Raw genomic sequence first — 72,089 nt, forward strand, 5'->3', positions numbered from 1 at the left:
ATGTGGAGGGCCGCGTTACTCCTTCTGCCAGTTAGCAGCCTATTATTGCCTTTGGTCGTCAGGAAGCCCTTCTCTTATTTTATTTTTCCCTCCGTATCCCTATTTCCTACTCCTATCACGTCTCATAGGCACTCGCTTTTATATGTTTGGCATGTCCTTAATATGCTTTCTATCCTTGTAAAATATGCAAAGTTGCATGATTTTGTTAATATTGTTAATTTATCTAAAATAGTATGCTAAAAAGTTTTCTTTATTATGGTTTCTTCTCTCTAAATGCCATGTTTTAACTCCATCCACATTGCTATATTTACATCTATTTGATGTTTCTAAATGGTACAGATAATTCCTTAATATGCATTTGCCACACTTTATATATTGAATCCCTTGGTGATAGACATATACTTTGTCTCTAATTCCTTGATTCAACAATGCCTCAAGGAGCTTCCTTATTCCTTATGGACAAGGATTTGTGTAATTCTTAAGGGTGGGATATGTCTCTTAAAGGTCTCTGTGATTCCTTCTCTGAGATATAAATTCAGGAATGGGATTGCCAGGTTACAGGGTAGGAACATATTAATCAGGGCTGTGACTAGGATGAAGCATGCAAGGTGCATAGTGCAAAGCCTCGTTTTGAAGTCAGAGATGTAAAGGTATGAATTTAAAGGTACAATTTAAGGGATCACTCACTCCCAGGGTGTCATACAAGGACAGAGTTTTAGGAACCTCTCCTAGTTTGCTTTCCAGAATGGCTGGACCCCATGAGCAGTGCATGAGGGCCCCCTCTGTCACCACATCATCACCAGCACTTGGTATTATACATCTTTCTAGTTTTTGCCAGGTTGATGGGAATATAGTGGCATCTCACTGTCCTTTCATCTTCTGCCTTTCTACCTTTCACAAGGGCTTTGCAGGTCTGGGCAGATAGTAGGTACCCTATTAATAAGTGAATGATGGCTTTGAGGAAATTTTCAGGGTGATTCTGACTCTGAAATGGGATGCTGCCTTATTATGCCTATTTTACTATAAAGTGAATAATGTAGCATATCTGATATTCACCAATCTTTTACCCCTGAGAAAGATGTGGTTGCAGTCAACATAAGAGAGAGCTCAGGCCAAAAGCAGGTTTTTTTGACATTCAGTGCTCTTCTCACTATGCCCTGAGTGTCGGTTCCATTGGCACTGATTATTCCATTATGATGCACATCCTAAACTGCATAGAAATGCACGCTTCAAGATGGCTACTTCTCATAATGGTGACTGAAGCTGTGTGTATTTGATTTCAAATAGTAGTAATGACAGAAACAAAACCTAAACCACCAAGAAGCAAACTTTCTATAGCACTTTTTATGAACGAGGTTCTGTACTAAGCGTTTGAAGTATTTTAATGCTTTTATTGCTTGTGACAATTTTATGGGGCATATGTCCCATTATTATATCCATTTTACAGATGGGAAAACTATGGTGCAGAGAATTTAAGGCTTCCGCAAGATCACAATCACACAATTTATAAATAGTAGAGTCAGGAAAAATGTACTTGTTCAGGTGCCCAGATGACAAGTATCTGGGGATTTGGAAAAATTTGGAAGTTTGGTTTTCTGTGCACAAGCAAAGGGATGAGTACTATGTAGGTTTGTGAAAGCCATGACTAATTCCCTTCTGGTAAAGTCAGATCCAACCAAAGATGCAACAGATACAGCTTAAAAATAATGCCTCACATTTATGTAAGGCTGCAAATTCCAAAGTGCTGTGTCACCCAGTAGTTCCACTTCATTCTGTATATTTTTGACTGCGAAAGCAATACATGTTTTAGGATGAAACGTTATCTTATAATTCATTTGAAATGGAGGTATTTGAGATGTTGAAGCAATAATCATACCTAATATTGTCCCAGCTTTTCTCCCTAACATCAGTTTAAATGGTCTTTCAGTTTGGGATTGTTCCCATCTTTGCAGCAATGCCTATGTTCTTTGAATGATAATTTAGGAGCTCAATCCTTGATAAAGCCACTTTTTCAGGTTGAACTTTCTGACGGTGGTGTGATAAAAAGGAAAGTTTTGGTGGTCAACAGGTGGGCCAAGGATGGAGTCTGACCTTCAGACTTGTTTTATTTGTCCTCATCGTGTTTTATACTTTAGGAATTTCACATTAATATCTAGATTTCTGGCTTATTTTGAAAAAAATCACAAGAGCCACCAGCTTGATTCTGCATCCCTGAATGAATCTATTCCATCTGCTGAAGATGAATGGAAGCAACTGTCCTAGGTGGGATCTGTGGTCTCCAGTTTCTCAGTGTCACCACCACACCTGCTCCCCCCACCTCTCCCTCTGCAGCCCCAACTCCTTTCTCTCATGGCTGGTGTATTTCATTCATTTATGAAAGCTGCCTGACTTCTGTGGGCATTCGTATTTCCAACCCCTGTTTCAAGATATATCTTGTAGATGAGAATTCAGAACTTGCTTGGAAGTTACTAGGCCCCTCAAACCCCAAGTAAGTTTGGCGAGGGACAAAGGGAATGTGGGAATGCTGGGGAATAAGTGGGTGGTTGAGGCAGAGGCAGAGGAAGAGGTGAGGTCAGGAAAAAGTGGAGGCATCTTTGAAGTGAAGCTCCTTGAAACTTGTTCTGCTTTAGATCAAGGAGGGACATTTTGCACGGGCTGTCTCCTTATGGGAATGGTGAATGAGAATACTGATTCCAACAATAGATTTCCAGCTAGAGACAGTCAAGGCTAGAGATGGGAGACTGGTTGGGAGACAATCCCATGAATTTCATGACTTCAAGGCATATACAATTCTGTTATTGAATGCTGTGAAGGAAAAGTGATGGAGTGCCCACATTTGTGATGATTCTACCACATCCCTCCCCAGACTTCTTTGCCCACCTCTCTTCTGCAAGTTAAGGGAGAGAGCTGCCTCCTCCTAATGGGTGTGGTGTGGAGTAGCCTCTTTGGAGCCGGTGAGCAGTGAATTTAGAGGCTTACATTCCCTCACTCTGTAATAAACAAGTCCTGGGTTGTGCGACTCAAGACCCTGCTCTGAGTTTTTTTAGGGGCTGCATCAGGCTCTCTAAAGTGATTATACCCTAAGAAGCCAAAAACATAGAGTTTGGAGATTCACAGATGGAGGGAAATGTTCAGTTCATGGGCCACCTTTGCTCAGAACTTCCATGGAGAACAATCTCATGACACGTTGGTTAGAGGGCAGCCCATAGACAATGAGAGTCCTTCGTTTTATTATTATTGTTGCCAGGGAGACCTTCATTATACTCACAGGGCTCTACCTTAGGAGCTAGTGCCCGAAGTATCTATAATATTAAAATAAGAAATGAACTTTCTTATCTGAGAGATTAGACAAAATCTTACAGAATTTTGCCAGCAGAAAACTCTTTCTTGGCTCAGGCCAGTTGTTCTTCTGGAAGCTGCCTAAATTAGGCAGCTTTGTATCCAGCTTTGTATCTGATTAGTCTATTAAGACATGCTCAGGACTTCTTCTTATAGAAACTTAGCGTTTTGATGACGCTTTGTAATTTGTAGGTGAAGTGGTGGTTTCTGGCATCATATTATAGCAGCAAGGTCTTTTGCTTAAATCCATGGGAGTGGGATGTTCATTTCTCTGGAATGTGCAAGGGAAGACATTTTCTGTCTAGCTTCTGTGCCTTTGAGCATGCCATTCATTCTGTCTACAATGCCGTCCCTCCATCTGCGTGAGGCCGACTTCTATTTGTCCTTCAAAAGTCAGCCCACGTATCCTTGCTCAAGAAACCTTCCTGACTGCGGTGCTGCTCTCCTTCCACCTGCGTGTTCCTCTGGTGCTAGGGTCTATCTCTATTTAGCATTAATTCATCTGTAATTTCTGCGTGTCTCCCCAAACAACCAATCTGTAAGCCCCTTGAGGGCAGGACTATGCCTTGTTCTTTAAAGGAGGATTTTCCCAGCTAGATCCTTCCCGTCCCCCAGCTCACTCCCTGCCTGGGTCAGATGCCTCTTTTCTGGGTTTTCCCTCAATGGTACTGACCCCAGATTGGATCATCTATTCAGGGGTCTCCATACAGACTGCACCTTCCTCCCTTGTCTTTGTACCCGAGCACCTCTGTCCTAATGCTTGACACATTGAATGTAGATGATTGACTTGTTCTGGCCTGCCTGGGACTTTCCTGCTTTTAAAACAAAACTTCACAATTCCACTCCTAGGTATATACCCCAAAGAATTGAAAACTGGTACTCAAACAAATACATGTACACTCATGTTCACAGCAGCACTATTCACAATAGCCAAAAGTGGAAACAGCCCAAATGTTCATTAGTGGAAGAGTGGAGAAACAAAATATGGTATAACCACATGATGGAATCTTATTCAGCCATTCTTATGGCTGAGTAAGAATGGAATGGAATACTGATACATGCTACAATGTGGATGAACCTCAAAAACATGCTAAATCAAAGAGGTCGGACATGGAAGGCCACATTTTGTATGATTCAATTGATATGCGATGTCCAGTAGGCAATACCACAGAAACAGAATGCAGATTGGAGGTTGCCAGGGGCTGAGAGGTGGAGGACAAATGGAGAGTGACTGCTTAAGGGGGTACAGAGTATCCTTTTGGGATGATGAAAACATTTTGGAAGTAGATGGCTGTTGCGCAACATTGTTACTGTACTAAATAAATGTCACTGGATTGTTCACTTTAAAATGGTGATATGCATTTCATTTTATATGCATTTTGTTTTTATGTTATATGCATTTTATTTCAACAACGAATAAAAAATCTGAATCTTTTGTGAACTGGGATAGTTGGTGTGTTACACCATTTTGCGTTGCCAAAAAGGAGTACTTGAAGCTGCGTAATTTATGAAGAAAAGAGGTTTAATTGGCTCACGGTTTAGTTCCCCAGGCTGTACAAGCATGGTTCCAACATTTGCTTCTGGTGAGGGCCTCAGGAAGCTTACAATCAAGGCAGAGGCAAAGCAGGAGCTGACATCCCATGGTGAGAGCATGGGGAGGTGCCACACTCTTTTAAACAACCAGATCTTGTGTGAACTGAGAGTGAACTCACTCATATACTGCAAGGAGGGCACCAAGCCATCCATGAGGGATCCACTCCCATGACACAAACACCCCCCACCAGGCCCCACCTCCAACATTGGGGATTACTTTTCAACATAAGATTTGAAGGGGACAAACATCCAAAGTGTATCGGCTGGTCATCCTGATTGTAGGGGATATATAATTATCTGTTGAAAGAGAGGCTAAAGAGAAAGGGAAGGTTGCTTCCTCAGTGAAGTCAAACCTAAGACCTTTTAAAGCTCTTAAAGTGGAATTGCCTAGTGGCAGGGGTGGAAGGCCATGCCGCCCTGACTCCCCTCAGCTTGATCTTTTGTTTGGGGGCCCCCAGACAGACATTGTGGCCTCCAAACTGGCTCCCGGGAGGCCCTGAGCCTTTTTTCAACGCTCTGGCCCAGTGTGAACAAAGCTCCCTCTGGTTCCCTATGACCCAGCTGAGAGTAGCCTGGGTCTTGAAAGACAGGCTTTATTCAATTTTAGAAGAGAATGAAAGAGAAGTAAATATATAAGAGGTATTTATATAGCACGGGCTTCTCCTCTTACTGTTGTTACCTTTCTTGGAGAGGTTTGCAAGCTCATGCTTGCCCCACGTTATTGCAGGAGGAAAAAGGAAATGCCCCAGACATTTCCAGCACTGAACCCTCTATTAGAAAAAGCACATTAGAAAAGTTTCCTCTTTGTTCTTTCAGGCTGGGGTGTCCTAATAAAGACCTCCAAGGCAGACAGTGTGTGTGGGCGGGGGTGAGCGGGGGATGGTGGCTCTTCTGACATTTCCAAGACCTCCAGGAAGTTCTGGGGGAGAGGGGGCTTGAGCTTCTTTTTTTTTTTTTTTTTTTTTTTAAAGATAGTCTCGCTCTGTCTCCCAGACTGGAGTGCAGTGGAGTGATCTTGGCTCACTGCAACCTCTGCCTCTAGGGTTCAAGTGATTCTCCTGCCTCAGCCTCTCAAGTAGCTGGGATTATAGGCGCATGCCACCACACCCAGCTAATTTTATATTTTTAGTAAAGACGGGGTTTCACAATGTTGGCCAGGCTGGTATCAAACTCCTGACCTCAGGTGATCCATCTGCCTTGGCCTCCCAAAGTGCTGGGATTACAGGGGTGAGCCACCACACCCGGCCGCTTGGGCTCTTTCTTCCGTAAGGCTCTTCTGTAAGGGGTTTTACTCTGTACGATTTTACTTTCCAGATTGGCGAGAGACTGAGAAGGCAAGTTTGAGATCCTGGAGAGAGAACCACTTTGAGGATAGTGAATTCTGGAGGGAGCCTGGTCTGCAGAGGTGTGTGGCCTCGGTGGATGGAACTGCTCCTACCTGTGCATAGGATTGACTGTTCTTCTTGCTCCTGGTAAGGTCACGGGCATTGGGTCTTCTCTGGGTGAGTGCTGGCTTCTACTTGCCTTTCATACACTGGCAGTCACATGCACACTGTGTGTCCACACCGGAGGAGGAGATGGCTGTGTCTCTCATTGCTCTCAGGGTTGCCTTTGCGCAGGGTACCATGGTAACTCTGCCTTAACCCTAGCAAGCAGAGGAAAGGAGAATAAAAACACATGCAAAGGAACCCAGGAGCTGGAGAGGAGGAATCCACAAAACACACAGAAGGAGTACCTGAAATACAGTGGCCAGAATAGACAACTTCAGCTAAAATTAAAAACGTATATTCATTTCCTAGGACTGCTGTAACAAATCATCACAAACATGGTGGTTTAAAACAACAGTGATTTATTCTTTTACAGTTCCGGAGGCCAGAAGTCCAAAACCAAGGAGTCAGCAGGGCCATGCTCCCTCTGAAGTTTCTAGGGGCCCACCTGTCCTTGCCTCTTCCTGCTTCTGGTGGCTCCTTGGCTTGTGGTGTTGCTTGGCTTATGGTAGCATCACTTCAACCTCTGCCTCCATTGCCACATGGCCTTCATTTCTGTGTATATCTGTGTATCCTCTCTCTCTCTCTTTTTAAAAATGAGGACATCAGTCATTGGATTAGGGCCCACCCTAATCCAGTAGGACAACTTTTAAACATCTGCAAAGACGCTGTTTCCAAATAAGGTCACATTTCAAGTTCTGGGTGGACATGACTTCCAACCTACTGCACTATGCGAGGATATTTAAGTACTGAAGAAAAAGACTCTTTGGTACCAAAAACACATAGTTTGCCAACTAAAAAATCTGATATATGAATCAAATGGGAAGATGAGACCTCAATCGGTGGCCTTGGAAGATCAAGAAGAAATAACTGGAACAGAACAAAAATATAGAGAGAGGGAACTCTCATGGGACAAGATGGGAGACTTGAAAAATGGGTCCAGGAGCTCTGACATTGGTTCCACAAAACAAAAAAGAAACAGAATTAAATAGCTAAATAAATAAATAAATAAAAATAAAAGCAAAACATTTCTTAAGTGGAAACAAATTCTTTGAATCTTCAAATCAAGAGTTTTCACCAAACTCCAGACAAGGATATAGAATTCAGACAGATTTATGCATAACCTGGTAAAATTCCTGGTAAACCTTGAAGATAAAGAAAGTCTCACAAGCTAACAGACCCAAGAACTCAGCCCAAGGAATATTTCCTCACACATTCTCTACTTCTCTATTGGCTGGCTTGTGAAACCATTTGTTATTATGTAATTTTCCATGTTTCCTTGACAAGTTTGCAAGACTTTGATAGCAGGAAGGATGCTTTACTCAGCTGTCCATCTGTTCTAACATCTGGAAATGCAAAAAGTTGACGCACAAGACAGGAGAACTAGGATACCCTGACATTCCATGTACGGTAGTCTAAGAGGCACACAGGTATCATTCAGAACAACGTGGACTACGATAGTGCTAATGGCCACGTGCTCTTGCCTTGTTCTAAAGAGAGTCTCAGCTTAGATCGGGAAAGCCTGTGGCTTAATTGGAATATTCAGGAAAAGGTGGTGATAGAAGAAAAGGAAGTCCTGTGTAGCATAGCTGGACCAGGGAAACCAACCTGTCATTCTCCAGTCGACTTCACCCTCAAGTACAACATCACCCTCAGGCTGCACTCTCAAAGGCAAGGCCAAGAGAGCCAGGGTCCTGCCTCTTAGCATAAAAAATGTCCAAGAGATAGGCAGAGACAGTCAGCTTTGTAGCTTCCAAGGTAGAGCCTGAGACCCTGGTTTGTGTTTGGGCTAATCAGGAAAATGGGAACAAACCCAGGCATATGCGTGGGGTAAAAAGGTAGGAGTTAGAAAAGGCAGCAGTGGCCAGGCATGGTGGCTCGCACCTGCAATCCCAGCACTTTGGGAGGCCGAGGCAGGCGGATCACTTGAGGTTAGGAGTTTGACAGGAGCCTGGCCAACATGGTGAAACCCCATCATCTCCACTAAAATTACAAACATCAGCCAGGTGTGGTGGAGGACACCTGTAATCCCAGCTACTCGGGAGGCTGAGGCACGAGAATTGCTTGAACCTGGAAGGTGGAGGTTGTAGTGAGCTGAGATTTCACCACTGCACTCCAGCCTGGGCAACAAAGTGAGACTCTGTCTCAAAAAAAAAAAAAAAAAAAAAAAAAAAAGTAGCAGCTAGGCTGGCAAAGCAGATACCCAGGTCACCCCAGTTTTACATCAGGTTTTAGGAGTTACACAGGCCTGTGTTTGATCCCTAGCTTCTCTACTCACCTGCAGTGCAAAACTGGACAAATGCCTACACTCAAAAAGCTGTCTTGAGGGTAATGATTCTTAAATAAACAAAATTAAAGAAATCAAAGTGCTAGTACAGTAATAGGTGCACAGCAAGAGCTTGAATGATATTTTTTATTCATGTTTGTGTATTTCTATTTTTAAAATAGTGATAAGGCTATGTCCAGATTTCACCTCTAGTGGGGCCTGGATGGCTCCTGTCTGCTCCACCTAGGTTGGGCTGACTCAGCACTGGCTGGGGGGACTGAGGTTTAAGTGCTGGTTCCCATCCTAGGAGGGAGGAGAGCTGGGAGGGAGGGTGGATCTGACACCCTCATTTAGCCGAGCCACATATCAGATAGAAAAGTTGAAATCACTGCTCTCCATTTTTGGCTCTTTATTTTGAAATTATGACTTGGGCCTCCAAGGTTCATCCCCTGAAGGCCTTTGCACACACTTCTCTCATTATCTCTCCTTGCCAAGAAAATAGATTTCCAGCTCGCGGTTGACATGTGAATGTGCATGTCTTTTCTCCATGCAAAAACATAAGGGTACCAAGCACCATTGTTAGCTGTTTTTTTTTTTTTAATCCATAGATTCATTCAATAAATACTGACCTTTTTACCTCTGTGGAATACACTGAAGTTAGTTTTGTGGAAGACCCAGAAATGAGTAAGATATAATCTTACCTCACAAGGTAGTCACTTACTACTAGGGGAAGAGGAAAAATATACAGAAAGATGGAAAGTGATACCGACTGTGAGGCAAACAAATAGGTTGCTAGGGGAGGCTGGAGGCTGGCGCCAGCCCTTCCAGCTGAACAGAATCAGGCAGCTGTGTCTGGTACTAAGACCTGCCATATTCTTGTTGGGCCAGAAACTGAGTTGTGGCTTATCTATAGATCATCCCTTTATTTATCATAATAACCTAAAGAAGTAGGTTCTAAAACTAAGGCTGAGCAAGATTAGAGGTGTTAAGTGAGTTACCCAAAGACACGGGATGAGTAAGGGGCTGATGTGGGATTCTCACCTGGGGTCATGTCACTTCTCTTCTTAAAGCCCTCCAATAGTGTCTCTTCCCACTCAAAATAGAATCCAAATTCTTTTTCCTGAACTACAAGATTCTGCACGACCAGGGCCCTGCCTGCCTCTCAAACCTTATCTGCACCATCTCCTTCTAAGCTGACATGCTCCAGCCATTCTCACGTTCTTATAGTTTCTCAGACCCACCAAACATGCCCTTCACCTAAGCCTTTGCATTGCACCTTTGCTTTATTTGGAATGCTTTTCCTTCAGATTGGTATGAAGTGGTTTCCTTGCACGTCTCGCCTCTAATCCCCCTCTCAGTGAGGCCTTGCTGGGCCACCCGAGTCTCTAGTTATCCTCGATTGTCTATGCCATGTTTTATTTTCCTCCTAGCACATATCATCTCCAGATACTTTCTTTCATCACTCCCTTTTAGAATGACTGTCCCACGAGGGCAGCACCTGGCCTGTCTCCTATACCACACTCAGGGCAGTCCCAGCTCATGGTCTGCTCTCGATAGACGGATATCAATTAGTGAAACGTTAAATAGCAGGTCCCAGAATTGGGTGTGGAGGGCATTGTAGAGCAGAGACTTAGCTTCAAATGTTAGGCTAAACAGTTTTAGTTGGATTTACTGAAGTGCCTTTTTGGCAAAGGCATTAAACCATGAGAGTAAGGTTTATATTATTTTGGAATTGAGGTAACTGCTATCAGCGTTTTAAAAATGTTTTATGAATCTTGATTGGAAGGACCCTTTTACTTTTTTAGACATTTTGTTTTTGATCATGCACAATTTCCTTTTGATGGAAGAGGCAGAACAAGGGGAAGAAGCTTGAGTGATGAGGAAACATGCCTCTCACCCACAGTGCCCAGGCTGGAACTCAGGCATGGAAAACCATGCTTCAAAGAGGGCGTCTGAGGTTGACCTGATCATCCAAGCCATGGAGGGGAGATCTGGAGTTTAATGAATGAGAAGTACAGAAAGGGCAAGTCAGTACCAGCCATAAGGAAGAGACCAGGCACGTGGGGCCTGGGACATCAGGGAAGATGTCTTTACTCTGGGGAATATGCCAGTTATGTTAAAGGAAGTCATCTGGATTCCCTTGGCAGGGGGAGAGAGCTTTCTTATGACTGCAGCTGGCATTCCCTCTAGAAAGAGTCTTTCCTTCCACTCCAGTTTGCATACAGCTCTTCCAAGTTGTGGCCAAAGGACAGCTGCCCTGGCTTTAGAATGATTTCCTTGAAGCCAGTGTTTCTCGGGCTTTTCCATCAAAGGTGCCACCCTATGGGAAGAGCCCTGCAAAGTTGGCCCCAGGCATGAAATTTCTTGGAATATTTCCATGTTTTATTTGAAAACTATTTATGTGAATTTTGCATTTTATATTCATATCTGTTTGAATATCAAATCATGTTTGAAATGATCAGTGGGTAAAAAATGTAATCATTTTATTTTTAAAAACCAAATCTTTGAATGAAATGGATTTCTTTGAATAACACTTCATTAAAATTAAAAAGTGTAGATAGCATGATCTGTATACTCTGAGGCTTTGCGTGCCTCCATGTTCCTCTGGGAAGAGTTGAGTTGAGGCCACAGGAAGGACAACTCGAAGTAGCTCTTGGCTCTGATGGTTCACAGATCTGGGAGAATCTGTGCTGCCAGGACTTGGCCATGCTGTTCACTAACTGACTGCACCAGAACAACTCCCAGATAGAGAAGGCTTGTTTCCTAGTAGTTGAGAGTCGTGAAATGGCGAGACATGAAAGAAGCATTGGACTAGGTTAACTCTCATCAGTGTCTTTGTTTATGAGTCTAGATGGGGCTGGCAGATGCCTCACATCAGCATTATTTAGACATTAAGCAATTCTAATTGGAGATTAACATGTGTCCTCATCACAGTTGACCTTATTTATGGAGTGGCTGACATCTGAATGTCAAATTTGCATCAGTGACTTCTCTCCTCTAATAACCACTTTAATATGTAAATAACAAATTTGCAGCAGGGAAAAATATACATGATATTCTGATGATTGCTCAGAAGATGGCTTCCTTCTGTACATGAAGATGGGAGGGCAGGTGGATTCCTCCTTTTAATTAGGAGACATTGGCTAAAAGAGCCAGACAAAAACGGATACACTTTACCTTAGATCAGCAGACATGTAGAGTTCCTAGTTTTTTAATATACTTGGCTAAGGATGGGGAGACCCTACTTAAAGACAAGGGAACTAAGCTCTGGCCTCAGAAAACTTGAAGCTGTTATAAGAAAGAATAAGAAAGTGTACAAATCAGTATATGTCACACAACTATGTGATAAAGTCATGAGGGAGAGGTACAAGTAACACTATTTTGTGGTTGTCTCATTGGGAGGACACCTGGAAAAGTGGTGTATTAAATAGGAATGTGTTTGTCTCCAAAGCCCAGTGAGCCCTATGACTGTGACTTCAATGAAAACCTCTGAGTTGTCTCCTTCTATGAGAAGTCTTGGGTATGTGGTCCAGGCAGGCACAGTGACTCTCTAGGGCCCCAGAAACCTAGGCTCTTCCTAGCATTCCCACTTTACCACTTCTAACGTGAAGGGCTTGGTGCTGTGTTTGTTGCCTTGTGGTTGCAAGAGGGCTGCTTCATCTCTAGACCTAAAGTCCACATTCCAGGTTGGAAGAAGGAAACGGGAAGGGTGAAGGAACAAAAAGGCCTCTCTTCAAGAACTTTATTATTATTATTTTATTTTAAATTATGGAAGGGAAGCCCTTCTTATCAGACTTCTGACTTTATCTTATTGGCCAGAACTGTGTCACAGGCCAGCCCTAGTTGGAAGTATCCAGGGAGGAGAGGATTGTGAGTGGGGTTTGGGTAAACAGTGGTGTCTGCCTGCCAGAGGTACACTGGAGGAGGCAGGAGGCAGGAGGCAGTGGGTGAAGATTTCATCAGGTATGTGTGTGTGTATTTCTTCATCAGTTTAGGCTGCTGTAACAAATTATTATAGAATGGGTGACTTAAACAATAGAAACAGTTCTGGAGGCTGGGAAGTCCACGATCGTGGTGATAGCATGACTGGGTTCTGGTGAGGGCCCACTTCCTGGTTTAAAGTTGACATCTTCAAACTGTCCTCACATGACAGAGAGAGAGCTCTCTTGCATCTCTTTAAGGGCAGTAAAATAGTCCCCTCTTATCTGCCGTTATGCTTTCTGCTGTTTCAGTTATGGGTGGTCAAATGAGGTCTGAAAACATTACGTGGAAGATTCCAGAACAGAAAAAAAACAATTTGTAAGTTTTAAATTGCATGCCATTCTGAGTAGCATGATGAAATCTTGTGCCATCCTGCTCTGACATGAATCATCCCTTTATTTTATACTTTATAGAATACTCACGCTTAGACACTTAGTAGCGATCTGGGTTATTAGATCAAAAACACATAGTGTATACAGGGTTTGGTACTATCTGCAGCTTCAGGCATTCGCTGGGGGTCTATTTCCTATGGATGAGGGGGGACTACTATAATCCCATCAGGGAGACTCCACCCTCATGACCTTGTCACCCCCCAAAGACCCCACCTCCTGTACCATCACACTGGGGATTAGGGTTTCAATGTATGACGTTTTTGGGAACTCAAACACACAGTCCATAACTGTGTGGGGCGGGGCTTAGCACGAGAGAAGATAGAACAGTGTGAGGCATGGTTAATAAGGAAGTGGAGAGCATTGGGAATGGAGTTGAGGGTGGAGCCAGGAGCAGCTAACTCTGCAGTGCACTTTGGGGGAAGAAAAGGAAGCCGAGGCAAGGCACAGCAGGACCGCATGACACTGTCTGTTGGTGAGAGGGAGAGAATGTGTGTGTAGAACGGCTGTGGAGCTGGGTCTAAGGGCCCTGTGGACTCAGATCTGACCCCACCACACACAGTTCTGATGTTCTTGAACCTTCCTTTTGGGGAGAACAGTTGCTATTACTTAGCCTGTGTGCATGGTAGCTGAGTTCCCACAGAATTGCCACACTGAGTAGGGGCTAAAGATACTTCCAATTTCCATCTTAAACATCTGCATTCCTAGGGAAAGGGGAAGGAGGTAAACAGAAGTATTAAGATAACACCTCGGCCAGGCACGGTGTCTCATGCCTGTAATCCCAGCACTTTGGGAGGCTGAGGTGGGCAGATCCCAAGGTCAGGAGTTCAAGACCAGTTTGGCCAGTGTGGTAAAACCCTGTCTCTACTAACAATACAAAAATTAGCTGGGCATGATGGCGCATGCCTGTAGTCCCAGCTACTCGGGAGGCTGAGGTAGGAGAATTGCTTGAACCTGGGAGGCGGAGGTTGTGATGAGTCGAGATCACATCACTGCACTCCAGCCTGCGCGACAGAGCAAGATTCCATCTCAAAAAAAAAAAAAAAAAAAAAAAATCTCATATAGATCATGTTGCTAATTAGGGCAAGTTGGCTGCTATTGTATTCACTTGTTTGTTGAGCAATAGTTTTTAAGTGCCTACTGTATGCATGGCATGGGCTTGGTGCTAAATAACTACAAGTCTTTGTCTGCCAAGAGCTGTCAATGTGATAAGGAAGAAAAGACAGAATTAGTAACCATGCCAGGCAGCACAGGGTGACACTCCCAAACGAGTGGCTCAGATAGAATGTGAGTTCACGGGAGCTGTGGGTCGCTGTGTCACAGAGAAGGTGGCACTTAATTTGTAGGCCTTGAAAAGGTGATAGAATTTGAATGAAAAGTGGGGAGAAGGGCAGGTCGTTCTAGGTCAGGGAAGAGGTTGAGGGAGGAGGTGATGTGGCACAGGGCATCACCCACATAGGGTGAGAGACTGGTCTAGGGAATTCGAGGGTGGGATGGGGACCACTGAGTCAGGTCATGATGGTACATCTATCAGGAAAGGGCAGGGGGAGAAGTGAGTGGCCCTGGGATTGATCCTGGCTCCACTCACCACTAACCACTCGTGTGTCCTTGAGAAAATATTTCAACTTCTTAGAATCTCTGAAGTATCTTTAAAATGGGAGCAATAATACTGACCTAGAGGGTAGAGGTATGGTGCATTGCAGCAATATCTTAAAAGCGTGTGTTCTGGGATCAAAGAGACCTGGGTTTAATCCTGATTATTATACGACCTTGGATATGTTATAATTTTACCTATAAATCTGTCAGGGTTCTTAATGTTTTTGAGATTCACAGACACTTATGCTGGAGGTTAAACCTCACAGGAGTTGGGTAAAGGATATTCATTAGTGTCTGGCTTTTTCAGGAGGGCCACCGAACCAGGTTTGGAAGGCATGCAGGCAAATAGCAGCAGGACTGCCTCAGGAGAGATGCCCCTGCCACTGCTGCTGGGCCAGACACTGCTGCATTCCCTGCTTGTACAGGGCACTCTCACCTGCATCCCTGCCACTGGATTGTGGATGTCCGTGAGGCCACCCTTTCCGTGGTGGCTTTCTAGTGGTGCTTTAGGTCACCAGATTCCCAAAGGAGATTTTCTGGGTGCATCTGTTTGGCAGAGATTGGGTCACATGCCTGTGCCCTAGCTGCAAAGGAGGCTGGGAAATCAAGCTCCACTGTTCTACCTTAGAAGGTGGGAAAGTCTCTGAATGAAAGAAAGATATTCAAAGGTTTCAGGAGCCAAAAGCATCACTAGTATTCCTACAGTGTAGCTTATGAGCTTCTCCTGAGGACTAAATGGTATCATGTGTGTCAGGCACTTAGCATGGTGCCTGGCACAATAAGCAAGCAGTAAATGCTAACTATTATTAACTGTTAATAGCAAATGCGGAAATGCCTAGGAAGAAGCGGGTGGTAAGTGTGCTGACAGCTGACAAAGCAGTCTCCCAGGGAGAAGAATTCAGCATAGCCCACGACCTCACCCTTGGTATCAGAGGCTCTGAAAGCTGACTCAGCTGCACGTGGAGCCTGAATTTGTCTCAGGAGCAAACTCCGCCATTCCCGTTGAGTAATTCTGATTTATTAAATAACCGTGAGAACTGTAACCACTGTGTCCATGTATCCCCTGATGGGCCTGTCCATCACATAGTCCTGTCCCTATGGGAGAGACCCATGGGAAGTCGTATGAATTAGAAGCTCATTTGATGAGCATGAACTCAGATTGTGGAATTTCAGAATAGGGGTTAGATGATTAAGAGTTGTTTGACTCATCAGTCCAACAGCAGGGAATCAGGGCTATCCTGTGGCTGGACAGGTCCTGTCCTGGACCGATAAAACCCCTGGACCAGTGGTATGCTAGTAGGTTGGAGAAAGAGGCCCAGATTTGTAGCATTTACCAATTCTCATGGCCAATTCCACTGTGGCCAATTTCAGACTACCAACCTGATGTGATATCATCACACCAAGAAGGAAGAGTTGGGAAAAGCACTCAGTATGCTCTCGTAAGCCTGTACAAGCTGGTTCTACCACATCTCTTCCCTGGACTGAATTGGACTCTGCTGGGGGTGGGCTCTTAAACTTTTATATTTTCTTATTTTTATGTTGTTGTTATTATTTTTGAGATCGAGTCTCATCCTGTTGTGTAGGCCGGAGTGCAGTGGCACAATCCCGGCTCCCCACAACCTCCACTTCCTGGGTTCAAGCAATTCTCCTGTCTCAGCCTCCCATGTAGCTGGGACTACAGGTGCATACCACCATGCCTGGCTAATTTTTTGTACTTTTAGTAGAAACGGGGTTTCGTTATGTTGGCCAGGCTGGTCTCGAACTCCTGACCTCAGGTGATCTACCTGCCTCGGCCTCTCAAAGTGCTGGGATTACAGGTGTGATCCACTGTGCCCAGCCACTTTTTCTTATTTTTAAATTATACTTTTTCCCTCCTCTAATAGCAAAAGGCCTGAGGTAGAACATTGGAATAAGGAGAGAGGGATTAAAAAAAAAACGTAAACGTCAACGGAGCAAACCACTATTACCATAGTGATATTTTTTTGTTTGTAGTATTTTTTTCTTTTTTGACTTGCATCATATGAAATTGATGAAATTCAACCATTTTGACCCATAAAAAGGCAATTTTATATATGATTTGACAGAATACATTTCACATTGTATATTAAGTTTTATGGCCTGCTCTGCACATACTGGTATATCATAAACATTTCCCCATGTCATTAAATTTTCTTTGAAGGTGAGGTTTGTAATGGCTATTTTCTAGTAAATTGGTTGTGCGGCCATAATTTTTAAACCATTTATTTCATTATAGGACATTTGAATTCCTCCCTCCCTCCCTCCCTTCCTCCTTCCCCCCTCCCTCCCTTCCTCCTTCCCCCCTCCCTCCCTCCCTTCCTCCTCACCCCCCTCCCTTCCTCATTCCCCCTTCCCTTCCCCTTTCCCCATTCCCTTCCCCCTTCCCTTCCTCCTTCCCTTCTTCCTTCCTCCTTCCCTTCTTCCTTCCTCCTTCCCTCCCTCCTTCCCTTCCTCCCTCCCTTCCTTCCTTTCTTCCTTCTCTCTCTCTCTTTCTCTCCCTTACTCTTGCTATTGTAAGAAATGCAGAAATGAAAATTCTTGTAACATTAATTTTTGTGCTTATCTCTGATTATTTCCTTAGGATATAACAGAGAATTACCTTAGAAGGCTGTCTAAAGGTTGGAATAACTTTAAAAATTCTGATACATTAATGCCAACATGCTTCCCTGTAATTATACTAATTTATCCCCTAACAAATAATATATGAAAGTGAGGTTTTATTGCAGAGTTGTTACCAATGAATATTGCCTTTTGTCTTTATCTTTTCCAAGTGCATTAGAAAAAATGGTAGAGTTAGTTTGTTTCACTTGTAAAGATCTCCAGCAATGCATAGAAGAAATGAGGGCGATTCTTGTCTGAACCTCTATTGTGACCATGTGTCATAATGCTTCTTCAACAAGATGGGACAGAGGCAAAGTTTTAGACCCATGGCCCCAAGCCATTTAGTGCCATCCCTCTATCCATGCCCTCCCTTTTACCTACCACTTTCTATGCCCTTTTCTGCCAACAGTATGTCAATGGGTGGCCCGGATAGGTGAGTAAGCCTGTGGCCAGATGGCTGTGCATTTCTGATTTTTTACATGATTGAGCTGAATTACTATCATTTGGTATAGGTGACTCAGCTATGCAATCGTAACACATTGTCAGGAGCAGAAAGAACTGGTGTGGGTGGCTTATCAGGCCTTGGGCACAGGGCTCTGTTATGTTGCTCCAGCTTGCTCATTTTCAATTTATTTCCAACTTCAATATATGACTTCCGGCATTGGCAAACCTGGCTTTTAATTTCCACCTGTGTGTTGGGGGTGTGGGGAAGGGAGAGGGAAAAGGCAGGCAGAACAAGAGGAATACACAAGAGTGTCATTATGGGTTGGCAGGCACAGACTGAGAATTTGCTTTGGGGTAGAGGGAGGAATGAGCAATGAGATAAATAATTCCTGCAATTCAGTTCCAATTGTCAAAGCTGAAAACTCAAACACGTGGGAGAATGGTGTTGTCTTTGTTCTCCCACTGATGAAGAATGTCAACAGCTGATTGTACATTTAAGCCAAAAAATGTAAAACAGTGGGATGTTAGGGGAGAAAAGGGTCATCCAAACCAGATTTTCCAACCACTGAGTTCATGGACCCAGGAAAGGGATTTTTCTTTGTTTGCAGTGGCCACCATAGCCTATGTCTCTTCTTGCCCTTCTCTTGTGTGGTTCCTGGTAGAGAATGGTGAGCACTTGCTGTTCCATGTCATGATCTGGGTTGAGACTGGCTTAGAACTTCCTGTAGAAAAAAGTACACAGGATGACAGTGTTGGTCACACTGGGTGACACAAATGGCCCTGGCTGGAGAGTTATCAAATATCTCTACAAACTGAGTAAGGTAGTCACCTTATATAGCCTCTGAGAGAATTAAGACACCATGCTTCTTTAAAACATTTTGGGAATAAGGTCTATAGATGTATTTTTCTGTTTGTTTATTTTGTATCGTGGTGTAATATACATAAAATTTACCATTTTAACCATTTTTAAGTGTGCAGTTCAGTGGCATTAAGAACATTCACATTATTGTACAGCTATCATCACCATCCCTCTCCGCTACTTTTTCATCATTCCAAATGGAAACTGTTCCTATGAAACAATACATCTCCATTCCCTCCTCTCTCCAGCCGTTTGGTAACCTCTACTTTACTTTCAGTCTCCAGAAATTTGACTATTTGAGGTACTTCATATAAGTGGGATCACACAATATGCAGCCTTTTGTGGTTGGCTTACTTTAATCAGCATAATGTCTTTAAGGTTCATCCATATCGTAGCATGTGCCATTCCACCTTCCTTTTTCTTTTTAAATTTTACTTTAAGTTCTGGGATACATATGCAAAATGTACAGGTTTGTTACATAGCTATACATTTGCCGTGGTGGTTTGCTGCACCTATCAACCCGTCATCTAGGTTTTAAGCCCCACATGCATAGGTATTTGTCCTAATGCTGTCCCTCCCTTTGCCTCCCACCCCCTGACAGGCCCTGGTGTGTGGTGTTCCTCTCCCTGTGTCCATTCGATCTCATTGTTCAACTCCCACTTATGAGTGAGAACATGTGGTGTTTGGTTTTCTGTTCCTGTGCTGGTTTGCTGAGAGTGATGGTTTCCAGTTTCATCCATGTCCCTATAAAGGACAGGAGCTCATTCTTTTTTATGGCTGCATAGTATTCCATGGTGTATATGTGCCACATTTTCTTTATCCAGTCTATAAGTGATGGGCATTTGGGTTGGTTCCAAGTCTTTGCTATTGTAAGTAGTGCTGCAATAAACATACCGTGCATGTATTCTTCCTTCCTTTTCAAGGCTGAGTAATATTCTATTGTATTATGTACCACATTTCAGTACATGTATGTATATACCACCTTCTGTTTATTCATCCATAGATGGATCTTTGGATTGTTTCCTTCTTTTGGCTGTTGTGAAGAATGCTGGTATGAACATGGGTGTGCAAATGTCTGTTTGATACCCTGCTTTCAATTCTTTTGGGTATTTACGCAGAATTGCTGGATGATATGTTAATCTTATGTTTCTAAATATATAATGTTCTAAAAATGAGATAGTAGGGCAGTGAAACTATTCTGTATGATACTGCAATGGTAGATATATGCCATTGCACGTATGTCACAATCCATTAAGTGTACAGTGCAAGAAGTGTACCCTGAAGTCAATGATGGACACTAGTTCATAATAACGTATCGATATCCATCCAGCACAAATGTACCACACAAAGCAAGATGGTAATAGGAGAAACTAGAGTAGAGGGAGAGAGAGGGGGCATATGGGACCTCTCTGTACTTCAGGCTCAACTTTTCTGAAAAAGCTTTGTTTCTAAAACACAAAGTCTATTAATATTTTTTTAAAAGAGAGAGTATAAAGAACTTAAACAGAACTACAGTTTGACCCAGCAATCCCATCACTATCTCATTCTGCGAAAAAGACACATGCGCTTGTATGTTCACTGCTGCACTATTCACAATAATAAAGACATGGAATCAACGTAGATGACCATCTATGGTAGATTGGATAAAGAACCTGTGGTGCATATACACCATGAAATATTATGCAGCTATAAAAAAGAATGAAATCATGTCATTTGCAGCAACAAGAATGCAGCTGGAGGCCATTGTCCTAAGCGAATTAACGCAGGAACAGAGAACCAAATACCATATGTTCTCACTTGTGAGGGCTAAACAGTGGGTACTCATGGACACAAAATAAGAATAGACACTGGGGACTCCAAAAGAGGGGGGCAAAGGCTGAAAAACTACCTATTGGGTCCCATGCTTACTACCTGGGTGATGGGGATCAGTCAAACTCCAAATCTCCGTATAAAGCAATATGCCAATGTAACACATCTGCACATGTACCCTCTGAATCTAAAATAAATGTCGAAATTAAAAAAAAAAAAGAACTTCATGGAGGAGTCCACTGAGTAGTTCCCATGTAAACATCGGGTCCTCTTCCTTCATTCCATCTGTTGTAATTCCATGCCTTGCTGGTCTTTGTAAGTCATGGGTGGTGCCATCCTTATTCACTTCACCCTCCTGGGGTCCTCCCCCTGGCACCCAATTCCCTCTGTACTGTAGCCTCCCCTTATCCATGGGAGATATGTTCCAAGACCCCCAGTGGATGCCTGAGACCATGGATAGTACCAAACCCTATATATACTATGGTGTTTTAAAAAATTTCTTTCCTTCTTTTTTTTTTTAGAGACAGATACTCACTCTTTCGCCCAGGCTGAGTGCAATGGTGCGATTTCGGCTCACTGCAACCTCCACCTCCCCGGTTCTAGTGATTCTCTTGCCTCAGCCTCCTGAGTAGCTGGGACTATAGGCGCATGCTGCCACGTATGGCTAATTTTTTGTATTTTAGTAGAGACGGTTTCACCGTGTTGCTCAGGCTGGTCTTGAATTCCTGGGCTCAGGAAATCCACCCGCCTTAGACTGCCAAAGTGTGAGGATTACAGGCATGAGCCACTGCGCCTGGCCTGGCCTTTTTTTTTTTTTAAAATATATATACATACCTATGATAATGTAATTTATAAATTAGAAACAGTAAGAAATTTACATAAAATATAACAATTATATAATGAAATTTATGGAATGTGAGCTTGCTCTCTCAAAATATCTTACTGTATGATACTTAGCTATTTTTGGACTGTGGTTGACTATGTGTAGCTGAAATTGCAGAAAATGAAACCTCAGATAAGGGGGACTACTGTAGGTCACTCCCAGCATCTGGCCTTTCTCCTTTCCGTAGACTTCTCTGAACTCCTTCACCCTTGCTTGGATCACACAGAGGAGGGATGCTGTTCACTAGGGAGAAGGAATCGGCTCTAGAGAAGCCTGGCGAGCTGCTAAGGGTCCCAGGTGCATTCAAAGCCGAGTCGGCACCAGCCTCTGTCTCCAGGGCTCCAGGCAGCTGCTGGCTCCAGAGCAGATTTTCCAGTCATCAGCATTGTCAGCGAAGGAGGTCGCTGTGGAACCTTCTAGGCTCCATTGCTTTCCTCAGAAAGAAATCAAAATTCTTTATTATGGTGTCTAAGTCTCTATTTGGGGCTTCCAGCGACATGGTGACAGTTTGTTTGCTATAAGACAAATATTCTATATACAATCAAACACTAAAATGTGACTGAGCTTGAAAGGAGAGAAAAGGGAAGCCCCCAGGTGCCATAAACACAGAGGATGGTAAGAGTGAGAATGAGAGAGGGATTTTACTGCTGCAGCTCTCTGGGGTTTTAGGCTGGATAAAGGCTTTGTGTCCTAGAGACTGATTTTTTATTTCCTACTGAGCAGCCAGAGACCTGATCAGAGGCCTACGAAGAGCAGGGAGAGGAGAGCCTCCAAGTGCCCCTTGGTCTTGGGCCTAGAAAAGCCCTGCCCACGAACATTAAAGTTATTAAAGGGAAATTACAACTCCAGGTCTGTATCCAAACTGGGTGTCAATTACTGAAAGGCAAGGGATTAACATAAAAGTGGTTCAAGACCATTTATGTACCAGGATCCTAACAAAAGCAAACCTAATGCTGCTCTGTTATATTTTACAACCCAGAGTCCATTAAAATCCTATAGGGAATACAACACTTGTTAAAGATGACCTAACAACAGCAGCAGCAGTAATAATTAAACCACTTAAGAAAACCAACCACAAAGAGGTAGAGTCAGCTGAAACAACAAATGGAGCATGTTTAGCACATTTAGTACTATTTAGCAAAATAATACCCCAGGAAATAAAAATTACAAAATACATTGAAAAAACCCGCATAAAATACGTTTGAAACAGGAAGGAAAGAAAAAAGAATGAACAAGAGTAGGAGAATCATAATAAAAGAACAGGACATTCAAATCTATTTTCCCCACAAGATTTTGAACACTTTGAGACAGGGGCTCATCTTATGCATTCACTCTGTACTCCCAGAACCCAGTAAGACTTAATGGATGTTTGGTGAGAGAATGGTGTCTCCTCATCACTGCCTTAGGAGGATGGTGGCTAAGAACATCTGATATGTGCCTAGATTCTGCCATTTCTATTCCATGTGCATCAAGGTAGGACAGGTTAGTGGTCTATAGGGAGCAGCTCTAGGGTCTTCTATTTGGACACTCTTGTCTTTTTTTTTTTTTGCCTTCAATGGTATAAGGGTGCTAATCCCAGAATCTGGCATATGCCCATTTTGTAATATGGCACAAAGGTGAAAGAAATAGAATAAAAGTAACTTTTCTGTTCAATATGACCATCAATACCAGGAAGCCCATTTTTCCCCCAAAAGACTATGACAAAGAACCCTGGAGAGCTCCATTCTTATATGCACACAGAGCTCTCCCTCCAGCTAATCCTTTGGGCAACTTGGTGAAGTGGGAAGACATTGAACTTGTGCTGTAGACTTGGCTTAGTTTTGTCCTGAGCATCATGAGCCTGGTCCTTGAGTGATGCTCTCAGCTTCCCTGAACTTCAGTTTATATCATATATTGAATGGGGTGAATAAAACACAATCTCCCAGGGTAGCCAGGAAGCTTGAATAACAGGGTGAAAACATCCAATAAAAGTTAAAGTGTAGTATAATATAACGGAGGCCTGATCCCGGACGTAGAGTAAAATGCTACACTGTGTGTGGCATAGCACGTGACCATGTAAGATTGGCGGTGAGGGGGTGTTATGATTTGTAGGGATGGCTCCCAGAGGAGATAACATCTGAGGCAAGATTGGAAGGAGAAATCTTACCTGGCAGAGGAATGAGCACGTGCAAAGCTGGAGAAGAAAGCACACAGGACTTCAGAAAGAGAACCAGCCTGGCTGGATCGTGTTCTCTCTTCTACACAGTGGCCTCCCTGAAATTCATGGCATTAAACTTCTAGGTCTTGCCCATGTGAGCAGTTGATGAATGACGGTCCCCTCACCCCAACTGTCTACTCCAGGCATCCTGCACCCCTTTTTGTTCAGCCTTTCTGGTGCTGAGCACTCTAACCTCACTTCAATCCTTGCTCTAAGTTCATCTTATGCCATTAAATTCAGATAGGCCCAGCCGCAGGGGTATGTGCCTCCCCTCCTGCACAGCCTCCTCTCTCCTAAATGCCCACATTTGTTCTATTTCTAGCCCTGTTTATGATCACCCTCCCCATTCACTGCTCTGCTTCTTCCCAGCTGCCATTTTATTTTAAATGTGGGGTAAGCTGATATTGAACAAGATTAATTTCACAGCCCATCAGCACAACACATGTGACAAACATCTGGGAAAACAAGTATCTTAGGAAAGTTAAATAGGCTTGGAAAAAGACTTCCTAGAATCAGACTTAGAAGCATTGGGTCTGGAAGGAGACAGAGATAATGGAATCAAACCAGGACCAGCAAAGGTCCTGAATTAGTCAGCACTCAACATGTTTTCTTATGCACAAGGCACAGTGTTGGAGGCTGAGGGAAACACTGAAGTGTCTAAGATGTGGTCTTTGCCAGAAGGATGCTATAATCTATTTTAGAGCGGTAAGAGGAAAGTAGAAAATAAAAAGAGCAAGCAGCCAATATTTTAGATAGTTCATTGAGTTCCTTCTCACTACTTGAGTCCAAGCTAAAGAGATGTTATTTTCCTCAACCCTACTGCTGAACTTTGTTCAGGAAATAGAGTTGACCAGTATGTCATGGGCTGAATTTAGAATGCACACTCACAGATGACATTGTGTAGGGCGCTCAGAGTGTCAGGACAAGAGCAGTACTGGGTTTGCTTCCCTGGAGGATACTGCTTCTTTGGAGTTTGTGTGTAAACTCTCTTACGGTCATCTGTGGGGGAGATTGTTACAGTGATAGAAACTGGGAGTTTCAAGAGTTGATGAAACTGTTAGGTGCCACCTACCACCTATGGTTGGAAATGCTTCCATGGTGCCCCTCTCGGGGGAAGAGCAGGTCAGCAGATAAGACACTGGGTTTATGGACTACCACAGACCTGGTTCAGTGCCCAGTTCTGTTGCTTTTGAGCTGTGTGGCCCTGAGTGAGTTACTGCAAATTTCTAAGCCTGGGATTCTTGAACTGGTCAGGACTCATGGTTGCAAGTGATAGAAAATCCCATGGGAATGGGTTTACATGGCGTTTTCTTCTGATGCTGCTTCTGATACTAAATATATGTCTTTTATCCATGCCAACAACCAGTTCTCCAGCACCAACTGGTGTCCAACAATTCAATTCAATTCTGACATCAACGACCTGGAGGTAATGTAGATCCCTCAGGTTAAAGACTCAGTCTCACAAGACTTCCCCCACTTCCGATGCCAGTTGCAAGATTTAGGGGCCACCAGTACTTCTGGCTGACCACCTATAAATTTGGGGATTCCTAGGACCCTCCCCGTCAGGTTTGATAATTTGTTAGAGTGACTCACAGAACTCAGAAAAGCACTTTGCCTGCTGTTACTGAGTTATAAAGGAAACAACTTAGGAACATCCAAATGGAAAACATGCAGAGAGCCAGGTCTTGGGGGTGTTGGGTGCAGAGCTTTCATGATCTCTTAGGCCTTGCTACCCTTCCAGCACCTTCGCCAACCTGGAAGCTCCCCAAGTTTGTTGTTCGAGAGTTTTATAGAGCTTAATCTCCAGCCCCCTTGCTCTTCCCAGAGGTCAGTGGATGGGGCTGAAAGTCCCAATCCTCTTATCACTTGGTCTTTCTGATGACCAGCCATCCTGAAGCTATCTAGAAGCCCCAATCTAAGTAAACTCATGATTATAAACTCAGGTGTGATCAAAAGGGATTCATTATGAATAATAAAAGATGCTCTGACCCCTCACCAAATTCCAAGGGTTTTAGGAGTTCTGTACCAGGGACAAGGACCAAATACATATTGTTATTATACCACAGAGTTTAATTATGATAAGGGGTTTCAGGCATTTGGGGCTCATGTAATTGAAATATTCAGTGCTTGTTTTAGCCAGAGGCCTGGTTTGTTCTGGAATTCGTTTTCCTCCACTACTTAGCTTTAGCCTACCTTTGTGTTGGCTACATTCTTAGGCAGGCTGTCTTCAAGGGAGTAAAACTGACTGCTGGCAGCCCGAGATGTGTTTATTCCTAGAGTTTAGCAACCTCTACAGACAAAAAGCTGCTCTTTCTCAATAGTTTCAGAAAAAGAAAATCCCAGAATATCTCTTTTGTGTGGTGTGTGTCACATGTTTATCCTTGAGTTAATCACGTAGCCAGGGGGTGCAACACTCTGATTAGCTCCACCCAAATCATCACTAAACCCTGGGATCTAGCATGAGCCCTACCCAAACCACAAGACCCAAGAATGGGGAGTAAGTGGTTTCTGAAAGGAAAAAAGAGTTGGTCTCATCAGCAAGAGGAGAAATGGTGGACAGGCAGGCAAAACCAACAGTTATTGACGCCCCCTTTCCCTCCCTCCCTCCCTCCCTTCCTTTTCCCTCCTTCCCTCGCTGTCTCTGTCTCTGTGTCTCTCTCTCTCCCTCCCCCTCCCTCTTTCTCTTTCCCTTTCTTTTGACAGGGTCTCACTTTGTTGCCTAGGCTTGGAGTAGCATGATCATACCTCACTGTAGCTTCAACCTCCCGGGCTCAAGCAATTCTCCTGCCTCACCCTTCCAACTAGCCGGAAGTATATTCACCATGCTCAGCTCATTAAAAAAAGTTTTTTTGAAAGGCACGTTCTCACTATGTTGCCCAGGTGAGAGTGTTTTTTTTTTTCTTTCTTTTTTTTTTTTTGTTTTGTTTTGGACACAGACTCTGTCTTTGTTACCCAGGCTGGAGTGCAGTGGCATGATCTCGGCTCACTGCAACCTCCACCTTCTGGGTTCAAGTGTTTCTCATGCCTCAGCCTCCTAAGTAGCTGGAATTACAGGCAGCCACCACCATGCCCAGATAATTTTTATGTTTTTAGTAAAGACGGGGTTTCACCATGTTGGCCAGGCTGGTCTCAAACTCCTGACCTCTAGTGATCCACCTGTCCTCGGCCTCTCAAAGTGCTGGGATTACAGGCATGAGCCATTGTGTCCCACATACAGTTCCTTTTCCTGATCCTTAAAATGGGGTAGTGGTCACTTCCCTAGGCTCAGTAGTTTGATCCAAGTCCTCTTCTGTCATAATCTGTGCTTCTGGGACCTTCTACAACATCCAGGTGTTGTGTGCTCTGAGTCTTTGTCCTGCTACATGCAATATAGACTCTAGCAATTTCTTTAGGGAGATAAAACCAGAATTTAACAAGGTTTCCCATTGGGTGATGTTTCTCCACATTTTTCTATACTTGGATTTATCCTCCTTAGCCTGGTTACACTCTCAGAGTTTACAGAGTGCAATATTCCTCCCCTGCCTGTGTCATCTCAGTACTTATGTGTTTTTCATTTGAGCCCATATTTCATCTGAAAATGTCAAAACACTGCCCACACATGGCCAGAACCCAGTGGAGAAGATAGAGTCTCTTTATGAGACCTGCCAAATGGGGTTCAGTGCTTATCTGATCATGAATCATGAAAGCTTTTAGGACAGATGGTGTAATCATATCCAAGAATAATGCCCTTTCAAGAGCAATCCTAATTGGATCACGTGGCATAAGAGTTCCACATCTGTCACATGGCAGAGATGGAGTTTCCTTTAACTTTAGTTTGTTTCCATTTCCAGAAGGGGCTAGAGCTTCCTTCAGTGGGTTCAATAAGCACATACAGGGTGCTAATACACCGATTCATTCATCATGCACACATGTTCTCAGTTTCCTCCATGTGCCAGACACTGTTCTACAGGTTTTCATTCCCTGAAGCTTTCTCTCTATTTGGGGAAAGGTGAGTAATAATTAGTTAGGCCAATAAATAAGTAACATGCATGGAGCTCACGATAAACACTATGAAGACAACCAATAGGGTAATCATGAGTGTGTGTGTATGTGTGTGGGGGGATGTGTGTGTGGAGGACATGGCAGAGGGGAAGCTAGAGGGAACTCAGTGGTGACATCTCTGCTTGTCTCTGAATGAGACAAGGGAGCCAGGCATGTGAAGATCTGGGCTGAAGGGTGTCTGGAAGAGAACAACAAAGGCAAAAGCGCTGAGCTCAAAATAACTTCGATCTATTTAAAGATCAAGAAGAAGTTCAGTGTGGCTATTTATCACCTAGTAAGGGGCAAAGAGGGTCATAATGAGGCCACAGACATAGTCAGGGGCCACAATAAAAAGATTAGATTTTATTTTAATAAAAACCCAATATCAGCAAATACTACATATAGTAACTCATTTAGTCCTCACAAAATGATATGAGATAGGTACAATTATCAACCCCATTTTACAGTGCAGAAAATTGAGGCATGGGGTAATTAAGATTTGAACTCAGAGCTAAATCCAGGACCTGGCTGCAGAGCTGTGCTGTCAGCCACCATATGTATAATAAAATGGAATCCACTGGGTGGTTTCAAGCAGGGTGACATGACCTGCATTAGATTTCTCAAAGTTTGGGATACGTGATGGGAGAGGAGAAGATGCAGGGGAGAACAGGTAGGAGCTCCTTCAAGAATCCAGACAATAGCTGGCTTGGGTGAGGGTGGTGGCCCTGAAGAAGGAGAAGAGTAGAGGGATTTGGGGTGTCTTCAGATGCACTGGATGTGTCTGGTGAGAGCAGAGAGGAATCAGATATGACTTAGATTGCAGAGGAGGCTGTTGAATCTCTGCCCTCATAAGGCTTATGGTTAAGTGATCCAATCAAATGCTCATTTATTTATTTTTTTATTTGGAGAGACCAGTTTGCTGGTGTTCTTGGCTTATCTACTCATACAATCATGTGATTGGCTTTATGCCACCGAGGGAGGGCTATATCTTTGCTGAGGAGGGCTTGGTATAGAAACACATGTTAATTTCACCTGATCTTCTGCTCCTGGGACTCTGGATGTCCAAATATATAGTGAAGCCACAGTTTATTTTCTCTGCCTCCAGCCCCACTGACTCAGGGAGAATGCCTGGGCTGCAATTTGAGTCTTTAACCTTGGCCCAAGCTGAGAGAAGCTGGAGTTCTGGATGCTTTTATTCTCCAGAAGTACTGAGCTATACGAGTCCCCTGAATGTGCCAGGCTCCTTCAGCCCTCTCATCTGTGCTCTTTTTCTTCCCCAAAGCACTCTCTCTTCCATTGTTTGTCTTCCTCCTCACTCTTCAGATTTCAAGTCAGCACCTTAGCCCTCTGCAAAGCCCTTCCTGACTTTCCTCAGCTGACTAGCCCCACTCCTCAACTGCGCTCCTCAGGAGAAGGGTATGTGTGTGATTGTGTGTGTGTGTGTGTGTGTTTGTATGTGCATGCATGCCTGTGTATGTATCCATTGTGTGCATGTTTGTGCATGTGATTGGTTGTGTGTGTGCGTGCATGTGTGTGTGCATGTATGTAGTCGTGTGTATGTTTTTGTGTGTGTGTGTTGGTGTGCATATGTGTATTTCATCTTGATATCCGCAGCATCTAGCATAATACCTGTTATACAGGAGTGGGGACTGCAAAAGGAGGCTTTAGCTTTTGAACAAAGAAGTCAAGGAAGATCAGTAAAGGAATAGAGGAAGGAGGCATGGCGATAAACCTTGTATGTCAGCCTCTGTAACTGAAGCTAAGATGGCTTCATTGTGGCCTTTGCTTTCCCAAGTAGGTGCAGTGTGGGGAAAACCAGAGTGAGACATGAACCCTGGTGAATGTGGCACTTCCTCAGGGGATGACCCTTGGCATGCTGGTAAGTCAAGTTGTGGGGATCCTTGCTTCCATACTAGCTCAGGGTGAACAAGCTTTTCCAGTGGAAATGTTCAACCATTTTCCTCCATTATTTTTCTTTCCCTGGGCAAATTTACATTCACGCAATAATTACCTCATTCAGATTCCCCCAAAATGTCATTGGATTCCAGAGGTGCTGCAGCTGACTTGGCGCTTCGTCATGTCAGCATCGTTGAATTCCTTCATCTGGGCAAACTGAGAACTGTGCCAGTATTTACCTTCCATTATACAGCAGGGGCAGAACAGGGGAGAATGGGGAAAAATAGGTGGGCTTAAGGAAAAGAAAACTATGAGTTTGTGAAAAAAAGCAATTTTGAAGGAAAGAAGAGAAAACGAGATCCATCAATTATGGTATTAAATATATTATGAAATTTTGTATTTCCATATGCATTCCTCTTTTAGTTTTTATTCTCTCATCGCTGTCTCACTAGACTTTGATGGTGCACAGCCCACATGCTGTAGGAAAAAAGACCACAGATTTGGAATTCAAAAACAAGACTTTGCTGTTTATAAGAATTGCGTTTCTGGAAAGGAGGGGGACTGTCTACACCAGCCAGCAACCTCATACGTTAAAAGACCAGGCTTTGTTTCACACTTGAGTAAAATCCAAGACCCCTTCTAAGATTTGCCTTGTCACCCACCAGGGAAGAGAAGCCCCATGATCCACAGGTGGGGAGGGTGGGACATGAAGATACCTCCCAGGGGAGGAGGAGGAGGAGGGCCTTGGGGTCACCAGCCAAACTTCAAAAAGTCTAGTTGGTAGGGGTACTGCATTTGACACATACTGTATTTAACACATATTTGAAAGAGGCCTGCATATTTGTTCTGAAAAATATTTAGGATCGTAACAGGTTACTATATTTGTGTAAGGGAATGAAATGAGGGTTGTCTATAAAGGAATCATAGTGTTTAGCCAGGGGAATACAAAATTATAACATTCAGGATCTATTTGTCAGTGATTTTTTTTTTAAACTTTGTTTGTTTGAGATGGAGTCTGGATCTGTCACCCAGGCTGGAGTACAGTGGTGCTGTCTCGGCTGACTGCAAGCTCCGTCTCCTGGGTTCACGCCATTCTCCTGCCTCAGCCTCCCGTGTAGGTGGGACTGCAGGTGCCTGCCACCACACCTGGCTAATTTTTTGTATTTTTAGTAGAGATGGGGTTTCACCATATTAGCCAGGATGGTCTCGATCTCCTGACCTCATGATCTGCCTGCCTCGGTCTCCCAAAGTGCTGGGATTACAGGTGTGAGCCACCATGCCCAGCCCTTTTTTAACTTTTAGAATAGGTGGCACAAGATCTGAAGTTACGGAGGGGCTGATTTCCTGGACACATGATCCAGATGCCGTAGAAACGTTGAAGATGACTTAAGTGCCATCTCTGTCCTCCAGGTGTTCTCAGTGTGGTGGGGAGACAGACGAGCAAATTGATAAATTATACGGTAGGTGGAAGGTGTGATAGTAGTAAGATAAATCACCTGTGAGGAGAATGTGTGGCAGGGAATAATTTGGCTTTGGCCAAGCGTATCAGGGAGTTTGCATACAGGAGACGCCATCTGAGCTGTGTTTTTATGGATGATTAGGTATGTTTCTGGCATAAGGAGAAGGACTGATGAAGGGGAAGGGGCACTCCAGCAGAAGCCATGGCACATGGGAGGGCAGAGCACCATGACTCACCAGGGCTGGTATATTGGGGGACCCGTGAGAAGTTAGGTGGTGCTGGGGTGTAGGGCTTCGGGAAGAGCAGCGGGAGATGATGTTGGAGGCATGTGGGAGAACTCTGGAGGCCAAGGTGGGGGTGTTTTGATTTATTCCTGCAGTCGTACTAGTTAAACTGAAGGTCTATGTGGCTGTCTGCCCACCTCCCCCTTTAAGAGGAGGTAAGTAACTTCTCCTGAGTTACTTGCTTAAGAAACTATGGGATTTACAGTCCCAAGCTGCAGCCTTCTCTGTTGGTTTGTTAGAATTGCCAAAACAAAGCACCGCAAACTTGATGGCTTCCTTATCATCTCACAGTTCTGGAAACCAGAAGTCTGAGGTCAAGGTGTCAGCAGTCTGGCTTCCATCAGAAGGCTGTGAGGGAGAATCTCTTCTAGGCCTCTCTCTGTCCCCTGGCTTCTGGTGGTTTCTTGGAAGCTCTGGCATGCTTTGGCTTATAGAAGCATCAACCCAATTCTGCCTTCTTTTATTATTTTTTTTAGAGAGGGGATCTGACTTTGTCACCTAGGCTGGAGTACAGTGGCACCATCATGCAGCCTTGAACTCCAGAGCTCAAGCCACCCTCCTGCCTCAGCCTTCTGAGTAGCTGTAACCAGTGGCACATGCCATCACACCCGGCTAATTCTTAACATTTTCTTGTAGAGACGGGGTCTCACTTTGTTGTCCAAGCTGGTCTCGAACTGGCTTTAAGCAATCCTTTCACTTTGGTCTCCCGAAGTGCTTGGATTACAGGCATGAGCTACTGCCCCTGGTCACCCACCTCTGCCTTCATTTTCATATCACGTTCTCCTGTGTCTGTTTCCAAATTTCCCTTTTTATAAGGACACCAGTCACACTGGATTAGGGCCCACTCTACTCAAATAATGACCTCATCCTAATATAACTGTAATGATCCTATTTCCAAATAATGTCACATTCTGAGGTACTGGGCATTAGGGCTTCAACATATGACCTTTTGTGGGACACAATTCAACACCTTTTCAGCCTAAAGTTTCCCGTGGGAGAAGAGAGAATAAGGAAGATGGAGAGAATGAAGCTGAATGTGGTGTTTGAACATCCATTCTGCTGGCTATATAGGGAGGTTTTAAGGACATTCTATAAAAATCTTTGTGCTCCATTTAAGCTTCCCCAGCCAGGCCCAGGGCTCCATGTTTCTCTGAAAGTTCATTCAAAAATGGCTTTCACCTCTGCTGTTCAGGTGTAGTCTGAGAGGAGCTAAGGATACCATAGTTGTTTCTTAATCTCTTATGAAAAAAGACTAAGTATTTCAGAGCTCTGAAAAGGTGGAATCTTTAGCTAGAAAATACGGTGTTATTTGCCCTCTTCTGTGTCGTTGACTTTGTCCTGTGGGTGTGGACTTTCTACCAGAGTGGGAAAGACAGAAGTGAGATTGTAAGTTAGACAAGCTAGCAAGGCAGGACATTGGAGACAGGTCAGATTTGGGAGCAACCGTGTTTGTGTCTCTTGAAGCTTAGGTTATTTCCAGGAAGAAATGGAGAGAAATTCAAAAGTGGATCCCAAAGCATTTCGGTTCTTCAAGCACCCTAATTGTGTAAATCTCATTCTGAGATTTACGTTAATTCCCAACCAGCAGGACGGAGAATCATACAGGAGACCCTGAGGCTGTGCTGAGGACCAGCACAGCCTCCCACCTAGAGCTGAACTCAGCCCCTGACTCAATGACCGGATCTGCAAGATCCTAGGATCTGACCATAGAATCCGGAGCTCACGTTCCCGGCCTCCCTTGCAGCCAGAATGCAGCTGTGTGGGATTTCAATGCTTAATGTGAGCAATTTGAGGAAAGTAGGACCCATTATTGGTGATCGTTATGACATCTGGATTTCAGATGCTGCAGGCGTGGTTTCCCAGAGGCTGCAGAGTCAAGTTTCTGACTTACAGGTGGCTTGCCTGCTCAGGACATGGGGGCCAGGGTGATAAGGTCAATTTCTTGGTATTTCATTGAACTCAGTGCTGGGTAGCAGCCATGGAGGCTGTTTTCACATCAGGTCAGACCTGCAGCTCATATTTTGAGTGTTGCTTCTAGATACTTAAGAAAATGTGGCACATATACACCATGGAATACTATGCAGCCATAAAAAAGGATGAGTTCATGTCCTTCATAGGGACATGGATGAAGCTGGAAACCATCATCCTCAGCAAATTAACACAGGAACAGAAAACCAAACACCGCATTTTCTCACTCATTAGTGGGAGCTGAACAATGAGAACACATGGACACAGGAAGGGGAACATCACACACTGGGGCCTGTTCGCAGGTGGGGAGAAAGGGGAGGGAGAGCATTAGCACAAATACCTAATACATGTGGGGATTAAAACCTGGATGATGGGTTGATAGGTGCAGCAAACCACCATAGCACATGTATACCTATGTAACAAAGCTGTACGTTCAGCACATGTATCCCAGAACTTAAAAAAAAAAAGCATGACTGACACAGTGTGTTTAAAATGCTTTGTGCTAAAAATACAGATCAAAAAGGAAGGAAGAAGGAGGAAAGGAAAGAAGAAGGAAGAAGAAAGGAAGAAGGAAGAGAGAGAAAGGAAGCAAGAAGGAAGAAAGGAATAGAAAGGCTGACCAATAAATTGGAATCTGAAGGCTCTGGTTTTAGAGCAGGGCAGTGAATTTGGGCAAGTTACTGCCCATTCTCCATCTCTAGAGAATTCATAGTATTAATGGGGATTTAAGGCCTCTCAGGTTTAAATGTCCTTTGAAACAATGTAATAGTTCAATGTCTTTATGACATTTACTTTGAGTTTTTATTTTTTGCCATCAAAAAGGTGGAATAAGATTTAGATGGGACCACAGTCACTGATTTAGATCAATGTAATAAAAATACAATGTGTTTTTTTCTTGCTCCAGGATACTGGAGGCAGCAGCCTGCTGCTTCCCCCATGGCAGACATGTGGCTAGGGGTGCAAGTCGGAAGAGTGAGTGGGGCTGCTGCCGGCTTTGCCCAGGCTCCCCTGCACCTGCGGGAAGGCTTCTCCTTGGCGGGTAAGTTTTGCACCATGAAGCAGCACGTTCCTATCTTTCACTGTGTGATGTAAAAATCTATGAGACGAAAATATAAATCTATGAGGCCATTTATCAAAGCCTCAGCATTGTTAAATCAGTGAACTGTGCACCAGCACATTTGTTCTTATGAAGCATTGAAATGGCAGTACCCAGTGACTGTCACTGCATTTGCCCAGGGGACCCAGCCCCAATAAGGTGGAAATACAACTTAACTAGTTTCCTTAAGAAAGACCACACAGCCTGGCCCTGCTTGGTGACGTGGAGCACGCATCAAGTTTGTTCACTCTCTGTTCAGTTCCCCTTTTTCTGGGTCAAGAAGCTGTTGCCCACAAAGGTGGATTCAACACCCTTATTTCAAGGTGGGAAATGGCCTAGAAGTTGGAGCCTTGTTTACCACAAGAAACTGTTCGCCATTTCCAAATTCTTCTCTCAACTAGAAAGGAGTGCAGTGGTACAAGTGAAACGGGAAAAATTCCATTGTCCCCCTTGCAGGGTGTGCAGTGGGGGTGTGGCTTGCTTCTTCAGTGCCCCGCTGCTCAGATCTCTAGGGGAGCATACAGACAGGCAGGCTGTGGGCTTCGACCCCACGGCAGTGTCTGGGGGTGAATGTTTACAGATGAAGCCCCAGTGGGTGTGTGTTGCAAGGGGGCTCCTTTAGTTTAGCTGTCCCTAAGTGGCTTGTTAGTCAGCCCAGTTAGACCTGTGCCTTTTCACAAGGACAGAGGGCTTTCTGTATCCCCGGGTTCTTGCCTTGGTGTACCGTAAGAATCGGATCACACATGGGCTTGGAGAATGAGTGCAAGGTTTTATTGAATGGAGTAGCTCTCAGTAGATGGGGGAGCCAGAAGAGAGATGGTTTTCCCCTGGAGTCAGGCTGCTTGGCGGCCGAATCTTCTCCAACCGTCCAGGTCAAACTCCACATTGTTCTGTGGGTCAATGGCCTGCTGGTGTGCTGCTGTGCTCCTACATGGGTGCGTTCCTCTTGACGACCAGCCACCCGTGTGTTCCTCCGTTGATGTGCTCCTCTTGATGTCCAGCTGCCTGTGTGCCTGCCAGCTAGGGTCTCAGGGTTTTTATAGGCACAGGATGTGGGTGTGGCAGGCCAGGGTGGTCTTGGGAAATGCAACATTTGGGCAGGAAAACAAAAATGCCTGTTCTCACCTAGGTCCGTGGGGACAGGCCCAGGGGTGGAGCCCTAGCCAGGGACCACACCCTTCTCTACCCAGAACTTCCCTTCCCCACTTCTGTATCACACGTGCTGGGGTTTCAGCTGTGATGGCTAATTTGGTGTCAACTTGGCTAACAGTGCCCAGTTTTTTTTTTTGTTAAACACTGGTCTAGATGTGATTGTGGAGGTATTTTTTAGATGTGATAAGCATTGGAATCAGTAGACTTTTGAATAAAGCAGATTACCCTCCATAATGTGGGTGGGCCACATCTAATCAGTTGAAGGCCAAAGTGAGCCAAGACTGAGGTGTCCCTAAGAATGAATTCTCAAGATGGCAACATGGAAAATCTGCCTGGGTTTTCAGTCTGCTGCTCTGTGGAATGCAGCTCAAGACTGCAACATTAGCTCTTACCTGACTTTCCAGCCTGCCCTATAGAATTTGGACCTGCTGGCCGGCGTGGTGGCTCACATCTGTGAGGTGTGAGCACTTGGGAGGCTGTGGCAGGTGGATCACATGAGGTCAGGAGTTCGAGACCAGCCTGGCCAACATGGTGAAACCCCATCTCTTCTAAAACTACAAAAGTTAGTGGGGTGTGGTGGCAGGCGTCTGTAATTCCAGCTACTCACGAGGCTGAGGCATAAGAATCTTTTGAACCCAGGAGGCAGAGGTTACAGTGGGCTGAGATCGTGCCAGTGCACTCAAGCCTGGGTGACAGAGTGAGACTCCCTCTTAAAAAAAAAAAAAAAGAAAAAATCTGGACCTGCTTGCCCCACAATTGTGCGAGTCAGTTCTTTAAAATGAATCTCTGACTCTGTCTTCATCTCTCTCTCTCTCTCTATATGTATATGTATATGTATATGTATATGTATATGCTATTGGTTCTATTTCTCTGGAGAATCCTGACTGATATACCAGCCCTGGTTTTCCACGACTCCACCTCTACCAATGGATGTTGTTTTCTTTTCTTTTCTTTCTTTCTTTTTTTTTTTTTTTTGAGACGGAGTCTTACCCTGTCTGCAGGCTGGAGTGCAATGACGCAATCTTGGCTCACCGCAATCTCCGCCTCCCTGGTTCAAGCGATTCTCCTGCCTCAGCCTCCCAAGTAGCTAGGACTGCAGGTGCACGCCACCACACCCAGCTAATTTTTGCATTTTTAGTACAGACAGGATTTTACCGTGTTAGCCAGGATGGTCTCGATCTCCTGACCTTGTGATCTGCCTGCCTCAGCCTCCCAAAATGCTGGGATTACAGGTGTAAGCCACTGCCTGGCCCGGATGTTGTTTTCTCTGTATCGTCAGTTCCTCCTTCTTTAAAATAATGCCCCTATTAAGTCTATCAAGAGTTTGAAAATGTGCTCCCACCATTTCCTGGGTTAGAATCTCTTCATGGGCTGCACCTCTGAATCAGCTTTGCAGCCTGTCAATCATACAAATGCTGGGCTGTTTCTCCTGAGATTCTGGGTCAGTGTTCAGGGCAGGCACTGAGTATTCATAGTCTTTAAAATGTGTCCCACGTAAGTCTGCTATTGAGTGCTACCAAACTTCATAATAATATCTAACTTCCTTAACATCCAAACACTACCCCAATGTGGCATTGCCTAATACTTCACCGCGTCACACCCTGGACCAGACGCAGTGAAGCTTCACACCCTTACCTGCCTTTGTGCTTTTGCACATACTCTTTCACCTGCCTGAAATCCACCCCTACCACACATCCCCTGTCACCTGGCAAACTCCTATGAATCCTTCAAGGTCCCGTAGAAGGATGATGCTTTTCCAGGCCTCCAGGACCCAAGCACATATGTTTACTAACTCTGTTATGATGTTGAGCACATCAAATTACCATCTAACTACACTTCTCTATTGGCTGCAACCTCTTCAAAGTTGGGCATCACATCTTTGTGTCCTCATTGCCCAGGATGATGCCTGACATATAAAGCTCAATAAATTTTTGCTGAATTTAAATCACAAAGCAAGTTCTTCCTGCACTGATTCCACACTCACCAAGCAACAGTTGGATAATTTGACTTCCCCGGCAGCTCCTGCCGATGGAGTGAATGCGTGTTCGGTCAGACAGATGTGAGTGTCTGGGCCACATGACAGTGCATTTATTTCCAGCTTAAATTAATAAATAGGAGTCCTGGTTTACATACAGTTTGTTGAATAAATGGCTTGCCTATGGTCATAGCTCAATTATCCAAATACAGATGATCCTCCCAGCCTATTATTTGCAGACTGGTTTTTATTTATTGTCTTGAATTTGTTCTCTCTCTCTCTCTTTCTTTTTTTTGAGCTCTGCTCAGTCCCTCTTTCCTCCCTGTGTGGATAATTGAAAGCTGGCACCACATGTGACCCCATCAGAAAGGCCGTCTTATAAAGCATTGGTGTTGAGTCAATTTTACTGATGGTATTGGCTAAACATATATCTAGGGCAGAATCCACCAGATGTTGGTGTGGCGAATCTGCATTCCATTGCAAGGATTTTGCTGCAGCAAAATCTAGTTTGGGACTGTGCTGTGTAAGTTCTATCAGGAAGATAGGTACCCTTGCTTGTTGGTTGGAAGGTGAGTGATGGAGAGGGAATCCTGCCGGCTTGTAAGTAGGCACTGATCTTTCTTACTTTTAGGTTTGAAACAGACCATCCCACATATGTTGCCTTCTTTGATAGTCTGCAGACAAAAAACCAAACATTTTTTTCTCTATCCTATGGAAGAGACGCATAGGGCAAGACATGTGGGAAGGGGTGACACTTCCATGTCCTCTCTGAGAGCATCACCTTCCAGGAACCTCTGCAGGTCCAGCAATCTGGAAGCTCTCAGCATACTGTCCTTTTGGGTTTTTATGGAGGCTTTCTTATGTAGGCATGGTTAATGATATTGTTGGCCTTAGTGATCAACTCAACATTCAGCCCCTCTCCCATCCTTGGAGACTGGGAGATGGGGATGAAAGTTCTAACCCTTTAATCACATGGTTGCTTTCCCTGGCAACCAGCTCCTATCCTGGTGCTATCCAGGAGTCCACCAAGGGTTACCTCATTAGAACAAAAGATGCTCCTATCCTATCACCCTGGAAATTTCATGGGATTTAGGAGCTGTCAAAATTATAAAGCTCTTAGAAACTCTGTGGCAGGAGCCGGGGTCAAAGACCAAATATTAGAAAAAAAGATTCACCTAGCACCCCTATCCACAAGGGTTTTGGAAGCTGTATGTTAGGAACTAGGAGCAGATCTCGATCTCTCTCTCTCTCTCTCTGTCTCTCTCTCTCCCTCCCTCCCTCTCTCTCTCTCTCTCCCTCCCTCCCTCTCTCTCTCCCTCCCTCTCTCTCTCCCCCCTCCCCCTCTCTCTCCCCCCTCCCCCTCTCTCTCTCCCCCCCTCCCCCACTCTCTCTCTCCCCCCCTCCCCCACTCTCTCTCTCCCCCCTCTCTTTCCTACTCTCTCTCTCCCCCCTCCCCTCTCTCTTCCCGACTCTCTCTCCCCCTCTCTCCCCCTCTCTCCCCCTCTCTCCCCCTCTCTCTGTCTCCCCCCTCCCCCCCACTCTCTCTCTCTCCCCCCTCCTGTCTCTGTCTCCTCCCACTTTTCCCCTCTCCCTCCCCCTCCCCCTCTCCCCCCGTCCCCCTGTCTCTCTCCCACCCTATCTTTCTCTCCCTCTCCCTCTCCCTCCCCCGTCTCTCCCTCCCTCCCCCCTCCCCCTCTCTCCCTCTATCCCTCCCCTCCTCCCTCCCCCTCCCCTTCCCCCTCCCTCTACCCCCTCTCTCCCCCTCCCCCTCTCTCTCCCTCCCTACCCCTCTCTCCCTCTCTCTCCCTCTCCCGTCTCTCTCTCCCTCCCCCTCTCTCTTATTCCCTCCCCATCCCCCCTCTCTCCCTCTCCCCTCTCCCCCTCCCACTTCTCCCTCCTCCTACCTCTCTCTCCCCTCCCCTCTCTCTCCCCTCCCCTCTCTCTCCCCTCCCCTCTCTCTCCCCTCCCCTCTCTCTCCCCTCCCCTCTCTCTCTCTTCCCCTCTCTCTCTCTTCCCCTCTCTCTCTCTTCCCCTCTCTCTCTCTTCCCCTCTCTCTCCCCTCCCCTCTCTCTCCCCTCCCCTCTCTCTCTCTTCCCCTCTCTCTCTCTTCCCCTCTCTCTCCCCTCCCCTCTCTCTCCCCTCCCCTCTCTCTCTCTTTCCCTCTCTCTCCCCTCCCCTCTCTCTCCCCTCCCCCTTCCCCCTTCCCCCTCCTCCCTCCCTCTCTTCCCCCTCCCCCTCCCCTCCCTCTCTTCCCCCTCCCCCTTCCTGTCTTCCCCCTCCCCCTTCCTCTCTTCCCCCTCCCTCTCCCTCTCTTCCCCCTCCCCCTTCCTCTCTTCCCCCTCCCTCTCCCTCTCTTCCCCCCTCCCCCTCCCTCTCTTCCCCCTCCTTCTCTTCCCCCTCCCTCTCTTCCCCCTCCCCCTTCCTCTCTTCCCCCTCCCTCTCCCTCTCTTCCCCCCTCCCCCTCCCTCTCTTCCCCCTCCTTCTCTTCCCCCTCCCTCTCCCTCTCTTCCCCCTCCCTCTCTTCCCCCTCCCCCTCTTCCCCCTCCCTCTCTTCCCCCTCCCTCTCTTCCCCCTCCCTCTCTTTCCCCTCCCCCTCTTCCCCCTCCCCCTCCCTCTCTTCCCCCTCCCCCTTCCTGTCTTCCCCCTCCCCCTCTCTCTCTTCCCCCTCCCTCTCTCTCTTCCCCCTCCCTCTCCCTCTCTTCCCCCTCCCCCTCCCTCTCTTCCCCCTCCTTCTCTTCCCCCTCCCTCTCCCTCTCTTCCCCCTCCCTCTCTTCCCCCTCCCCCTCTTCCCCCTCCCTCTCTTCCCCCTCCCTCTCTTCCCCCTCCCTCTCTTCCCCCTCCCCCTCTTCCCCCTCCCCCTCCCTCTCTTCCCCCTCCCCCTTCCTGTCTTCCCCCTCCCCCTCCCTCTCTTCCCCCTCCCTCTCTCTCTTCCCCCTCCCTCTCTCTCTTCCCCCTCCCTCTCCCTCTCTTCCCCCTCCCTCTCTCTCTCTTCCCCCTCCCTCTCCCTCTCTTCCCCCTCCCTCTCCCTCTCTTCCCCCTCCCTCTTTTCCCTCTCCCCCCACCTCTCTCTGTCTCTCCTCCATCTCTGTCTTCTCTTCTGTCTCTCCCCCACCCCTCTCCCCCCTCCCCCCAGATGTTGGTATGGTGAATCTCCACTCCATTCCAAGGATTTTGCTGCAGCAAAATCGAGTGTAGAACTGTGCTGTGTGAGTTGTATCAGGAAGACAGAGACCCTGTCAAGAAGACAGGAACTATACATATATATATACATATACGTATACATATATATATGTGTGTGTGTGTGTGTATATATATATGTATATGTATATATATACATACAGAGAGAGATATATAGTTATCTAGATACCTAGGGAACTTATATGTATATACTTCTTCTTATACCATGATGTCCTTAAGCAGGCTCTTTCTTGTAACTGGAGGAGGCCCCCAGCACCTGAGAAGAGAACTTTTCCATGGAAGAACCTAGAGTCAGTGTGGTACAGCAAGAGACTTCCAACTAGGAATTAACAGGTGCAGTTCCAGCCCCACCTCTGCCACCTTGTGCCTAGGACAATGGGCAATCTCTGTCTCTTGTCGATTTCACTGGGAGCTGGGATTGGCCTCATGGCCACTGTGCACTTGGGATTTAGAACGGGTATTATGGTGGGGGCGTGTGTTGAAGGAAAGCGAGACAGGACCTGTTAAATAGACCTGTGGCAGGTCCCGAAGCCTACCCTCCTTAAAGCCACCCCATCATTCAGGAACCTCTTTCCTCTGCCTTGTTCTATCCCCCACACAGCCTGCGACAATCATGTGAATTCTGAAGAAAATCAGAGTTCTTTGCCCAGACTCCTCCAAGTCATCTTGGGATACCAGTGAGCTTTCTGCTCTGGCTGGACCATGCCCCATACCACCCTGTGCCCTGCACTGGCAGGAGGGTCTCTGCCCCCACTAGCTCTTGCCTCTGTTTTTCTCTGAGCTGCCCATCCTATTGCCCACTCCCCTCACACTGCAGCAACAAAGAGCCCACCTCACAGCCTGGCCTTGTACCTCATTTTCCACATGGCTGCCATTCGGAGGAGTTATTGATCAAATGTTGGTGTGGAGGCTGCTGGTGGGGAGAGTAACATGGCCCGGAGCAGCCAGCTGCAGTGGCTTGCCTGAGGCTGCTGAACAGTACAGCTGCACTGGAAACTGAGATACACACTCTGCTTCAGCAGAGGCTTTTCTTTCTGATTTTGGGAGGTGGTGCTGGCATAGCTGTGACTGGAACACCCTGGGGGAAGGTTCCTCACAAGCTGACCCGATAGGGCTCTGTGTCCTGCAGGCTGCCTGGAGGAGGAGGACTTGAGAAGGCACGGGGTGGAGAGGAATTAGAGCAGAAGCAAAGCTAAGCTCAAAGGGCAGGAGCAGGAATGGAGCTGTGGTCACAGCCCAGACTGAACAGCAGACCTGCCAAGGTGGGTCGCAGCAGGACCCGCTTCCAGGATGCACCAGGGTGGGCGAGCCATGATGGAGACCAGCAGGGAAGGTGTCCTCACCTGCACTGGGCTAATGAACACATTGCTCTATTGTGCAGGCCAGAGGTGGCTTCTCCTCTCCCACATCTCACAGGGCCCATCCAGGGGCCACCTCAACCAGGAAGTTTCCTTTGACATTTCCCATCACCCACAGTCTCAATGGAAGAGAAATAACCAGAAACACTGGACCAGCACTTCTCAACCGGAGAGCCTCATAAAATGCAGATGTCTGGGTCCCTTTCCAGATCTGTTAAAATTATAAGCTGGAGGGGAGGAGCCCAGGCATATGTATTTTTAAAACAAGTTTTCTAAGTAATTCTGAAATGCCTCTTGATGGGACCTAAGAATGGGTATGTTTTATAGCACTTTACAGCTTACCAAGAAGCCTGCAGATCCGAGCTCACTTTTTCTGGCACCACTTTGGTTTGTACCTCATCCCCAAGCACCACATAATTTAAATAGCTGCCTGTTTCTTCTGTTATTCCACTCTCACCTTGTGGAGAGAACCAGGCTCTGTCCTTTATTTACTTTTTGATCACTCACAGTACTTTCTTCCACACACTGTGCTAGGGAAAGACCAAGAACTCAGTAAATACTTAACGACTGGGGTTAGGTCAGGGAATTAAAGGCCACAGTAAACACACAGACACTCACACATTATTTGCACACAAGACAGATGTGTACACTGCAGGAAAATGAGAAAGTTCAAATAGGAGAAAAAAAAATGAAAACCACCTGTGTTCACTCCCTATACTTTAAAAACTACCAATTCCAGGTGTGTGTGTGTGTGTGTGTGTGTATGCAGTTTTACATCAATATGGGATTGTGATGTGTATACTCTTTTATAGCTACATTTTACAATTTGGCAATAGATCATAAGCAAATTCCATTATCTTAAAAATATTAGCATTAGGTCCTAAACAGAGTTTTAACTAGGAAATCACTAGCAAAGATATCTCAAAGATGGGTCTTGAAGTCCAAAATGAGAGATTGTAGACCCTACTCTAATACTTAACACTTATGCACATCAACACACATTCTCAAAACATCCTATCATAAAATAAATACTTTGGTTGAACATAGAGATTATATGTAGTTTACTGTTTTCATTGTTATTTCTCTGCTCAATTCTTTTTGATAATTCTTCCTTATAGGATGGGGTCCAAAAATATTAGCTTGGCATTCATGATCCTCTGCAACCTGGACCCAATTAACTTTCCAATTTTATGTCCCACTGATCTCCATTTAACGCTTTCTACTTTCGTCATAGAGTGCTACTCAGTATTTTTGAAGGGTGGCCATGACAGTGTCTACTCTTTGTTTGCAAATCTTTCCCTGTCTGAATGTCATCCTTCTTCTCTTCCTATACTACTACCAATACCATGGTAAACAGGGTCCACATCACTAAATAGGACGATCCTGCAGTTATATGTTACTGTATAACAAATAATTCAAAAACTTGGTGGCTTACAACGATAATTTATTATTTCTTGTGATTCTTTGGATCAGGAATTCAGACTGGGATCAGCTAGATGGTTCTTCTGCTGGACTCACCTGTAGGATTGTCAGATTTAAATAAAAATTCAGCACACTTAGTTAAATTTGAATTCCAAATAAACACTGACTAGTTTTTTTTTTTGGTATAAGCATGTCTATACAATATTTGGGACATATACTAAGAAACTGCTCCTTATCTGGAATGCAAATTTAACTGAGTGTTGTGTGTTTTAGCTGGCAAACCTCATCTGGAATCGCTCCGTGGTGGAGGGCCTTGGTTCTCCTCCATGTGGCCCTTGTCCTCTGGTAAGCTGCATGGGATCTCTTTGTATGGTGGACTCAGGAAAGCATTTCAAAAGGGCAAAGATGGAAGCTGCCACACCCTTTAAGACAGCCTTCGGCCAGGTGCAGTGGCTCATGCCTGTAATCCCAGCACTTTGGGAAGCTGAGGTGGGCAGATCACCTGAGGTCAGGAGTTCAAGACCAGCCTGGCCAACATGGTGAAACCTGGCCGCTACTAAAAATACAAAAATTAGCCAGATGCAGTGGTGCATGCCTGTAGACCCGGCCACTCGGGAGGCTGAGGCAAAAGAATCGCTTGAACCCAGGAGGTGGAGGTTTCAGTGAGCTGAAATCACACCAATGCACTCCAGCTTGGGTGACAGAGCAAGACTCCATCTCAAAAACCTAGCCTTGGATGTCACACACATAACGTCACTTCCCATTCAGTCTCTTGGTCAAATGAGTCATAGTGTTGCCCGCATTCAGTCCTCCAAAAATGGGCTCTAACTTTAGATGGGAGGAGCAGCAAAGTGGCAGTGCAAGGGGCATGCATCTGGGGATGAGAGGAATGGCTGCAGCCCTTTTTGCAAACAGCATTATTCCCTATCACTTTCAAATACTACCTTGTAGTCTACTGTACCATAACTCTTTATTCACTTTCTAACTTTTACATTTGGGTTATTTCTTTATGTTGTTATGAACTTTGTTTCAAACAACAGGCATTTTTGTGTACTTGTCTAATTTTGTGTATTTTTTTCTCTTATGAGTTAGAAATCACTGCCTTATGTCAGAGCCCAGCTTTATCACTTACTGTGTGTCCAGGGGAAAAATTGCTTAGCAGCTTCCTACCTCAGTTTCCTTATCTCAAAATGAAGACAAAAATATGACTCATCACATGGGGTTACTGTGAAGGTCAAATAGATACTGAATATAAAATGCTCAATAACTGTTGATAATTATTAAGATAAATCCCTGGAAGCAAAATTATTAGGCCAAGTGGTATCAAAATATTTAGGACAATTGCTGTATATTAATAAAGGGGACCACTAAAAATATATTTTAAATTTTAGATTCAGAGGGCACATGTGCAGGTTTTTTAATGGATATATTAGGTGATGTTGGGTTTGAGCTTCTAGTGAAGCCATCACCCAAATAGTGGACATAGTATCCAAAAGGTAGTTTTTAAACCCTTTTTCCCATGCCTCCCTCCCTCCCCCATTTTGGAGTCCCTAGTACCTATCGTAGGGATCATGTTTTGGCTTAACAGAAACAAGACCCAGTTCTAGAGCCTAGTGGTTAAGAACTAAGACTTTAGACCAGGAGTCAGAAAGCTGCTGCCCATGGACTGTTTTTGTAAATAAGGTTTTATTGGAATACAACTATGCCCCTTTTTAAAATATATCAGCTCTCACTGCTTTTGCCTTAGAATAGTAGAATTGAATAGTTGTGGCAGCAATCAAGTGGCCCGCAAAAGTGAAAATATTTACTATCTGACCCTTTATAGAAAGTTTGCTAACATGGTGAAACCCCATCTCTACTAAAAATACCAAAAAAAATTAGCTGGGCGTAAGTGGTGCACGCCTGTAGTCCCATCTACTCAGGAGGCTGAGGCAGGAGAATGGCGTAAAACCTGGGAGGCGGAGCTTGCAGTGAGCCGAGATCGCACCTGTGCACTCCAGCCTGGGAGACAGAGGGAGACTCTGTCTCCAAAAAAAAAAAAGAGAAAGTTTGCTTTCAGTTTAGTGTAAGAAAGTCCTGGACTCGAATCCACACCCTGCACAATACCCTCTGTACTAGTGACATAAGTGCTTGGTAGAGGATAGTCCTCTTATGACTCTCTTTCCTGCTATCTTGGTGGACACTGAGGAAGGAGGCCAGCAAGATGATTTCATCCACACCAAGTAGAAGGGCTCTACAGAGCAGCAGATACTTAAATAGAAAGTGCTGTGTGTGCTCGTGTGTGTGCCTGTGTGTATGTCAGCATCCAGGTGTATGTGCATCCTTCTGTGTGTGTGTGTGTGCATGTAGCCAGAGGACTGGCTGGTGGAGTGGTCATTCTCCCTGAGCAAAGTTTTCTGTACTTGTAATAGGTACTGTTGGCGTGACTGTTCTGAGCAATGATGAGAGGTGACAGAGGAAGCAGTGTGAAATAGTGTCATAGTGGAAATATGTAATGAAGGTCATTGTAGGCAGGAATCTCTTCAACGTGTCTGCTCACCCAAAAACAATGGCACTGGCCCTCCCTTGTGCCCGGGCTCTCCCAGCAGTGTGTGGGCCCTCCCCATGGCCGAAGCTTGCCCCTGGTTTCCATCTGCACTCTTCACACTGCCCAAGTGAAACCTAGTTTCTCTGATTCATTCTGCTGACCAAAGCACCAATCACATGCTCTCCAGTTGATGAACCATGGTGTGGGTACTTGCTGGGTTCTGAGCACTGCATTTTAAACTGGATGTTGGTAAACTTAGAGACATGATGTGTGCTATCTTCCTTCATTTTCACACCAACACTCTGAGCAGGTCTTATTATCTTCCCTTCATAGGTTAGAAACTAGAGCTCAGAAAGGTCAAATGACTTTCTCCAAGCCACATAGCCACATAAGGACTGGAGCTGGGATTTGATCCATGTGTCTCAAAAAGCTTATTGTTTCTACTGCACTAGGCAATCACTAGTCTAGCAGAAAGAATTCCATGGTAGAAACATTATAATTAAGGTCAAGGTGAGATATGGGTCATGAAAGAGTTACATAAACACTAGAATTCAGAAGAAAGGGAAATTTTATACAGATGAAAGCATTTGCATTTGATTTTAATTCCATTTGACCAAGAGAAGAAAATTTGTTTTTCTTCTGAATCTGAGGCCTTAGGTAAAATTAGGGGGGAGAAAAAAACATCAGTCCTGAATATGTTGGTTCAAAATTTGGGAAGTGTATGACAATCTTTACTTGACTGAAGAAAGCAAGTTGACATTGGGCCATGGGAGGGCTGGGCCAAGTCAGTTTTTGCTGCAGGCTGCCTGTCTGGAGGGACACAGATGTCACTGTTTTAAGTGTTAACTAAAGTCACCACTCCTGTAAAAGGATGGGTCCATCGCGGGCCCGAGGAAATGTCCAAGCTGCATCCATCATCACTTCAATAGGGTTCTTTCTCTGGCTGTCACACTTACCTGTTCTCTGCAGCATTTGTACCAGAGTTAGGTCCTAGTTGCTCCTCTCCGCCTAGCGTGTGCCCAGTACAGTCCTGTGATAGAAAAATTATTATTCCACAGTATTCTTCAGAGAGGCTTTGAGAACCTGGAAGTAATAAACCAACAGAGCTGATAGGTGTTGACCTGCGAATAGCATTTCCCTACCTCTGCATCTGTTCACCGAGGCCTCCAGGAACCCTTTCTCTGGTCTAAAGGAGAGCTAATGGTACATTTCTTATGGAAGCATCCTGAGCCTTGAGACACATGTCCACGGGTCTAGCCCAGGATGGGGTACATAGAAGAGCTCGGGAAAAGTTTATTGACTGAAGGGAAGAATGAATGTGTGAATGCAAGCCGAATGTCTCTATCATTAATTGCTGAGCTCACTGCAGCGAGGAATTTAAGCATTTCATTTTCAAAACAGATTCTCTGCTTGGATGTTCGAGCTGAGGCTAGACAAGATTAAAGACCATTCAGCCCTAGAAAGTCTGGTTTAATTGGTCTGGGAAGGAACCTGGCAATGGCATTTTTAAGATGCTCCCCTGGTGATTCTGATACGCGGTCAGGGCTAAAAACCATTTGGATTTTATCCAGTCTAAATTCTGTCAAAAGTAAAGTAATCCCAGCACTTCGGGAGGCTGAGGTGGGTGGAATGCTTGAGGTCAGGAGTTTGAGACCAGCCTGGCTACATGGTGAAACTCCGTCTTTACAAAACACACAAAAAATTAGCTGGGCATGGCAGTGCACGCCTGTAGTCCCAGTTACTCAAGAGGCTGAGGCACAAGAATTGCTTGAGCCTGGGAGGTGGAGGTTGCAGTGAACCGAGATTGCACCACTGCGGTCCAGCCTGGGCAACAGAGCAGGACACCATCTCAAAAATAACAACAAAAATCCAAAACCAAACCAAACCAAAACAACAAACGATATTGCAAGGACAAAAAAACAAACACCGCAAGTTCTCACTCACAGGTGGGACTTGAACAATGAGAACACATGGACACAGGAAGGGGAACATCACACTCTGGGGACTGTTGTGGGGTGGGGGGAGGGGGGAGGGATAGCATTAGGAGATATACCTAATGCTAAATGACGAGTTAATGGGTGCAGCACACCAGCATGGCACATGTATACATATGTAACTAACCTGCACATTGTGCACATGTACCCTAAAACTTAAAGTATAATAATAATAATAAAAACAACAACAACAAACAAACAAACAAAAAAAGAGGAAACTGAGGCCCAGAGAAAGGCTACAGCTTGGAAGCCCTTGGCCATGAAATAAATTGAGGAAAATCTGTTGGCTGCCTCTGGGTTTTTTTTTCCAGGTTGTGTTTCTTGCTTTCTTGCCCTATCTGTGGGTTTGAACTTGGACCTGTGGTCAGGACCAATCCCCTGCCCCCAACTATTCTTTATTCCCTGTATCTTTTGTGACCCTGTGGTTATCTCCTGCCCACTTTTTTGTTTCCTGTGTGACTTGGGTTCAATTTTTGTTTTAATTGATAAAGTGTCCCTTCTGGAATGTTATATCTGTTTTTCCTGCTCTTTCCCCTGGAAGCAAATGGGAGAGATTTATGGTTCCTTGTAAAACCCAAGCCTTGTTTAGAAATTGCTTGTGATTGATTAAGTAATAAAAATGCTTTTAAGACAGGAAGGTAAATTTTCCTGCTAATTGCTCTATGCTTTACATCAGAACATTGTTACACTGCCTGATACTCTCTAGGGCTGGACAACTTTGTAGTTTCCATCCCTGAAAAGTCACATTGGAATCATTGTCTGCATCTTTATTTTTTCCAGGACCGAGACTGTTAAAAGACACAGATAATTAATAGGCCAATGAACACAATCAGCAACACATTTGAAACAAGAGAGCAAATCCCCTCTTTCCTTTGAGTATGAGCTCCAGCGTTCATCTGGGTGTGCAGACAGGAGCCAGGCCCTGGTGGAAGGGTGGTCCAGATGGGATATGGATGGGGTTTCTCAGCCTCCACCTGTCCCTTCCCTCTTTCTAGTATCAGATTGGTACAAAAGTAATTGCGGTTTGGCCATTACTTTTAATGGCAATAGTCTAGGTACCCTAAAAGATGGATTGTGTATGAGTCAGACTCCCGGGCCTGGAGCCAGAAGGGGATGAAACTTGCATCCCAGTGGGGAGGGCACATTCCTGGACAGGGCACAGGGAGTGTCTGGTGTGTGGTCTACAGAGCCTGGATTAGATGGCTAACCATTGCTTCACAGCCCTAAGGGAATACAGGGATGCAGCCATCACCAAAGCCGTTCACAGTCTCCATCAGTGGAGTCATTGAACTTCTGTGCAGCCCTCCACAGTTCCCACAACTTTTTAAACCTACAAGTAAGTGGGCACAAGGGAGTTAAACAGCTCCTCTTGCCCTTCTCCAGACAGCAGTCTCAGCCTGACATGGACACACGCAATTTTCAATCATTCTGGGCGGCCAGGGAAATGTCTCATAGGGGAAGAGGAGAAACAGGACCCAAGTGAAGGGTTTCTAGTGTCAGGAAAGAACTATCTAAGGGCATTTAGTCCAGGAGAAACTTCCTGTCTCACCTAGAGCCAAAATCATGTGGCTGCTTGCCCCTTCCCTTCACCACCCTTTTATAGTGGCAGCATTTGAGGAATATTTGCCTTGGAGGAGATCCAGTTATCCAGAATTTTCTGTCTGGCTTAAATGTTAGTGACAGCAAGTGATTGAAAAAATAACAAGAGGAGGAATTTGTAATTGATCCACAGATGAACTCAGGAAATCCTCTAGCACTCTAAAATTACCTGTTTTATGAGCGTTTTCCTGGGGTGGGGGGTCTACTTCCTTCATGAACATTTTAAGAGATTTGCAACCCAAAGATGATTTTTAAAAAACGTTCGAAGGTGGATTAAAACTGTTAGAAAGGTGGCAAGAGAATTCTGACTTAGAGGGTCAGGGAGGGTTTCACAGAGGTAATGACATTGGACTCAGCCTTGAAGGGAGATGGAGTTCTCCAAAAGGAGGAGGAGGAGGATTCTAGCGCTGGGGTCTCATGTACACAAATTCAGAGTTCTGGAAAAGCACGATGTGATATCCCTGTAGCCCAGAGAGAAGGGAGGCTGGAGCAGAGGGTGCTGGGAGAAATGTACCTAGAAAGGTAGGCTGGGGTCCTATCACTGGGGCATGTCCTTGGATGAACACGAAGGGGTTTGGGCTTTAACCTCAAGTCAAGTCTCCAGATGCTAACTCCTTTCTGTGTCCATTGCATCAGGGTTATCTTTTGAACAAGGTCATTACTAGCTCAGAGCGGGGGCAGTGGTACATCACTTGAGTCCAATTGTCATGGCGGTAAAGCAACTCGGAGGGCTCCGTGTGATAAAGTAGAGGCCCCCATCTCAAATACACGGCTTGGCTAGCTATTCTTGGCTAGCTACACTTAGGACTTCTCTAGGACTTCCTACCACTCTTGGTCCCTGGCCTTTCTGGACCAATTTCCATGCAAAGTTATTCTGTTCTCACTAGTTACTGGGGAATAATTTGTTTTCCAGGGAAGGGTTTCAGGTTTTGACTCTGGCCAACTGGGAGCTTTCAACTCACTTTAAGAGTAGTATGTAGTGCAAATGACAGGGACAGATCATGGATATGAAGATGTCATTATGCTCTTCTAACAGCATTATTTAGCTATTCTATGCTGTGATGCCTATGAGATACCCAAACTTTAAGTTGCAGAGTAGAGCTATCTGCCTGGGAGAGGTGACTTCATTCAACCCCAGGCTTCCTTGGCATCACTGAGAAGCCATAGCACTTAGGCCCCTCAATGTGATAATAGAATAATGGTAAATGCTCATTCAAGGAAAGGTCCTGGTTTTAGAAGTACTGCCTCTCAAGTTTTGCCATGAAGAAACTGCTAAGATCCTGTCTTGGGATGAGGGTGAGACCTTCAGGCTTAAGTGATGATTGCAAATAGGGAGCTCCCTGCCCTCTCTGTCTACTGCTTCTCACCCAATCTGCTCCTTCAGATCTACTGAGGTCTTACGGACTTTCATTTCTTTCTTGAGTGGTGAAATGGTCCTCCTACCTCCCCCCTGGGGAAGGGAGAAATTGAGGGGAGCTAAAGAGACAGAAGGTCCTTGTTCTCCAGGCCCTGGCTATCTGTATTACCAAGTCCAACAGAGTGAGGAGTGCTAGTTGAATAAAATGAGTAGTTAACAACTACTAGTACACAGGAGGCAGACAGTGTGCTGAGTGTGTGGATTATTAGGGGGATTATCTGACTGAATCCTCCCAACAGTCTTGTGGAGTAGGTACTACAAGTGTCGCACTTTATTGATGGGAAAATTGGAAAGGAGGGGCATTAACTTGCCCAGGGTTTCACAGTCAGAGAAGAGGGGACTCATGATCCAAGGCCAAGCCACTTGGTTTCACAGGGGATGTTCTTAGCCACTATGCAGTTTCCTTTTGCCACGATCCACTGCTAGTTGGCTTCAGTCTCCTGGGCATTCTAAACATGGGGCAAGCAGCAGGAAAAAGACTTCTAGGTGGCTGTAATTCCAGATATAATGTGGTTGTAGAATAGCTGCATCTGAACCATGTTAGTTGATGCAAGGGATACTGGAAGCACAACCCACAGAGAGATGGTCTGGACAAGAACCAGGTGAGGTGCTAGGCTTCCCACCTTCTGTTCAGGGAGCTTGAGGTACAGAGCTTTCCCAGCAGGTTGTTTCCAGATATTGCTCCCTATGGACTGGGGAAGGATGGGGAGGAGTTGATCCTCCTAGCGTGGACAATACAAGAGATTGGTGAGTGGGGCTGGAGCCAATGGAGCCTGGCTTTGTTGAGGTTGTTTTCATCTGGAGCGCAGCTACTTCATCTCTATGCTCATCTTTCTAGAATGTCAAGTAGACCAAGTGCCCACATAGAGATAGGTAACAGTAACAATAACCATCGTCACCGTAGCAGGAAACTTCAAGGGCTTTCATTTCTTGGCATGGATGGGCTTGGGTGAGCCTCTCCATCCTCTCTGCCCAGATGTGGCCTTGCAGCACAGCTGTATGTGGATGTGTTCTGGCAATTGAGTGAAGGTGGGTCAAGGGAGTATAAACTAATGGAAGAGCCTCACAGCCCAACATGCCCTCTGGGTCTCAACTTACACAAACTACTTTTGGGAGTGGCCTAAGCCTTGGTTTTTCCTAGTGCCCCTAGCCCTCCATGGGAAGAATCTCATACCTCTTCCTTTCAAATTATGTCTTGGCATCCAATTGATTATAAGGGGGTAAATACATTTCTCAGAAGTTTCCATTTATAAGGGTTTAAAAGAACCAATATTATTCCTAAGGAAAGGGGAAATATATCACATATGTTTTTCTATTCCTCATACATGAAGTGTGCAAAAGATTAGTCCCTGAAAGTGTGTAAATAGATTGAATAATTTACAGCATTAAAAAAACCATTTTCCTTGGGAAATAGCGATCTACTGAAGATATTGAAGCAGGAAAATAACACGATTTGCTTTCTGAATTCTTATTCAACAACTAAGGTTATCATTCATGCTCTCTGCTTGATTGTGATGCCTTAAAGGATAAGGAATGGGGCCTTTGCTTTTGTATCCCTAGCAAGTTAGCAAGAAAGTGCCACAGTGCCACACACTTATTTGCTATTCAATACTTTTTGAGTGAATGAATGAGTGTGAAGGAGAGTGTTGGCAAATGCAGGCAGGAATGGGATTAGAGTTAGAGGTTATAAGCTGAAAGCTGGAAGTGGACAGAGTTAGGGGAAGAGGCCAGAGGAACTCAAACACAAGGCCAGGAGGATCCAATTTAAAGAAATGGACTGCTGGGAGTGGTGGCTCATGCCTGTAATCCCAGAACTTTGGGAGGCCGAGGTGGGTGGATCACCTGAGGTCCGGAGTTTGAGACCCGCCTGACCAACATGGAGGAATCCCTTCTCTACTAAAAAGACAAAATTAGCTGGGTGTGGTGGTGCATGCCTATAATCCCAGCTACTCAGGAGGCTGAGGCAGGAGAATCACTTGAACCTGGGAGGTGGAGGTTGCAATGAGCCGAGATTGTGCCATTGTACTCCAGCCTGGGCAACAAGAGTGAAACTCTGTCTTGGGGGGGGGGGCGGAAAAAAAAAAGGACTGTGGAAAGCTGGGTGCTGTGGTGTGTACCTGTAATCCTAGCTACTTGGGAAGCTGAGGCAGGGGGGATGCTTGAGCACAGGAGTTTGAGCTTGTAGTGAGCTATGAATGTGCTTCTGCATTCCAGCCTGGACAACAGAGTAAAACCCCATCTCTAAAACAACCAACCAACCAAACAGGACTGTGTGGCCGTGGGAAAGGAGAAAAATGGGAGGATGCAGAACATTTTGTGCAAGCAAGATGGGCACATTTCCATGGTCTTGGAGGGGCCTCTGATGTAGAGCAACACTCTCCAATAGGACTTTCTGCAGTGATAGAAATGTATATCTGCATTGTCCAATATGGTAGCCACTAGATCTATGCGGCTCTTGAGCATTTGAAATGTGGCTAGAGCAATCAAAGCACGGAATTTTTCATTAAAAAATTTGTATTTAAACATAAATAGCCACATGTGGCTAGCAGCTGCCGTATTGGACAGTGAAGAATAGTCTTTAAAATCTCCGAAATACAAGGAAAGATTTTGTGGACCCAGGAAAATGATGGGGGAGAAATTGGCAGTAAGAGTACTGATATGCCAAATGACAGTTTTGAAGACAATGATGATAGTAGCAGGAAGTCCCACAGTGAAATCTCAGGTTTGGGCTGTTCACGTAGGTACAAACTTGGTGGAGAAGAAATAAAATTACAGTATCCAAATACTGTTTCTCGTGTCCTTCACATCTCAGGTGACTTGCAGCTGGAGTTATTTTTTCATTAGTTTTATAGTTAAAAATGAACTAAAGTATCAGAATTCCTCTTTGTTTCCTTGGCATCCACGCTGGTCCAGGTGAGGACGTTATCCGTTTTCCCTTCCAACCCTTCATGCAGAAGTACATAGATGAGCTATCACTGGGGAAGCATAATCTGAGCCAGCCAAATCTAGCTGGGTTTTTCATGATCACTTAACAGCAAATTCACCCAAATTTGCTTTGGAGAGGGGAAGGTTTTATTTTCCTGGCATCATGTACTTGTAATAAAAATGCCCCTTTAATAAAAATCAATAACAACTTAAAATACACAATAAATGTTGTAACATTAATAAAACATACTACCCACTAAATCCAGCTTTACTATGTAATGTACACTATTTACAACCTGCATTTCAGGCCTGATCATGCTTCCAACCGTGAGTGAAATGGCCTAAAACAGCTGTCAGATGGTGTGAAATGAACATAGACACAAGGTAAATAAAACTCAAATTAGCCCTGAATGTTCTCTCTCAGCAGTGAGTCCAGCCCTAGATAACTAAGGATGAGTGTATGGCTTGTACCCAAGTGTACTATATGTCCTTCCTCCCTCCATCTGTCCCTCTTTCCTTTCCTGCCTCACTCTTTCTATTCTTCCTTCCTACCATGTGCCTGGAATTTGAGGGATACAAAATAAATTGAAGGTATCCTTTGCTTTCTAGGAGTTTACAGCATCATTATGGAGATTAAATATTAACTCTATAAATGATGCAGTTCTTCATGATTCCCTGATGCTAAAAGGGTATACATCTCTGATCCATTGTGTGAGCTGCTTCCTCTATCTGAATTGCCTTGCGTCTCCTTCTCCACCTAGAAAACCCCTATGTATCCTTCAAGGCCTCAGTTAGATGTCACCTCCTTTATGAAGACTTCCTTGTGCTCCCAGAGACTGTGATTACATCTTTTGAGCTCCCATAGTATTTTTTCATTCTCCAATGATAGTGATGATCACACGCACTCTATAGTGAGATCCCTTGTCTGCAAGGGAGGCTGGAAAACATAGTTTAGCTGTGTGTCCAGAGGAATTAAGTTTAGTGTTCACATAGTCAGTTTGGAGAGCTAGACAGAGCCTCAAATTCGTGTCCAAACACTCCTTCTTATTCATGATGGCCAAGCACACCAGCTTTCTGGGTTTTCTTTGCGCCATGCAAATTTCCTCTTTACGTTTGCTGTTTTCTCCTCCCAGAATCTCTCCCCCCAGGTATCTGTGATCTCTGACCCCATCAGTTACTGTCTAGCCCTTATGCTGCTTTATTGTCTTTGTAGCACTTAGGACTCACTATAGTTGTATTATCATTTACTTCCACCGAGTTGTATGTTCAGTGAGGGCACTGTGCTCTCAGGCAGCCCTGTACATCAGCACCTAGGACCTGTCTAACATAGTAGGTGCTCTATGCGTATTTGTTAAATGGACAAATCCCAATGGAAGGCCAAATTTCAGGTGCCTTCTAGTCTGGCCCTTCTTGCAGTAAGTCTTTGGCCATGCCTGGTTGCATCCTGAGGTCCAATCTCTGGGGCCAGACAGTTCAGGTTCCTTTAGCGGACAATCTGACAATCCCATTCTTCTTTGAATTGATGAAACCTAAAGAAGATTCTTTCATCTTCTGGTTTTAAAGAACAGTTAAGATGGGGTGGGGATAAAGCAGCTGACATGCTAAGGATCAACCCCACCCTACAAACAAACTAAAGGCACGGCAAGGTCTATAAAAACTACCTTTAATGAGCTCTGCCCCGAAATGGTCAAATCGAAACTGTGGACCCCAGCTATTCTCTAGTTTATGTGACCTTGGGGAATTATTTAATTTTCATGGGCTGAGTTTTCTGTAAAATGGGTATAATAATAGAGATGAGATCACTTATGTGTGTAAAGCAGTAGGACAATGCCTGACGTAGCAGGCATACCTGCTTTACAAGTACCAATAGATATCTCTTCACCACTTTCCCTTTCTCTTCCTCCATTTTATTCTTTTTATCTCTCTTTTTCCTTCTTTTACCTTGTTTTCTGATAGGCTCTCGTATGAATATCTAATAACTTGCTTTTATTTGCCTCTCTGTCTGTCTCTCAGAACTCACAGACCCTTTTCTACTTACAGGACTCTTACTATGATCCTTGTTTGTCTGCTTTGTCCACTGAACTTTCAGTATAGACTAACTTTCCTGAAGAACATAGCAAATTTCTAGTACATGTAGTTAATAGGTTAATAGGTTTCAGGGGACCGGACTTGGCCTATATTTAGAATGCAATAATGAATTGTGCTTTAATTGGTTTTCCCTCATTTAGGGGCCATGGGAACATAATTTCCTCAAATTCTCAGTAGGATCTGTGGTTGGGGTAACGATTGAATTCTGTTTCAGCCAGACTAAACGTGGAAGGTCCTTCTAGGACAAAACACAGATCTCTGTTCTTTCCCACAAGTGGGGGTGCAGATCCAGTTCCCTACATGCCTGCTAAAGTACTGAATTCAGTCCCCAGAGAGACGTTTTCAACGGAGTCATTAACAACTGCCTTTGCTACACTCCTTAGGCAGCCCTGACAATGTGGCTCTTTTGGATATGCAAATACTGGATAGATAGGAAGACCAAAATTTTAAAAATCAAATTAGCTTGGTTTCAATTAATAGCAAAAATGATGACCATATACAGCACCCTAGAGAGATGCATACAAGGCTATGACACATTCTGAGTTCCGTCAAATGACTGAAAGGGACAGGAGCGTAAGTATTGGCTCTTGTGTGAGCACGTTGAGGACTGGGCCAATACCTTTTTTTATCTTTGCATTCTGGGGTCTATCATCTAATAGACGCCTGGTAGATATTTATGGAATAAAATGAAAAGTTCCTAGGGCTGTAAGATTGGAAAGGGCTACTTGACGTAAGAATATGGCTTGGATAATATACTTTCTCTATGCTTTAGCTTGATAGGTGTTGAAATCTCTCCTTTTGTGTGTGTGTACCTAGATTTTATTTGAGGAAAATGAAGAGGCAGGAGGGTTAAGGAGAAGAGAACTCATTATTTTGTTTTGTTTTGTTTTGAATACATACTACAAACCAGCCCACTTTACTAGGCACCTTTGCAAACATTGCTATTGTTATTCTCATTTACAGATGTGAAAAACTAGAACCAGCGAGGTTAAGAAACATGTCCAAGTTCATACAACTGAGGCAGTATTGAGACTATGGTCACTTCCCTCTAAAATTGGTGCTTCTTCACCAAAATCATAATAGGCCAAGGTGGGGGCAGCAGGAAATGAGGGATAAATGGGGTACCACTTACTCAGATTTTGTATGTCAACTGGCCTGAAGATTTTGAAAGCCCTTTCAGGGCTGTTGTAAAATGAGCTGTCATCTCTGCATGCTCTACCTTCTCCTGGCAGCCTTGGTGATTCATATTTTAGATTTATCTCATGGATAACCTAAGTTGCAGGTGAACTTGAACTGTGAATTCTCACGGAGAGCTGTGATAACACAGGTAAGGAATGGGCCTGGCAATTGTCACATTCGAACTTAAAGATTCAGGTCTTAGGAGGTCAATACATTTCTTTTTTCTTTTTTTTGAGATGGAGTCCTGCTCTGTTGCCCAGGCTGGAGTGCAGTGGCGTGATCTTGGCTCACTGCAAGTTCCACCTCCCGGGTTCACGCCATTCTCCTGCCTCAGCCTCCTGTGTAGCTAGGACTACAGGTGCCCGCTACCACGCCCGGCTAATATTTTGTATTTTTAGTAGAGACGGGGTTTCACTGTGTTAGCCAGGATGGTCTTGATCTCCTGACCTCGTGATCTGCCCGCCTCAGCCTCCCGAAGTGCTGGGATTACAGGCATGAGCCACCACGCCCAGCAATACATTTCTTAATATGCAGGATTCTGTTGTGATGAAGGGATGAGAAGTTTCAATCCTTACCACCCGCCTACCCCCTGCCCAACTTAGGCAATTGCTCAGAGGCAGTGATGATGATAAATGGAAGACAAATTCTAGTTGCTTGTAGCCTTGGGCTTGCTTTGCTTTAACTCCCCAGAAAGTTTGAGAATAGAGTGCCCCTTTTTGTTCTCTTGAGTTTCTTTAAACCTCTCAGCCAGAGGTTCTTGACAATCTGACCCACAGGAACTCATGTAACCTGCAATGATTGCTCTACTCATGGCCCGCTATGGGCCATTAGGGTAACACCAGGCCCTCACTGTACATTGTCTTCTGGGGTCTGAAAGTTGGTTCTTTTAGAGTGGTGAGTGTCTTTTAGAAGAGGCAGTGTGGCTTTGAGGAAGCACATGGATTTTGGAGTCATTCAGACTTGGGTTTGAATCAAATCTAGATCATGTTTCATAATGACCTGAGATTTCTGGGTGATTCCTCATCTGGGAAACAGGGGATATGAGTCCTTTCCAGCAGAGTGGGGATGTCAGGAATCATATGGAAAATCACATGATCATTCCTGAAGGATAGTAGCCCAGGCTTTGGGGTCTGATGGACCTTTTTTCTTTTTTTTTTTTTGAGATGAAGTCTCCCTGTCACCCAAATTGGAGTGTGGTGGTACAATCTCAGCTCACTGCAACCTCCGCCTCCCGGGCTCAAGCAATTCTCCTGCCTCAGCCTCCTGAGTAAATGGGATTACAGATGTGTACCACCACACCTGGCTAACTTTTGTATTTTTAGTAGAGACAGGGTTTCACCATGTTGGCCAGGCTGGTCTCGAACTCCTGAACTCAAGTGATCTGCTCACCTCAGCCTCCCAAAGTGCTGGGATTACAGGTGTGAGCCACCGCACCCAGACTGATGGAGCTTTATCAAATCCTACATCTGTTATTAATGAGCTGTGGAAGTTTGAATAAATATCTAAACCTTTCTGACTCTCAAATTTCTTATGAGTAATTTAGAGATAGGAATAACTATCTTTCAGGGTGAATGTGAGAAAATGAAATAATGTATGAGAGGGGTTAGCATAGAATTTGGTACACAAAGGGTAGTCAGTAAGTGCTAATTCATTAAATTATTCATGTCATCATTATTTCTCTTGCAAGAATTGTTAAGGTTATCCAACCTATGGTGATGCTGTGGTACCATGGTACCCTGTCAGCCTCCTCAGGAGGGAGGATTGCATTCCCCTGCTGCCAGGGCTATGGGCTACTGGTGGCTCATAGCTGAGTCCTGCTGCCCTCTGCCCGAGGTTACACACCCTCCCTGAGGCAGGCTGTCACCAATGACCTGTCCATAGAGAGATACAAAAGCCCAGCCTCATTGGTCTGCTGCAGTTACAAGACAATCTGATTCAACTTTTACGTAACAAAGTTGTGAGTTGTTTTTCGTTGCCATAGACCCCCTAGGTTGAAGGTCACATAATCTAAGCATGCTTCGATGGACAAAGTGTGCAACCAGAAGCAGAACCTAAATGCTCAGCCTGAGGAATAGGGACTGAATTAAGAAGTGGACACTGCATGGCAGGATCCAGGATCCAGTCAGATTGAGCCCTGGCATCACCCCATGGCAGGAACCAGTCAGATAGTGCTTTCTGGTATCACGTCATTGCAAGATCCAATCAGATGAAGACTCATTAATGTATGCCTATAAAACCTGCCCCTGGCTGTGTGTGGTGGCTCATGCCTGTAATCCCAGCACTTCAGCAGGCTGAGGCAGGAGGATCACCTGAGGTCAGGAGTTTGAGACCAGCCTGGGCAACATGGTGAAACTCCATCTCTACTAAAAATACAAAAATTATCTGGACATGGTGGCACGTGCCTGTAATCCCAGCTACTCAGTAGGCTGAGGCAGGAGAATTGCTTGAACCCAGGAGGCGGAGATCGTGCCACTGCATTCTAGCCTGGGTGATAGAGCAAGACTCGGTCACAAACAACCAACCTGCCCCAGCCCCCAGCTCAGGAAACAGATTTGAGTATTTTCTCCTGTCTCTTTGCCAGTTGACTTGCAATAAACCTTTCTCACTGCAAGCAAGTATTTGACTTTCCATCATATGTGGAAAAATGGACCCGGTTTGGTTTGGTAACAATCCCATTGGAACAACTCTGCAGGGTCCTCCCAGCTCCAGAGCTCTCTGTGGCATGGATTGAGGCACCTGTTGCAACTTCAGTGTCCTCATCTGTTGGAACTCAACTCCTTGCTTTGCACGGCTTCTTCCCTCACACCTCATAGATGCAGCCTGCCTCCTCACTCCTCACAGGTGCTGTTTTTGAGAATACCCTCCTATAAATTTCTTGCATGAAAATTTCAGAACCTTAGTCTGTCCCACAGATTTATCCCATTCAGTATGTGAATCATTTTCACAACTGAATAGCCAAACCCCAAAACCCTCATGAGACAGATAACGCTCTCTACCTTCTATAATTCCCAAACTCCTTCCCCAACATTTCTAATAATTAGAAAGTTCTTAAAAATAATATCCAACATTTATGTAGCTCTTTATGTATTCTTTCCAAAGCATTTCTGTATATCTTATTTCTCCTGAGTACCATCAAATCTTGCTAAAGCAAATCTTATTAATATTCCCACTTTACAGAAGAGCAACTCCATGAGCATAAAAGCCTATAAGCAACTTTCCCAAGATTACTTAAGGAATTGCCATTAGAGGCTTATAAACCAGACTGGCCCACAGATCATTTTTTGTGTGTGTGTCTAATGCATCTTTTTAAAAATTGAGGCCGGGCACCATGGCTCATGCCTGTAATCCCAGCACTTTGGGAGGCTAAGGCGAGTGGATCATGAGGTCAGGAGTTTGAGACCAGCCTGGCCAACATAGTGAAACCCCATCTCTACTGAAAATATAAAAAATTAGCCAGGCGTAGTGGTAGGCACCTGTAATCGCAGCTACTCAGGAGGCTGAGGCGGGAGAATCATTTTAACCTGGGAGGTGGAGGTTGCAGTGAGCGGAGATCGCGCCATTGCACTCCAGCCCAGGTGAAAATGCAAGTCTCTGTCTCAAAAAGAAAACAAAAACAAAAACCCAAAAACCAAAAATTGAATTGGGATGATGTCTTAGTCCATTTTGTGCTGCTATGTTAGAATACCTGAGACTGCGTAATTTATAAAAAACAAATTTATTTCTCATAGTTTTGGAGGCTGGGAAGTCCAAGATCAAGGTGCTGACATCTAGCGAGGCCTTCCTGCTGCATTCTCACATGTTGGAAGGAAGAAGGGATGAATCCACTCTTGCAAGCCCTTTTTATAATGGCACCAATCGACTCATGAAGGCAGAACCCTCATGACCTAAACACCTCTCAGTCGTCCCCACCTCTTAATACAGTTAAAATGGCAATGAAACTCCAACATGAGTTTTGGAGGGACAGACATTTAAACCATAGCAGATGACTTTAGTTTTCTTCATCATGCCATTGCTACCATCATTCTTTATCCTTTTAATGAATTACTCTATACATTTCTGTCACCTGTCTGACCTTGGGAAGCAGTTTGAATTCAGGACATTTCAGTTAAAAATGGTGGAAATAGGCTGGGCGCAGTGGCTCACGCCTGTAATCCCAGCACTTTGGGAGGCTGAGGCGAGCAGATCATGAGGTCAGGAGTTCCAGATCAGCCTGGCCAACATGGTAAAACCCTGTCTCTACTAAAAATACAAAAATTAGCCAGGTGTGGTGGTGGGCGCCTATAATCCCAGCTACTCGGGAGGCTGAGGCAGGGGAATTGCTTGAACCTGGGAGGCAGAGGTTGCAGTGAGCCAAGATCACGCCACTGCTCTCCACACTCCAGCCTGGGCGATGGAGTCAGACTCCATTTCGAGAAAAAAACAAACAAACAAAAAAACAAGGTGGAAACAAGATTCAACCTCAGACATTCTAACTTTGGAGCTCACGTGCTTTCTAGTACACCAAGCCATCTGTGTTTTTTCTTCCTATATATGTCCTATTTCTGGGTCATACAACAAAACTACAAAAACCTTGCATGTGGCAGCTTTTTAATTATCCCAAGTCCCTACCCTCTGAGAATTTTTTCCCCAAGTGAAGGTGCCCAACCCCTGTATCATTTCTGATGGAATACGGCTATAGGTTTGCATTTTACACTGGGCTCGCTTACCTGGAGAAACTCCAGTTTGGTAATAACACTCTTACAAATGGCCTTAGAACTTGTTAGGATAGTCCAGATGTGATCTGATCAGTGCAGAGTAGTTTAACTGAAGCTCAGCCACCTCTAAATCACCACAATCCATGTTTAATGTCTGGTCACATAACTTCACAAACCTCTAAAGTGTTTAAGTATTCCACTCAACCAGGAGACATGAGACGTATGTGAGTGTCTCTCTTCTTTATTATCTGTCTTAAAGTTTATGTGTGCAAATGTCTGGTTATGAGTTAACAATACAGGAACAATCAATACCAGACTCTGAAAAAGAGCACTCCAACATGTCTATAAAAGTGAAATTAGCATCATAAAACAATTATGGATTCAAGTTTTATTTTTTTCTGTTTTCTTTTCCTTGACTTCACAAGGGGTGTGGTTATCTCTGTGCTCCTGAATTAGAATTTCAATGTTTTGTAAGAATGAAAATGTCCTCAACCATCATAAGGGTCATAGCTGACACTCCTATAAAAAAAGACACATTAACAAAATTAAAAGATGACAAATTTATTTAATCAAAGTTTTACGTGACATGGGAGCCTTCAGAAATAAAGGCCTACAGATCAGTTTCTATGCTTAACCTTGATGAAGGATGGGCAGTGGTGTAGAAATGTGACTGGACAAAAGGGTGTGATGAAGTGCTAATGGACTGAGGGCAGACACCCAGCAAGCCCTGTGCATTCAGATTCTTTTTTTTTTTGAATGTTATCATTGCTTTTTAATTCAAACTAATATTAGACACAGAAAAAATACTACAAACAGTTCCCATATACCCCTTACCCAGTTTCCGTTTATGTTAACATCTTTTTTTTTTAAATTATTACTATACTTTAAGTTTTAGGGTACATGTGCACAAAAGTGCAGGTTTGTTACATATGTATACATGTGCCATGTTGGTGCGCTGCACCCATTAACTCATCATTTAGCATTAGGTATATCTCCTAATGCTATCCCTCCCCCGTCCCTCCACCCCACAACAGTCCCCGGAGTGTGATGTTCCCCTTCCTGTGTCCATGTGTTCTCATTCAGATTCTTCTTGGCCTCTTTGCATAGCCTTCCTTCCTCCTGGATGTGGAGTAAGGACCCCTCTGGAATGGGAGTCTTCAGGAAAAAAGGGAGAAGGGAGAGAGTGACCTTTCTAGGTTTTATGGCTTACTTTGAGGGAGAGTTCTAGTTTCTACAACCCATCTTGGGAAAGAGGAATTCTTGTTTCTGTGGCTCACTTCGGAGGAGAAAAAAGAGGCGAGAAACAGAAAGGCAGGAGGTGGTCAGAGAGACCTTGCTTCTGAGGCCTCATCCCTTTTAGTTCAAAGTACTCAGCATGCAACGGGCCATACTTTGGGGTATTGTGTTCTGAGCACAAACCCTTTAAAATCCATGTTACTTTTTGAAGGTGTGATTTGGGTTCAGCTGCACTGTGTTTTTGTTGACTCTGTTTGCAAGAAGATAATAGGAGCCAACAAATGTTTAGTACTCACTGTGTGCTCTCAACTGTGCAAAGCATGTTAACAGATATTTTCTTGTTTTGTTCTCACAATAACCTTGAGAAGAAGTGCAATTATTTGAGTAACTTGCCCAGCATTACATAGCTTTCAAGGGGAATTGCAAGATATGAGCCCTAGTGGCGACATTTCTCAAGAATGGTTGTTTGATCTTCCTCTGCCTGTTGGCTGAGCCTATCACCCAATTGTTCTGAACTTGAGCAGGAACAAGGGTATGCTTTTCAGGTCCCTGCAAACTCACACTCTCAGCAGAAGAGCCTGGAGGAGAGACTTGGCTCAGGGATCCAATTCTGTGCCCCTGCCTGTAACCCCACTGCCCCATACCTGTCTGCTTCTTGTCTGAGATACATTCTGAATTCTAAGCAATTATGAAATTCCCCTCCACCAAAGTCCCAGAATGAACATTATTAAATATCCAAAAAACTATAGGAAAAGGAGAGAGAGGGGCCAACTGAGGAAAATGCATGCAATTTGATTTTACAGGAATTACTTCATCACTTCACTTAAAAATTTCCTTTAGAGGTAAAAGTTCAGTAAATCCAGGGAATGGCTCAATCTTTTATAAAAGAAAATGGCAGGCTTATTGATTTTTATTAAATATATTACCTAAATGTGGTAACAACCAATTTCGTAAGCTTCCTTAGAGGCTGTGGCCTGGCAGACTGCATGAAACATGAAGTGATTCCTCGTGCAGTACATTTCCAAATACCTTATAAACACCTGTCATGGCTTCAATGGACTTGTCAATTGTACATGCTTCCAGTGCCATCTCTGTGGGATATGCTTTTTTATTATCCTGTGACCCTAATGGAGAATCATTTTGAGGGTGTCTTTCCCACATATTGACAAATTGGCTTATGGAGGAAAGGCTGGGGATCCTTTAAAGTTGTTGACATGAGTTCTTTTTATGGAAGCAATAACACTTGCTCTTGAAATGACATTGCATATGGTTCCCTATATACAATAATTATACGTTTAGCACCTCTGTTTGACATAAGCCTACAGTGATGTTAGGGTGAAGGTCTCCATAACATCTCATTCTCTTGGTCTTGGTATATTTCCTTTGGCTCCAATTATGTTTTTAGAACATTTGAAGAGCCGTCTTCCACCTCGTTGGTTACTTTTACTGGAAGGTGTGAGTAGGTGGATGAGAGTTTGCCTTTTATAAAGCAGAATAGCATCATATACCTTTGTTTTATTGGCACCTTTGCTCCCTGTGGTAATTGGTAACTCCTTAAATAAAGCAGAATATGTTTTGCTTCCTAAAGAGATTTGGAATGAAAGGTGAAGGGAGAGGCCCATTGAAGCCATCCCAGAATAAAGTTCAGGTGATGGAAAGAAATGGAAGCCTTCTCCCCAAATACTGATTAGGTTTCATTATGACTCTGCAGGAAAAACATGACACCCTGTTTCTCCACCAAGATCCTGATTTGACATCCATTGTTTGTTTCTATGGAGAAAATAATTGGGAACAGATGGCCTCTGATGTCCTCTCCAGCAGTATGGATGGAGATGTAAGTGCTTGATTGCCTATCCTCAATGTATTGCAGTGGGTATGTGCTTGGACTCTGGATTTCAATGGTTGGGGTTCAAATTCCATCTTCTAATTTCTTCTTGTGGCATCTTGAGCAATTTAACTTCTCTGTGCCTCAATTTCTGCATTTCCAAAGTGAGAATAGTAATTATAGGTTTAGTTTTAGAAAGTCCCAAGCAAGCAGTGTGGTGAAACCAAGCAGACCAGAATAGAATCCTATCTTTGCCAGTTATTAATGTTCTGAACTTGAACATATTATTTTATCTACAATATATGTGTATGTATAATAACAATAATAGTGATAGTAATAGTATCTACTTCACAGGGCTTGTGGTGAGGATTGATAAAGACAATATATACTCTGTACTTAGGATAATGCCTGGCATATATGTGCTCAATAAGTGGTCATTTTATTATAATAAATATCATTGATATTTATCAATAATAAATATCAATGATATTTATCAATGATAAATATCATTTTAGTTTTTTTTTTTAGATAGACGAGAATGTTAGTGGCATCCAGTGTTGATACCAGGAGGTAGACTCTGAAAGCCCACTGGAGGAGGTGGCTCTAGTTTTAGTAAAATACAGGAGCTACTGCAGGCAATGGGGAAATGAAGGACAGGTGCTGGAATAGGAGAGGGGCAGTTGCTATGAAGATTAACAGTGTCTGTTGAATGCTGCCTCCTGACTGTAAATGGGCTGCCATGCATGTGCCGCCTCTACACCAGTGACCAGTGACTTCTTTTTTCCTTTCATGTCTAGTCCTGTGGATAATGCAGGCTTTTGGATCTGACTTTTTCTTTTTTTTTTTTAAGACAGGGTCTCTTTTGTTGCCCAGGCTGGATTGCAATGGCTTGTGATCACAGCTCACTGCAGCCTCAAACTCCTTGCCTCAGCCTCCCTAGTAGCTGGGACAACAGGCACATGCCTCTACCCCCAGCCACACCAGTGACTTCTTATAGCCATCAGCTGAACACTGACCCCCACCACAAGGTTTCCTGTTGGAATATGGGCATGCTGAGGTCTAGGGAATGCTCACAGGTCCCGATGGTGACGAAGACTCTTTTTGACCAAACTTAAATCGGGCTCCTCTGAGTCCCTAGTCCCTCTAAATCATTTTTTTTCTTTCTTCTTTTTTGAGACAGTCTTACTTTGTTGTCCGGCGTGGAGTGCGGTGGTGCAATCATGGCTCACTGCAGCCTTGAACTCCTGGGTTCAAATGATCCTCCCATCTCAGCTTCCCATGTAGCTAGGAGTATAGGTGTGCACCACCACACCCAGATAATTGTTTATAGAGAGGGGGCCTGGCTATGTTGTCAAGGCTGGTCTTGAACTCTAGCCTCAATTAATCCTTCTGTCTTGGCCTCCCAAAATGTTGAGATTACAGGCATGAGCCTCTGGCCTGAGTCCTCTTTTTGATGAGGACTCTATCCTTGGCCTGCTTACTCCAGTTTTAGCAAGAATCCTGCTGTGTTTGGTGAAAATCTTCGCCCCTTGATATCTTGTCAAATTCCCCATCCCCACCCTCCATATCTTATCACCCTGGCCTGCCTTCAGCAAGAATCCTGTTCAGTTGCTCTAGCAAGAATCTCCCTAGCCTTGATGTTTTCTCTTAGTAATTTTCCATCCACTGACCCTTACCTTGCTTCTTGGCTATAAATTTCCACTTGACTTTGTTGTATTTGGTGTTGAACCTGATCTCTCTCCTCTACTGCAAAACTCACATTATGGTGGTCTGTTTTGCATAAAGACTTCCTTTCCAGCTTGAGACTGATCAAGATTCTTCGCTTCACCAAACTTTAGTCAGGCTCCTGAACCTTCTCCAAATTCGCCTGTGCATTTCCTTGTAAAATCCAGTTTTAACAAAGAACACTGTTAAGTTGGTTTGGTAGGAACCCCCCATCCTTGATATCTGATCAAGTTCCTCATCCTTCACCATCCCCTGGGTAATGTCTGATCACCCTGGCCCATCTTCAGAATTCTGTGAGGTCAGTTTAGCCAGAATCCCCCTTACCCGTGAGGATGTTTCCTCTTAAGGATTCTTCATTCACTGACCCCACTCTGCTCCTTGGTGATAAATTCCCATTCTCCAGTGCTGTATTTGGAGTTGAGTCCAATCTCTCTCCCCCACTGCAGGACCCCATTGATAGGTCCCGGTACCTATCATGATGGTCCCGAATAAAGTCTTCCTTACCATGCTTTAACCAGTGTCATTGAATAATTATTTTCTTTAATAAGGCCCAGAGTTAACAGAGATTTTGAGATGAACATTCAGGCTGTAAGAAAAGACGGCTTTAGCTTCTGTCTCAGGGCTGCAGTTGGCGCTGAAGAGCCTCATCAGGACCTGGGGAAACAATGTCTGTGTGGGCATGTGTGTGTGCATGTGCGTGCGTCCATTTGTGCCTTCAGATATACACTGGCTTGTCTCACATTTATAATGTGGCACTGTCTATCTTTCCAGGAGAAATGGATTAATAATCCACATAAGGCATTTAATTAAAAATGTGTCATCACCTCATTAATGTCTTCTCCAAGGATGCATCATTATTCTCTTTCGTTAATAGAAGTGATGTGCGTGTGTGCCCATGCAGAGGCTGGCTACCCTGTAATGGCAGGTGCGGAAGGCAGGTGGAGCAGGAGAGGGGGCCTGCTTCGCTGTACCCTTACAGGCCCTGCTTCCATGTGCCCAGGAGTGGAAACTCTCCCTTTGGTCTCTGTGTTCCTGTTTCTTTGCAGTGCTAAGTGTTCAGCCCTCGAGGTGTCTGATTCTTCCGGATGGTGAGGATCCAGGGTCCTAGGTTCCTGGAAGGCTGCTGGGCCTCTCGGGCAGCTCCTCTGCACAGAGATCAAGAGAGGATGTGGAGCCCCACAGTGTAACAGTTCCCAGCTCTAGTTTCCTTTCAAATGTAAGTACAAGGAAGCAGAAGGGAACACAGAGGAGCCCCAGAAGGAGGGTTATGAATTATTCATCTCATAGTCTGGGCTCTAGGCTCATAGCACCTCCTCTTCCCCCATCCCGAAAGGCAGCCAATGAGAAAGGCACCTAATTCGCTGGTTGAATTACTGCATATGAATGGCTAGAGGATCTATTTCAAAGCTGCACTTGGAATTGGCCTATTAAAAAAAGCAGCCCAATTTGTTTCAGAAGCTACACTGGAAATGAATGAGGGCTGTTCCATCTTTACTGGCTATTAAAAAAGCTTTGCTCCTTACAGAGCAACTATTTTAATTAAATCAATAATTATGTTTTATTGAATTCAATGCTCTTCAGCAAAAATCAGCACAGAGCCTTTGAAAACTTAATTTAGGTCAATATCAGGTTAGAGGAGGAAGGGGCAGCAGGTGGGGGTGGTGTGGGGGGAGAGGATCAGAGAGGGAACTCGCTCTTTAACCACACTGGTTACAATGGCTCCCTCCCCTTTAGCTTTGGAGAGAGGTACCATTTGGGGTCCAGCTTCAGTTCCCTGGTGTGATCTGAGAGACCAAAATAGATGTCCCTTTGTCCACTAAAATGGGCTCCAAGGTGAAGAAAACAAAAGACCTATGGGTCCAGGGTTTAGGACTGCTGGCATGGCAATTTCCAAAATTCCTACGGCTACGGCTATACGAAAAACCACACTCTTGCTAAATTCCTTAGCAATAGGAGTTATCAGACCCGTCCTAACTCTGATTTACAACCTAGACCATTGCAACTCTGATTGGACAGAGGACTGGCCTTACAAACATTCTTTCCTGATAAGCAACTGAAGACCTCAAGCCGGTTTCAGCCCGCTGATAGAGGCTACACACAAGCTATCTTTGTGTCCTATAGTTCAGCTTTTGACGGAAAGAACCAAATTCTACCTCAATTTAATGCTGAAACCCTGCTTCAAAGTGAACAAGGGATGTATGTTGTTCATGCCTTGTGCCTGCACTCCACCCCTCTCTCATAAATTTGTGTGGCTTTTCTCCAAACCTGCTAAATATGTATGCTTCTATTGTGTAATACGGACCCCATGAGGCGTCAAACCCAACCTGCCCTTCACCTCTTCAAAAAGAGAGCACCTCTGGTCTGGAGACTCTCTCTTCCTGGTGTGCAAGCTGGTATCACCAATAAAGCTCTCCTGGTGTTCTTTTGGATGACACTGGGAAGCATGTAGGTGTTTGTTTTAGGGGGGATGGGGTGGGGCGGGGAGAGAATACTGGGTTGGTGCAAAAGTAATTGTGGTTTTTGCCATAAAGGTAACAGCAAAAACTACAATTACTTTTGTACCAACCTAATATTTAAACCCAAGCTTTCTAATGTCACGTTTTTTTTTCTTTTCTTTTCTCTGCCCTGCCCCCAGCCCACTCCAGGATGCTTTAATTGCCTCAAGGCAACTGTGACAGAGCATCCTTCTGTGGGCTCTTGCAGGCTGCTTCTGGCTGGCCATTCCACAGGTGAAGAACAGTGGACAGAGTGTTTTGTCCCTATTTTTGTAAAGTACATTCTCATGCTGGATTAGGGATTATTGCAGTAACTTCCTACCCAGTGTCAGGGCTGTGCCCTGGGCTTTCTCTCAAGTTCAGACTATTAAACTGTCTGGAAAGTAGAGCTGGTCCAGTCACCCTGTCCTTTTTCTCTCCAGTGGCTGCTCCTTGGTCCAGGGATACAAACTCATTTGCTTTATCTGAGCTGGGCAGGTAACCCAGATGAGCGAGCAGGAGGGCAGGGACTGAGGCAGGAGAGGAAGAAGCACACATTGCCTAAAAGGCGTGGCTGAAGCCCAGCCCCGGCTAATGGCTACCGCATAGAAACAGAGCCTCATGTTGCTGGTATTTTGATTTCTTTTCTTCCAGAAAATCTGGAAATTCTGGCTTTTCCATGAGTGTCAAGTTGTAAATATTGGCTACTGTGGTGGGCTTGGCCGCATGATATACTATGGCCAATGACATGTGAGTAGCATTATTAATGTGTGCCATTGCTAAGCAGAAGTTCTAGAGCCAATGCATGGTTCTCCCACCCTTCTTTCCCTTTGTTGCAAATGGTAAAATTTTCCTCTACCAATTTAGGTCTGAAATGATCAGAGGGCTGACATATTAACAAGAGAAAAGACAAGGTTTATTTTCATACATGCATAAGTGGAGCTCCCAGTAATGGAAAACTTGAGGAAGAATCCCAAGAAAAGGTTGATATGTTTCAACCAAAATGGGTTTTTAGGGCTTTCATGGGAGAGAATGGAATAGTCCATTGGTTTTTTGGATGCGAATGGAATGGGCAGTCTGTTTTCTTGCTGGCTGGAAGTTTCCCGGTAGTGGAGGTTTAGGGCAGCTGAATTCATACTTCCTGGGGCTAAGGGCCTGTCTTTTTCAAACAGGAGAATCTCTGGGAAGAGTTTAATGGCAGAAGAATTTTTAGAAGGTTCTGCTTAAGTTTAAATAATGGTTCTTTCTGTGACTGCTGTCTATTCAGATTTTTTAGTCTAAAATAATCTTCATATCACTTTGGTTGGCTCTTGATTCCTTCAAATGCACATCCCAGACAGAGCTTGTTCCCTCCCTTGGCCTTTGTCTCAGGGCTGAAGTCAGCCCACAACAGATGTAAACACAAGCAAGAAAGAAAGCTCAATGTTGAATGCCACTAAATTTGCAGGCCATTTCTTCCTGTGATAATTTAGCCTAAGCTGACGAATACATCTACTAAATTAAAAACATATTTTGGAAATACAGTGAAAACTAAAAACCATAAATCTATGGGTCATCAATTTTCAACCTGTGTTCTACAGGATAAAGTCCAGCTTTCTTATCAGGACATGTGGAGCCCTTAGACATGCCAGCTGCCCTGCCTTGTTGTCTAGCACTTGGCACTAGCCGTTTCACACTCCTTGCAGGTCATTCTGCATCACGGACACTTTGTGTTTGCCTGTACAAAATGCAGCCTCTGTCTAGAATGTCCTCCTCCTCCTCCTGGGCTAAGGCACAGCCTCAAGATGGAGCTTCAGAAGGAGCCAAACCAGCAAGGACATGATTGCAACAGTGGACAAGAGCCCATCTTCCTGGAAAGACCAGCTTTCAACAGTGAAACTGTTCAGAAGCCATAAGAAACTGGTCATTAAAAATCAATACCTGGCTGGGTGCGGTGGCTCACGCCTGTAATCCCAGCACTTTGGGAAGCTGAGGTGGGCAGATCACCTGAGGTCGGGAGTTCGAGACCAGCCTGACCAACAAGGAACAACCCCGTCTCTACTAAAAATACAAAAATTAGCAGGGCGTGGTGGTGCATGCCTGTAATCCTAGTTACTCAGGAGGCTGAGGCGGGAGAATCGCTTGAACGTGGGAGGCAGAGGTTGTGGTGAGCTGAGATCACGTCATTGTACTCCAGCCTGGGCAACAAGAGCGAAACTCCATCTCCAAAAAAAAAAAAAAAAATTGATACCTTCTAGTGCATTGATCACTGACCATCTGCATCCATCCATCTGGCATTTGGAATGAGGACTGCCTAATCCCTCTGAAGTGAACAAACCCCTAGTTATTTAAATGTTTCATGGGCAGTGAGGTGAGTATCGGATAAAATATTGATTTTCTTATTAATAGTATTTTCCTGACATTACAGTTGCTCTACATATAATCCTTATTATAATTTGTTTTAGAGAGGTTTATATAATTCGTTTGAGAGAGGTTATTATATAATTATATAATTCATTTTAGAGAGGTTTATTATAATTCGTTTTAGAGAGGTTAAATAGAAATCATCATTTCTGTTTAACAGATGAGAAAATGGAGTAACAGAGAGGTTAAGCAACTAGCCTAAAGTCACAGGCCTTGTAAATTTTCACTCCAGCCTTCAAATCTATGGAGACTGGAGTCAGAGATTAAAGTGTTAATTGGGAAAATAGAAGTAGCTACATCTGTCCCTGAAGCTGGTAAAAGGAGTCATGACGTGGCTTACATTAGGCATGAAATATGATTCAATAATTCATCAAAATTCAATCTAATTCAACAAACAAACTGTTACTGTACTCCTACCCTTTTTCAGTTATCACACAAACTTAAGGGATTCAAAGAACAAACCAGACCGTTTCTGCAAGGAGCTTTTGGCCAAAAGTGATTCTGTGTTTTGTCTCTGTTCAGACAGTAGTCTAAGACTGGTGGGGAGACTTTTTTTTTTTTGGAAAAATGCACTGAAAGAAACAAAAACCAAAGCAGCTTCATAGGAAGACAAAGAAAAACCCTGTTGCTGACAGACACCTGCATGAAAGACAGAGTCAGACCAGGCACCCCTGCAAGGAAGCAGCTACTCAACGGGGTATGCTTAAAAGTGT

The sequence above is a fragment of the Gorilla gorilla genome, chromosome 16, assembly GCF_029281585.2.
Source record: "Gorilla gorilla gorilla isolate KB3781 chromosome 16, NHGRI_mGorGor1-v2.1_pri, whole genome shotgun sequence".
NCBI classification, from domain to species: Eukaryota; Metazoa; Chordata; class Mammalia; order Primates; family Hominidae; genus Gorilla; species Gorilla gorilla.